Source organism: Gossypium hirsutum, chromosome A06, assembly GCF_007990345.1.
Source record: "Gossypium hirsutum isolate 1008001.06 chromosome A06, Gossypium_hirsutum_v2.1, whole genome shotgun sequence".
In the NCBI taxonomy this organism is placed as follows: domain Eukaryota; kingdom Viridiplantae; phylum Streptophyta; class Magnoliopsida; order Malvales; family Malvaceae; genus Gossypium; species Gossypium hirsutum.
In genome coordinates this window covers 10,576,615-10,648,703 of record NC_053429.1, presented here as the reverse complement: position 1 = coordinate 10,648,703, position 72,089 = coordinate 10,576,615, and the positions used below count along the sequence as shown (strand labels likewise).

The window sequence follows — 72,089 nt, the reverse complement described above, 5'->3', positions numbered from 1 at the left end:
GATGCATGCATATTTTAGTTGCTAGCTTGAGTTCTAATTAGCCCATGGTTCAAATCCTTGCTATGTCATGGGGATGATATTCGGCCTAGGTGGATTTTGTGTTAATGCCATTGCATGCTAAATATGAAGCTTGTTAATGATGCATGTGATGGTGGATTGATGATTCTTGAATCTCCTTTTTAGCATTTTTGAGTGAGCACATATGTGCATTGGTTGCTAGATGGGGAAGAATCGGCTAGCAAGTTGTGTGCTAAGGCCGAATATAACTCTTGTATATTAATGAGTAATGCATGTGTTAAATTGATGGAAAGGGAGAGGATGCTTTACTAGTGTATATATGTGTGTATTAGCCAAGTTTTGAACTTGAAACAAAAAGGGTGTTTAGTCAATACAAGTGACCATACTTGTAGAATGTATTAAGTGTTGAAATCGGCCCCAAAATAGACATGCATATTCGGCCAAGGGGGAAAATTAGCTAAAATGTTGAGTTTGATTCATTATTCCGTACATATGTGACTTTAATGTCTAATGCATAAATATGGGCTAAGTGTCTTGTGTTCCTCTTTTCGATGCTCAAATGATTAAATCAATTTATTTGTTTAATTAAGCTTAAGAGCAAAGGGGAACTAAATCTGATAAAGGAAAGGAAAAAGTGGTCGAATAGCCATCGTAATCGTTCGACAACATCCGAGGTAAGTTCTTGAGTAAGAGAGCTTAAATTAAGATTTGATTAGATCATGTTTTAAGCAAATCAAAATCATACTCTTTGTGTGTGGCTATTGAGCCGAAATCACAAGAATGATAAGTGTCTTGTGTTTGAGTTTTGCTAACGAAAATGAAATACGAATGTGTCATGATTTATTGTTAAATGTGCATGGTTATTTGAATGATGTCCGGGCTAAGTCCCGAAGGCTTTGTGCTAAGTGACCATATCCGGATTAAGATCCGAAGGCATTTGTGCGAGATACTAATTCCGGGCTAAGCCCGAAGGCATTTGTGCGAGTTACAAAATCCGGGTTAAGTCCCGAAGGCATTTGTGCGAGTTACTATAATCGGGCTATGTCCCGAAGGCATTTGAACGAGGAGCTATATCCGGTTAAATTCCGAAGGTACGTGATTTGGGAATGAATGATCTTGTTGTAAAAATTTCAGTTAATGCTCTAGAAACATCCCAACATTGAGGTATGTTTCGTATGTGCTTGAATTTAGTTGAGCCCTTACAAATAAGTTTTCGCTCAGTTGATAAACGAGCTACCGGCCTTTGGCTAAGTTGATCTTTTGTGTATGTACATAAGGGTTGGTAATGTGAAGCAAGTATGATATCGAAAATTTGTGCATATGAAATTATCCGTTTAGCTATATGAATGCTATACTTTTGTTGTGTTGGAATTCCTTGCTCAAAACTTACTAAGCATAAATTGCTTACTCTGTTTCATTGCTCCTCTGTTTTATAGATTTGGTTCTCCAGCTATCGGACTCGGGATCTTGAAGTCAAAGTCGCCCACACTATCAAAGCCCCCCCTTTTGGTACAATTTTGGTTGAACTTCGAAATGGCATGTATAGGACTACCCGTTTGTTGTGGGTCGTGGACCCTTTGGACTTGTATAATTTTGGATAGCCATGCGAAAATGGCTTATATGTGTTTGAGTATAATGTTATAATCATTTGGTGTGGATATGCTTGACAAGGATTGGCCATGGGAATGGTTAATCACTTTCATAAATTGTGCTATTTATGCAAAAAGGGCTAGTTGAATCATGGAAACCATGAAATAGGTAAAGTCTACCTTAAAGGCAGATGCTGACAGCAGCAGTGAGGAAGATTTGGAAAATCACTAAAAATAGCAGGAATGGAATTAAATAGTGAATAAATTATGTAAATGAACCTTGATGAATCTATTTTCATAGGGAAGTAACGAAACAATCATACGGACAGTATGTTAAGATATATTCAGGTTCTCGTGAGACAGCGCCAGAACGGTTTCTTGATTTCTTGTTCCGACTTTGGAAATTCATTTCAAATTAACCAGAGACAATTAGGAGTCAAGCCATATATGTATAGATTCCTCTCTGAGTCTAGTTTCTCTAGAAACAAACGGCATCAGTATTGGAGCCCTGTACAAGGAGATATCCAAGTCGTAATGCACAAAGGTCAGGGAAGTCGATCCCTGTAACATGGGAGACTTTGACTAATAAACTGTACTAATTGGCCCGACCAAAAATCTAGAAAAAAATATGTAGATGTGCATATGAGTTTAGTTTCAGGGAAAATTTACGGAACTGGATTCCGAGTTTCTGAACTCAAGATATGATTTTTAAAGCGACTAGTACGCAGATTGGCAGTGTCTGGGAAAATTTTTTTAAGTGGTTTAAAGTCTGTTAACACCTCGTGTTCGACTCCGGTGACGGTCTCGGGTTCGGGGTGTTACATTTGATTGGTATCAGAGCTACGGTTTAGTCGATTCTAGGACTACCGTAATGCGTTGGGTCTAGCTATACATGCCATTTTATGTGATTATTTGATTGTGTGGTGATTTCTGACATTTGCAAATGTGTTTATTTATAGTAATGGATCCCGATCCCGACCGAGAGGTAGCTGATGATCTTGAGAGTGTAGCGCCTGCTCCCGCACAAGGGACAGCACCGGCGGACTCTCAACCTAATGCTAGTAACCCGAATGATGAAGCTAGACAAGCTTTCTATAGCGTGATGAATGATTGGTTCAACCAATACATTCGAACTAATACGGCTGTTCCACAACCTCCCTTCCCGACTAATACAACCCCCGCACCTACAATACCTCCGGTAACTGACCAAATAAGGTCAAATAAGCCCCCAGTTGATAGAATCCGAAAACATGGGGCTACTGAATTTAAGGCTACGGATAGCGACGATGCCGAGCAAGCTGAATTTTGGTTGGACAACACTATCCGGGTACTCGATGAGCTATCTTGTACACCCGATGAATGCCTAAAGTGTACTATCTCCTTGCTACGCGATTCTGCCTACTATTGGTGGAGTACTCTGACTTCTGTTGTGCCCCGAGAGCAAGTAACTTGGGAGTTTTTCCAAACTGAGTTTCAGAAAAAGTATATCAGTCAGAGATTTGTTGATCAAAAACGGAAGGAATTTCTTGAGCTTAAGCAAGGTTCTATGTCAGTTACTGATTACGAGCGAAAATTTGTTAGACTTAGTAGATACGCTCGGGAATGTGTTTCGTCCGAGGCTATTATGTGTAAACGCTTCGAGGATGGGCTGAATGAAGATATAAAAATGTTCGTTGGCGTTCTTGAAATACGAGAGTTCGTAGTACTTGTCGAGCGAGCTTGTAAAGCCGAAGAGCTTAGAAAAGAAAAACAAAAAGTTGATGAGAGAACTGGAGAGTTTCATAAAAGATCCTCGGGAAAGTCTCTTCAACAGGCATCGAAGAAATTTCGAGATGATGCGGGTCAGTTTAGAGGCACTTCGGGCCTTTTTAGACGAGATCGTGATCGACCCCCTGTGGGTACACGAGGCACTTCGGTCGCCAGTGTTGGGAATGAACGTCGAGACAGAACGAAATGTCGATATTGCGGTAAATGGCATTCGGGGAGTTGTAGATTCCCTGACCGCTCCTGTTACAAGTGCGGATCAGTTGACCACTTCATTAAAGATTGCCCGAGGTTGTCTGAACAGAATGTAAATCAGAGTGGGAAACCGGGTGCTACCACTGCTCGAGGTAGACCATCTGGAAATACGGGCAATGCTGGTGGTGGTCAGAGAGGATCTAGAGATGCTACGACCAGATCCGAGGCTCGTGCGCCTGCTAGAGCTTATGCTATACGTGCCCGCGAGGATGCTTCTTCGCCTGATGTTATTACTGATACTTTTACTCTCTTTGATACTAATGTAATTGCTTTGATTGACCCCAGTTCTACTCATTCTTACATATGTGAAACCTTAGCATCCAGTAAGACTTTACCTATTGAGTCTACTGAGTTCGTAATTCGGGTGTCAAATCCCTTGGGTCGTTACGTGCTTGTCGACAAAGTGTGTAAGAAATGTCCCCTAGTAATTCGAGGTTCCTGTTTTCCGGCGGACTTGATGCTTTTGCCGTTTAATGAATTTGATGTTATTCTTGGTTTGGATTGGTTGACCGCGCATGATGCGGTTGTGAATTGCAAAAGCAAGACTATTGATTTGAGGTGTGCAAATAACAAAGTAATCCGAGTTGAGTCTACGGACTTGGAGGGGATGCCAGCTGTAATATCAGCAATGTTGGCCCAGAAATATGTAAGAAAAGGGTGCGAAGCATACCTTGCGTATGTACTTGATGACAAAGAATTAGAAAAGAAACCCAAATCTGTGCCGGTGGTTTGTGAATACCCGGATGTTTTTCCTGAAGAATTACCGGGTTTACCACCTTTCGGGAGGTAGAGTTTGGTATTGAGCTTGTACCTGGGACTACGCCGATTTCGATGGCTCCGTATCGTATGGCACCAACCGAGTTAAAAGAGTTGAAAGCTCAGTTGCAAGAATTGACGGATAGAGGTTTTGCTCGACCAAGTTTCTCACCTTGGGGTGCACCAGTATTGTTCGTGAAAAAGAAGGACGGAACCATGAGGTTGTGCATTGACTATCGTCAACTGAATAAAGTGACGATAAAGAACAAATATCCGTTACCGCGTATCGATGATTTGTTCGACCAACTGAAGGGAGCCTCAGTGTTCTCAAAAATAGATTTGAGATCGGGCTATTATCAGTTGCGAATTCGAGATTCGGACATACCCAAAACTGCCTTCAGAACGAGATATGGTCACTACGAGTTCTTAGTGATGCCGTTTGGGCTCACTAATGCCCCTGCGGTATTTATGGATTTGATGAATCGGATCTTCAGACCATATTTGGATCGGTTCGTAGTTGTGTTCATTGATGACATCTTGGTCTATTCAAGAGATGAGACCGAACATGTTGAGCACCTGAGACTAGTGTTGCAAATTTTGCGGGAGAAGCAGTTATATGCTAAGTTCAGTAAGTGTGAGTTCTGGTTAAGAGAGGTTAGCTTCTTGGGTCATGTGGTATCCGCATCGGGTATTCGAGTTGACCCGAACAAAAATTTTAGCCATACTTAACTGGAAACCTCCGAGAAATATTACTGAGGTTCGGAGCTTTTTGGGGCTCGCCGGTTATTACCGACGATTTGTCAAAGGTTTCTCGATGATAGCCACACCAATGACGAAGCTACTTCAAAAGGATGTTAAGTTCGAATGGACAGAGAAATGTCAGAAAAGTTTCGATCAACTGAAAACTCATTTGACCGAAGCTCCAATTTTAGTGCAACCTGAATCAGGCAAAGAGTTTGTCATTTATAGTGACGTATCCCTACTTGGGTTGGGTTGCGTATTGATGCAAGAAGGTCGAGTTGTGGCCTATGCGTCGAGACAATTGAAGCCACACGAGAGAAATTATCCAACCCATGATCTCGAACTAGCTGCCATCGTATTTGCTTTGAAAATATGGCGACATTATTTGTTTGGTGAGAAGTGCCATGTATTTTCGGATCACAAAAGTCTCAAATATTTGATGACTCAGCGAGACTTGAATCTGCGACAAAGAAGTTGGCTTGAGTTGTTGAAAGATTACGAGCTTGTCATTGATTACCACCCGGGAAAGGCTAATGTGGTTGCGGACGCCTTAAGCCGGAAATCATTGTTTGCTTTACGAGCGATGAATGTACACTTGTCTGTTCTACCCGACAATGTGTTAGTAGCTGAATTAAAAGCCAAACCATTATTGATTCATCAAATTCGTGAAGCTTAGAAAGTTGATGATGAATTGGTTGCAAAACGGGCTGAGTGTGTTCCGAACAAGGAATCGGAGTTCCAAATTGATGATGATGATTGTTTGAGGTTCAGAAGTCATTTGTGTGTTCGAAGGAATTCGGAACTCATTTCGATGATTCTGAACGAAGCCCATTGTAGCCGAATGTCAATTCACCGGGGAGTACGAAAATGTACAACGATTTGAAACGTTGGTTTTGGTGGCATGGTATGAAACGAGACATCTCCGACTTTGTTTCGAGATGTTTAATATGTCAACAAGTGAAAGCGGAACATCAAGTGCCTTCAGGATTACTTCAGCCGATCATGATACCCGAGTGGAAATGGGATCGAGTCACAATGGACTTTGTGTCCGGACTGCCATTGTCAGCAAGTAAGAAGGATGCGATTTGGGTTGTTGTTGATAGACTGACTAAGTCGGCTCACTTTATCCCCGTGCGTACGGATTTTTCATTGGATAAACTAGCCGAATTGTATGTTTCTCAGATTGTGAGATTACACGGGGTACCTATTTCTATCGTGTCGGATAGAGATCCGAGATTCACCTCGCGATTTTGGAGGAAATTACAAGAAGCTTTGGGTACCAAGCTGCATTTTAGCACTGCTTTTCACCCCCAAACCGATGGTCAATCTGAGCGGATAATTCAGATACTTGAGGATATGTTGAGATGTTGCATTCTCGAGTTCAGTAGTTCATGGGAACGGTATTTACCTTTGATTGAATTCGCTTACAACAATAGTTTTCAATCAAGTATTAAGATGGCACCTTACGAGGCTTTGTACGGTCGTAAATGCCGTACACCATTGTTTTGGACCGAGCTCGGTGAAAGTAAAATTTTTGGAGTTGATTTGATTAAAGATGCCGAACAGAAAGTAAAGGTAATCCGTGAAAGTCTGAAGGTAGCCACAGATCGTCAAAAATCGTATGCGGATTTGAAACGAAAGGACATTGAATATCAGGTGGGAGATAAAGTGTTCCTTAAAGTTTCGCCTTGGAAAAAGGTACTCAGGTTTGGCCGTAAGGGCAAGTTGAGCCCGAGATTCATTGGGCCGTACGAAATCTCCGAACGAGTTGGTCCGGTTGCGTATAGATTGATTTTGCCCCCTGAGCTTGAAAAGATTCACGACGTCTTTCATGTTTCGATGCTTCGACGCTATCGATCTGATCCATCGCACATAATTAGCCCATCAGAGGTTGAAATTCAAGCCGATATGAGTTATGAAGAAGAACCGATGCGTATCCTAGCTCGTGAAGTAAAGGAGTTGCGAAACAAAAGGGTTCCGTTAGTGAAGGTGTTATGGCTCAAACACGGGATCGAGGAAGCTACTTGGGAAACCGAGAGCTCGATGAAAGAACGATACCCAAACCTATTTACCGGTAAGATTTTCGGGGACGAAAATTTCTTAAGTGGGGGAGAGTTGTGACAGCCCAAAATTGACCCTAGTCGGGAAGTGGTTTCGGGACCGCTAAACCGAGTCATCGAAATGTTTGAATGTGATATTTATTGTCTAGAATATGTAATTATGAATGTGTGAAAATTTCAAGCTTCGATTTAGTCGATTGCATGTGAATTTAGTCAATAGGACTTATGTGAGAAAATTTTAAAATGTGATAGGTCAATGCGTAAGGACCTATTAGTGCATGTGGAAAAAGGGGGACTTGCATGTCAAATTTCCCCCCTAATGAGTAGTGGCTGGCCATGACAAGCATGGTAGACCAAGTGTGATGGGCAAGACATGTCATAGACATGTTGTGTTAGTGCATCATGAGTGGAAACATGTCACAAACATGTTATGTTAGTGAGGTATGTTAGGAGAAATAAAATAAGGAGCATGGGCATAAAATAATGAAAAGGAGTATGATGAATACAAAAAAAAATGTGTGTAGTTGTTTCCCCCCCCATTGCCGTGAGTTAAAGAAAAGAAAAGAGAAAATTTTGTTCATCCTTTTTCATCTTCATTTGGCTGAAAATTTTAAGGAGGAAGGAAGAAGAAAGGTTGAAGAGGTTCGGCCATGCATGTGACTAGGCTAAGGTATGTTTGGTGATGTTCCATGAGATGCATGCATATTTTAGTTGCTAGCTTGAGTTCTAATTAGCCTATGGTTCAAATCCTTGCTATGTCATGGGGATGATATTCGGCCTAGGTGGATTTTGTGTTAATGCCATTGCATGCTAAATATGAAGCTTGTTAATGATGCATGTGATGGTGGATTGATGATTCTTAAATCTCCTTTTTAGCATTTTTGAGTGAGCACATATGTGCATTGGTTGCTAGATGGGGAAGAATCGGCTAGCAAGTTGTGTGCTAAGGCCGAATATAACTCTTGTATATTAATGAGTAATGCATGTGTTAAATTGATGGAAAGGGAGAGGATGCTTTACTAGTGTATATATGTGTGTATTAGCCAAGTTTTGAACTTGAAACAAAAAGAGTGTTTAGTCAATACAAGTGACCATACTTGTAGAATGTATTAAGTGTTGAAATCGGCCCCAAAATAGACATGCATATTCGGCCAAGGGGGAAAATTAGCTAAAATGTTGAGTTTGATTCATTATTCCGTACATATGTGACTTTAATGTCTAATGCATAAATATGGGCTAAGTGCCTTGTGTTCCTCTTTTCGATGCTCAAATGATTAAATCAATTTATTTGTTTAATTAAGCTTAAGAGCAAAGGGGAACTAAATCCGATAAAGGAAAGGAAAAAGTGGTCGAATAGCCATCGTAATCGTTCGACAACATCCGAGGTAAGTTCTTGAGTAAGAGAGCTTAAATTAAGATTTGATTAGATCATGTTTTAAGCAAATCAAAATCATGCTCTTTGTGTGTGGCTATTGAGCCGAAATCACAAGAATGATAAGTGTCTTGTGTTTGAGTTTTGCTAACGAAAATGAAATACGAATGTGTCATGATTTATTGTTAAATGTGCATGGTTATTTGAATGATGTCCGGGCTAAGTCCCGAAGCCTTTGTGCTAAGTGACCATATCCGGATTAAGATCCGAAGGCATTTGTGCGAGATACTAATTCCGGGCTAAGCCCGAAGGCATTTGTGCGAGTTACAAAATCCGGGTTAAGTCCCGAAGGCATTTGTGCGAGTTACTATAACCGGGCTATGTCCCGAAGGCATTTGAATGAGGAGCTATATCCGGTTAAATTCCGAAGGTACGTGATTTGGGAATGAATGCTCTTGCTGTAAAAATTTCAGTTAATGCTCTAGAAACATCCCAACATTGAGGTATGTTTCGTACGTGCTTGAATTTAGTTGAGCCCTTACAAATAAGTTTTCGCTCAGTTGATAAACGAGCTACCGGCCTTTGGCTAAGTTGATCTTTTGTGTATGTACATAAGGGTTGGTAATGTGAAGCAAGTATGATATCGAAAATTTGTGCATATGAAATTATCCGTTTAGCTATATGAATGCTATACTTTTGTTGTGCTGGAATTCCTTGCTCAAAACTTACTAAGCATAAATTGCTTACTCCGTTTCATTGCTCCTCTGTTTTATAGATTTGGTTCTCCAGCTATCAGACTCGGGATCTTGAAGTCAAAGTCGCCCACACTATCAAAGCCCCCCTTTTGGTACAATTTTGGTTGAACTTCGAAATGGCATGTATAGGACTACCCGTTTGTTGTGGGTCGTGGACCCTTTGGACTTGTATAATTTTGGATAGCCATGCGAAAATGGCTTATATGTGTTTGAGTATAATGTTATAATCATTTGGTGTGGATATGCTTGACAAGGATTGGCCATGGGAATGGTTAATCACTTTCATAAATTGTGCTATTTATGCAAAAAGGGCTAGTTGAATCATGGAAACCATGAAATAGGTAAAGTCTACCTTAAAGGCAGATGCTGACAGCAGCAGTGAGGAAGATTTGGAAATCACTAAAAATATCAGGAATGGAATTAAATAGTGAATAAATTATGTAAACGAAGCTTGATGAATCTATTTTTATAGGGAAGTAACGAAACAATCATACGGACAGTATGTTAAGATATATTCAGGTTCTCGTGAGACAGGGCCAGAACGGTTTCTGGATTTCCTGTTCCGACTTTGGAAATTCATTTCAAATTAACCAGAGAGAATTAGGAGTCAATCCATATATGTATAGATTCCTCTCTGAGTTTAGTTTCTCTAGAAACAAACGACATCAGTATTGGAGCCCTGTACAAGGAGATATCCAAGTCGTAATGCAAAAAGGTCAGGGTAGTTGATCCCTGTAACATGGGAGACTTTGACTAATAAACTGTACTAATTGGCCCGACCAAAAATTCTTGAAAAAAATATGTAGATGGGCATATGAGTCTAGTTTCAGGGAAAATTTACGGAACTGGATTCCGAGTTCTGAACTCAAGATATGATTTTTAAAGCGACTAGTACGCAGATTGGCAGTGTCTGGGAAAATTTTTTTAAGTGGTTTAAAGTCTGTTAACACCTCGTGTTCGACTCCGGTGACGGTCTCGGGTTCGGGGTGTTACAAGCTTGTATTGTAAACAGATTAGGCCAGAGTTAAAATTCTTTACCTTGAGAATATTTCTTCTTCTTTTCTATAGTTCTATCTTGCTGTTCTTCTAGTATTCTATCACCAAGTAACGTTTTAAAAACCAAACTAGAATAAGAAATGACGAGTTACGTACAAAATTTCCGTAAAAAATTCACTTGATTCATCGGTGAGATTAATTGTAACTAAGCTCCCAGTAGTAATATGATGCTTTCCGGTTAGATTGTTGTTGTGATCATCAGTAATCTGTTCTGTCCTTGTGGATTCTGGCAAAGGATAAAGTAATATCTGTTGACGAATTTTGCTTTTCTCTTGGTTAGAAGAGCGTTTTCTTGTGAGAATTAAGCCTCCAGATGATGGAGAATAGGCATTGTTTGGAGTTGAAAGAGGAAAGTTCTTGGCTTCTTCTCGTATATGGTCCAATATTGATTACTCAGTGATGATTTTACAATCATCATTTTCAATTCCAGAAGCAAGCTCTCCTACAAAAAATTTTTTAGGCGGAAATTCTACGTGAAGTAGGACAAAAGATACTATGATATCTAATGAAAATTACTGCATAATCCCATACCTTCTAGTTCTTCATCCAAGAGGTTCAAACTGGGCTCGCAATAAAAAAAGATTTAGATGACAAGTTAAAAGGGTGTAAATGAAATGAGCTACTTGAAATCCAGAAGAATTCTCTGGTTCTCACATTGAAGAACTTTCCCTTTTAGATCAAATCGAATCGGGAGGTCTTTGGGCAAAAGATTTATGTAATCGGGAGGTCTTTAGGCAAAAGATTTATGTTTGGCTTTATTGTCATCTTCTATAACATAAACTTCCTCAAGAGCAAAAAACTGAGCCGGTCTCCTTGCATGTTTAAGATTGGCATTTGAATTGCTCTCCTTAACTAGCTGAAGATTTTCGTGGAGATAAACTCCAACTGCATGGATAAAACTGCAACAATGAGTCTTTAAAACTGGAATTTATGCGCAGAGTATTTATGACTTTTAGGAACTTAGCTGTATTCTTCAAAAACAAGATCAGCCTTTATGGTCATCTTTCTGAGGGGGCGTGCTATAGGGGCTGCAAGTATAACCAAACATTCTACACTAAGTAATTAAAGACCTAGCAAATTGAACTAAATTCATTCATGAACTCAATCAAGTATAACTGGCAATCGGTTCTGTAATTGTAAAAACTCCACTGCATTTAAGGAAAAATTATTCTGAAAAAGCATTAGTTTTAAGGGCATTGTTGGAACATTGGCAGCAACTTAACATTCAAGACAAGAACAAAAGCAAAAGAACCGAAAAAATGAAAGAATAAAGTTTGAAAACTTAAATAATGTAACCGGATAACAATTTTCATTGAATGAAATCAAAATATATGTGAAGGTTACATGAAATTGGACAGTTACCTAACAATGTAACTGTTCCCACTAATACACAACTAATACAAGTTATATTTCAAACTCAAGCTCATACATCAGCCATTACATCAAGTACAAATCAAAAACTAATCCTACTGACTTTGAATACTAATTTCAAGCTAACTAAACAAGTTACATTTGAACAAAATAAAACAAAATGGACTAAAGAAGCTGCTGCACTCGGTTCTGCTTCATTTCTGATCTACTTGGTGAGCTGCTGGTCACATGTTGCATTGCAGGCCAATGCTCAACACTCCTCATTGGACTGTATGCAACATACACCAATCCTGCTTCTTAAGTCCTCAAACTTTGTTGCACCAAGTGGCTTGGTCAAAATGTCAGCCAATTGATCTTGTGAGCTGCAATGAATAAGAATGGTTTCTTCTGATTGCTCAGCCTCTCGAACAAAGTGAAACTTGATCTTAAAATGCTAGGTTCTTTCATGAAAAATTGGATTCTTAGAAATAGCCACTGCTGATTGGTTGTCAACTTTGATTTCAGTAGGTTCAAGTTGTTCTTCATTTAGATCACATAGCAACTTTCTAAGCCAAATGGCTTGATTCACTGTTGCTGTAGCTGCAATGTATTCTGCTTCAGCTGTGGATTGAGCAACAGTTTGTTGCTTCTTAGAAATCCAACAAAAAACTCCTGAACCAAGAGTAAAGAAGTAGCTAGAGGTGCTCTTCATGTCATCAACAGAACCAGCCCAGTCACTATCAGAATATCCTGTTAGCTTGAGCTCATTTTCCTTCTTAAACATGACTCCTTGGTTTAGAGTCCCTTTGATGTATCTGAGGATTCTTTTAGCTGCCTTGAGGTGAATCACATTGCAGTAGTGCATAAATCTTGATAGGGCACTAACACTAAACATAATATCAGGCCTAGTTGCTGTTAAGTAAAGCAGGCAACCTACTAGGCTTCGATATTCCTTTTCATCAACTCTTACTTCATTCCCATCACTGGACAACTTCTCCCCTTGTGCTACTAGTGTGCTCACTGATTTGCAGTTTGACATGCAAAATCTGTCAAGGATCTTCAATGCAAAAGCATGTTGGCTAATAAAAATGCCTTAATCAGACTAGTTCACTTCCATACCAAGGAAGTATGTCATGATTCTTAGATCTGTCATCTCAAATACTTCCAGCATTTGCTCTTTAAATTCATTTATCAATTCATCTTTGCTTCCAGTCACAAGTAGATCATCTATATAGAGTGACACAATCAATAAGGTTTCACCTTCTAATCTCTTCACTAGAGTGTGGCTTCACTGACACTCTTTTCAAATCCAAGTCTAGACAGGTGAGTGTTTATCCTGTCATACCAAGCCCTTGGTGCCTGTTTCAGGCCATACAAGGCTTTCTTTAGTCTATAAACCTTGTTTTCTTGTCCTTAGACTTTAAAGCCTTCTAGTTGCTCTATGTAAATTTCTTCCTTGAGAAAACCATTCAAGAAAGCTGATTTGACATCAAGTTGATGAATCTTCCATTGTTTCTGTACAGCCAAAGTAAACTAAAGCTTGATTGTGTCAAGCCTTGCTACTGGAGCAAATGTCTCCATAAAGTCAGTGCCATATTGCTGACTATAGCCCTTCACCACCAACCTTGCCTTATGTTTGTTTAAAGAGCCATCAGAGTTGAATTTGGCTCTAAAGACCCACTTGACACCTATGACTTTCTTCTGGTTTGGCCTATCAACCAAGTCCCATGTCTCATTCTTCTTGATCATCTCAAGCTCAGCTTCCATAGCCTTTTTCCAGCAATTGTCCCTTGCAGCTTCTTCATAGCTCGAAGGCTCAACTATAGTAACATTGCATCTGTGGTAAATGTCAGCAATGGTTCTGGCTCTACTCACAGGAGGATTATCAATGTTTGCATTTTCTGGTTCATTCTCAGTTGGCTTTAGGCTGATGTCAAATTATTCTTCATCAAACTGGCTTGCATCTGAACCTTTCAAACTCCAAAACTTCCCCTCATCAAATTTGATGTCCCTGCTCACCAAAATCTTTTTTATTGAAGGGTCATACACTCTGTAGCCTTTTTTGGTACTGTTGTAGCCAACAAATATACTAGGAGCAGACTTTTTCTCAAGTTTTGTTCTTCTTTCAGCTGGAATAAGCACATAGCACATACATCTAAACACTTTTAGATGGAAAACTGATGGTTTGAATCCATACCAGGCTTCAAAATGTGTTTTGTCCTTCACTGCTCGAGTTGGAAGCTTGTTCAGTAGGTAAACTGAGGTGTTGACAGCCTCAGTTCAAAATTTACTTGGAAGTTTGTTTTGAAACAGCAAAAATCTGGCCATATTCATCACTGTTCTTTTTTTCCTTTCACAAACTCCATTTTACTGTGGAGTGTAAACAGTGGTTAGCTGATGATGGATCCCTGCATGCTCACAAAGCTTTTGAAACCTCTTAGACAAGTATTCAGTCCCATTGCCAATTCTTAAGGCCTTGATCTTGCAGCCTGACTGGTTCTCTACTATCGCCTTGAATCTGTTAAAGGCATCAAACACTTCCGACTTTTGTTTCATGAAGTAGACCCAGCAAAATCTGGTCAAATCATCAATGAACAGCACAAAAATATTTGCTGTCATTCAATGAAGGGGAATTCATTGGTCCACAAACATCAGAATGCACCAGTTCAAGTCTTTCTGAGCTCTCCATGTCTGGTTCACTGGAATGGCAATCTGGCTTGTTTACCAAGCTGATAAAATTCACAAACAGTGTCCATTGCCTCAACCTTGGACATATTCTTTACTAAATTTAGCTTGTATAATAGATCAAGTGATCTGAAATTGGTATGGCCTAGTCTTCTATGCCATAGGCCAGCATTATCAGCTAAGCTTGTATAAGCTTTCTTCTCGAGCTGATTCACATCAAGCATGAAACATTTGTTTACCATGCCTACAGTAATCATTTCCTGGCCATGAAAGTCCTCAATAACACATGAACCATTCTTGAAAACTAGGGAATACCCTTTTTCAACTAACTGACCAACACTAACAGATTCTGATCAATGTCAGGTATAAAAAGCCCATCTGAAATGACTTTGTTACCTGAACCAGTGTTGATCACTACATTCCCCTTGTTTTTGGCTTCAATCAGACTCCCACTGCCTATTCTGATTTTTTAGGCATAGCTTCTGTTAAAGTCTTTGAACAGACTTTCATCAGCTGCCATGTGATGTGTGCAGCCACTATCCACCAGCCAATTGCATTTGACTTTGCTTGTGGTAGCAAAGCTTGTGGATGTGAAAACATGCTCCTCTTGAGCCTGAAGGTCCTTAGTAGCTTGAGCTTGGATCTGCTGCTGTGTTGGTGCCTTTGCTTTATTCTTGCACACTTTCTCAACATGGCCAAACTGCTTGCAGCTCCTACATTGAATGTCTGGCCTAAACCAACAAAGTTTTTCAGAATATGTGGTCTTCCTGCAGTGGACCCATGATGGAAACCTTCTCTTGCCTGAATCTTTCTTTGGTCTCCCTCTTATCAAGCCAAGGCTTCTTTCCTTTCTGGCTCGAACCTAGACCATCTTTGGCCTTAGCTTGGAAGGCTCCTTCAGGATGTTCTTCCTGCCTGTTGTCCTTCTTTACTCCAATGCATAAAGGGAGTTCACCAACTCAGATAAAAATAGTTGTCAAGTCTCTTGAGTCCTCAAGTGATGAGATTTTGGACTCAAATCTCTCAAGAGTGTGGTGATAACCTTTTCAACAACCCTGCTATCACTGAAATCTTTACCTAGCAACCTTATGCTGTTGACAGTGGCCATGATCCTGTCTGAATATTGCTTGATGCTCTCTGATTCTTTCATTTTCAGGTTCTCAAAATCTCTTCTAAAGTTAATAACTTGTTGCTGCCTTGTTTTATCTGACCCCATGAACTCCTCATTCAGCCTTTCCCATGCTTCCTTAGGTGTGCTACAGGCCCTGATTCGAGTAAAGATTATATTAGTCACTCAATTTTGCAAGCAAGCCAAGGCTTTGTGCTTCTCTGTACTCTCCTCAACATGCTGCCTTATTTGAGCAATCATGGGATTGACCCTCAATGGAGGTGGTTCGATGTTATTCTCAACTACACTCCACAAGTCTTGAGCTTGAAGATATGTCTTCATCTTGACTACCCAAATGTGGTGGTTTTCACCAGCAAACATTAGAGGTGGAGGTGGAGGTGGAGTGAAACTCATCTTGCTGAAACAAACTCAACAGCTTCGATTTCTTCCTTCTCAAGCTTATATTTTCTCAACAAAGCAACCAACAAATAGAGGCCCTCAAAGACGTAGGCTCTGATTACCATTTGTTGGAACATTGGTAGCAACTTAACATTCAAAACAAGAACAAAAGCAAAAGAACCGAAAAAATGAAAGAAGAAAGTTTGAAAACTTGAATAATGTAACCGGATAACAATTTTCATTGAATGAAATCAAAATATATGTGAAGGTTACATGAAATTAGACAGTTACCTAACAATGTAACTGCTCCCACTAATACACAACTAATACAAGTTATATTTCAAACTTAAGCAAGCTCATACATCAGCCATTACATCAAGTACAAATCAAAAACTAATCCTACTAACTTTGAATACAAATTTCAAGCTAACTAAACAAGTTACATTTGAACAAAATAAAACAAAATGGACTGAAGAAGCTACTGCACTCGGTTCTACTTCATTTTTGGTCTGCTTGGTGAGCTGCAGGTCACATGTTGCATTGCAGGCCAATGCTCAACAAGCATTCATTACCGTCTGAACTCTAAACTTATACGTCCAATTTATAGCTAACAAGTAAAACATGATAGAACATGAAAAAGTAACACGAACAAGACTCAAAACATTTTAAATTGTTAAATTTATATGCTTGTCGTCATGTAAGTGACAAGAGTTCAAGAAGAAGATTGCATACCTTAAAAACTCATCCACTCTGCTACAACCAAGTCAGATAAGTAATATAGAGGAAAGAAGCAGAGATAGCATCTAGAATTATGCTTTCCACCATTTGGCATAACAAAATCCATACAGGAAAACAAAAAGTCTTTCTGACTTTTATTTGACTAAAATATTGGATTAAATAAGAAATATGTTTGACAAAAAACACCATCATTGCTCAAAACTATAGTATCCAAATTAATGTAAATAGCACCATATCTTCTCATAGAAAAGAATTAGGTTTTCTTCTTCTGAAGCAACGATCTGTAAGAGAATATGTTTAGTAAATTATATTTCATTAATGACTAATTAAGTAGTATGAAGAAGCATTCTAGATAACGTACCATTTCAGCATAGTGTCGCTTAGTTGATTGGACCCCTTGAGATCTTACTGCTAACTTAGACTTCACTTACCTCGATCTTAATCTCAACTTTTGGATGCAATGATGTGAGAAACTCCTTGATATGATTTCCAAAAGGAAATTTTCTACCAGTAACTATCTTTATCTTTCTTGGATCAGCTTCAGCTAATGTCTCAAATGATTTAATTCCCGTTAAATACAGCGCCTGAATAAAAAGCATAACTATAATGAGAGGATATTGAATCTAAAAAATATTTAGAAATCCTTGTTTTCTATCACTGCTTTTTTCATTTTCCCAAGTATCTTTGTCCAATGCATATCCAGACATTGGTACGAGGATATGACACTCCATGAATTCTTTAAGTAAACCCAACACCTACATCTGGGTCCAAGTAACATAGGTAGATAGAATAAATGTAGCATTATCAAACAAACTAATACTCGTCAAAGAAAACCTTTGCTGTCACCATGCCAATGCCAGGTAATTGTTTTAACAGGTAAAAACTATAATCCTAGAGTTTTTGATATAACGACTGCCTAAAAGGGACGAGTTCAGGGCTTCTTTATAGTTCTTTTTGTATATATAATATTCTTTGGGAATTCTACCCCCATTTGAGCATATTGAATTTGCATCCTAAGGCAAACAAGCCAATTCATAATTTCATCAGTTCAACTTTGAAGTAATTCTTCTAAAAAAGGTTATATTCATAATTGAAGTAAAAGGATAATCGAATTGAGGTCAATAAACCTGTGTCATGGATAAATCATGAACTAAAGGATCCCTGGTTAAGCAGTCATTTCCCAAAACAAATATCTTTTCTTCTCTAGTTTGAATGCGTTTTTTCCGTTTTCCTTATCACCACTGACATGAAAACAGAGGTGGCCATCTTTGTCTCCATTTATGTCATTCATAAGTTTCTTCTCATTGCGTCTAAGCTGTATCCCTTCATTTTCAGAACATTAGTATATCACTCTCATATTTTCTTGAGAACATGTACAAAATTTACTGTTTTTTAAGTAACATTGTTGGGTTTTTGAACAATTTATCCGGATGAAGTATAAAGCTTAGTGTAAAACTTGAGCAACAACGTAATAAATCTAGATAAAGAATGAAGGAAGATTGAGCTTCAAAAGGCTCGATATTTGCAGGATAAAAACAAACAAAATTTTACTTGGTAAAAGAAAGCAAAAATTGAGAGAGTATTTATCTTGAATGATTTCTATTGAAATTCATTGATTAAAAAAGATGGCATACTACCAATACATATACCGGTCATAAGCTAGTTAGCTATGACAGGTTTCACTTACTATTTTTAGACTTACTTGCACCGCTTGCACATTGCAACTTGCAAATCACAACTTGCATAATTAGGTTAGCTGGTCTATCAATCTTATCAGCACCGAATGCATTAAATATATTACATACTTAGTTCTAATTAAAATAAGTTACAAAATATTACTTAAAGTAACAAAATGAAACTGAAATTGAACAGTAGCATCAACTTCAGTAGCTGCCTGTACTTTATCCGGAAATACTACAGCAACTTGCTCTTCATACTTCATCCACAATACTAGGACTGTATGTACTTTGTGTGCTATAAATGCGGCTTGATCTGCTTCTTCATACTTTATCCGCATAACTTATGTTGCATGGCCTGCTCATTGGTTGCTTTATCTGCTGCATGCATGCCAACTTCAACAAACATGTTGGTGTTTTGGGACACTTTATCCGGATAAAGTATGGATTTCAGCCTGGAGCTTAAATAACAATGTAATGAATCTGGATGAAGAATGAAGAAAACTTGAAAATTCAGGTGAGGTGATTTGAGCTTAAACAACATAACAAAATTGAAAGCAAGAAATATTTTGGAGCATATGGAAAGAAAATCTGATGAATTTCATTCAAAAAAAAATTTGGCATAAAACCATTACATATAAGAGACATAGGCTGATCATTACAAGTAATTTTTACCTCAAAATCTACCTAACTCCACTAAAAATATATTGAAACTTGTTAAACTAACATGTTCATACAAACAAAGCTGATTTTCACTCAATCACTACCTAAACACATCAAATACATCAGCAACAAGTTGAAATCAAACCAAATTACATAACAACTACTTAGAGTAACAAAATGAACAAAATGAAACCGTTTCTTCAGCTGCATCTGCTAGGCTAGAGCTGGATGGTCTGCTGCTTGGTGGTCTTGGTGCTACATGCTGGCCAACTTCAACACTCCTCCTTGGCTAGCATGTTGCATACTCCCATTTTAGCTCTCAAATAAAGGAATCGTGTCACACTAAGAGCTTTTGTGAAAATATCAGCAAGTTGCTCCTCTGAACTGCAATGAATCAGTTTCACCTCATGTGCTTGCTCTATTTCTCTCACAATATGAAGCTTAATGCTGAAATGTTTTGTCATACCATGAAAAACTGGATTCTTTGCAATTGCAACAGCGGATTGATTGTCACACATAATCCCTGTTACTTTATCTTCATGCAAATTCAGATCTGCTAGTATCTTCCTTAGCCATGTGGCTTGATTCACAGCCCCAGTAGCTGCTACATATTCAGCTTCAGCAGTTGACTGAGCAACCACATTTTGCTTCTTCGAACTCCAATAAAAAATAGCTGAGCCTAGGGTGAAGGCATACCCTGAAATGCTCTTCATGTCATCCTTTGAGCCTGCCCAATCACTGTCAGTATAGCTATCTAGCCTTAGTCTATCAATCTTGCTATACAACAAGCCATAACTCAGGGTACATTTGATGTACCTGAGTACTCTTTTTACTGATCGAAAATGCTCCTCATTGCAACAATTCATAAACTTTGAGAGCAAACTGATAGAATACATAATGTCTGGCCTTGTGGCAGTCAAATATAACAGACAACCTATTAAGCCTCTGTAGATGGTTTCACTAACCCTTTTATTATCTCATTGGCTCGACAACTTTGTTCCAAGAGCCACAGGTGTACTTGTTGCCTTGCAATTCCCTTGCAATTCTCCATAAAAACCTTACTTAAGATCTTTGCAGCAAAAGTTTTCTGTCCTAAGAAGATTCCATTTTCTGTTTGAAACACTTCTATTCCTAGGAAATATGTCATTTGGCCTAAGTCAGACATCTCAAACATGTTCTTCATTTTGGCTTTGAAATTAGCCAACATCTTTTGATCTCCTCCTGTGACCAAAATATCATCAACATACAGAGTTACAATAAGCTGTGTTACAGCTCCTTTCTTCTTAACATACAATGTTGGCTCACTAGAGCTTCTTTGAAATCCCAGGCTGAGCAGGTACCTATCGATTCTGCTATACCAGGCCCTTGGTGCCTGTTTTAAGCCATACAATGCTTTCTTAAACCTGTAGACCATGTCTTCCTTATCTGTCGCTTTAAAGCCTTAAGGTTGCTCAACATAAATCTCTTCTTCAAGAAAACTATTAAGAAAAGCAGACTTCACATCAAGCTGGTGGATTTTCTACTCTATCTGAGCTGTTAAGGCAACCAATAGCCTGATGGTGTCTAACTTGTCTATTGGTGCAAAGGTTTCCAGGTAGTCCAAGCCATACTTTTGGTTAAAAACCTTCACAACTAGCCTAGCCTTCAGTTTATTCAAACTCCCATCAACATTCTGCTTGGCTCGATAGACCATTTCACTCTAATGACTTTGCTGTTGGCTGGTCTTTCAACCAATTCCCATGTCTGATTCATTTCAATCATGGCCATCTCATCAACCATTGCTTGTTTCCAGCCTTCATGAGCTTCAACATCTTCAAAGCAGGTTGGTTCTTCTTGTGCAACATGGGCCCTCTCATAAATTTTAGCCAAAGTCCTTGTACGCCTGACTGGCTCATTATCTATGTCTATTTCAGGACCAGTTTGTTCAGTTTCAGTCTGATCAGCCATAAGATCCTCAGAAACTGCCTCTGGCTCATTCTTGTCCCAATTCCAGCTTGCTTTCTCATTGAATACCACATATCTGCTTACAAGAACCTTATTTATTAAAGGATCCAAGATCCTATAGCCCTTTTTGACTGAGATATAGCCTACCAGAATGCCTGCTTGAGCTTTTTTTATCAAGCTTGCCTCTTTTTACAGCTGGTACTTGTGCATAACACAAGTAACCAAAGATTTTCAGGTGAGCCAGTGATGGCTTGAACCCGAACTAGGCTTCAAATGGTGTTTTATGAGGCAAAACCTTGGTTGGAAGCCTGTTTTGAATATACACTGCTGTGTTGACTACCTCAGCCCATAGGTTTTTGGGCAAATTCTTCTCAAACATGATACATCTGGCCATGTCCATCAAACTCCTATTTTTTCTTTCACTTACTCCATTTTGTTATGGAGTATAAGTGTTAGTGAGCTGATGCTTTATACCTGCTTCATCACAGAAGGCTTTAAATTGAGCTGAGGTGTACTCATTTTCATTATCAGACCTTATGGTCTTAAGCTTGCAGCCTGTCTCGGTCTCAGCAACAGTCTTGAACTTTCAAAACACTGAGGCCACCTCTGATTTATGCTTCAAGAAGAAAATCTAGCAAAATCTTGAGTGATCGTCAATAAACAGAACAAAGTACCTGCTTCCATTTAGTGATTCAGTCTTCATAGGGCCACACACATCAGTGTGCACGAACTGAAGCCTTTCTAAGGCTCTCTAAGCTTTGTTTGAAGGAAATGGCAATCTGGCCTACTTTCCTAGCTAACACACTTCACAAACTTCATCATTTTCAATTGAACCAGTGAAATTTTCAGCTAAATCGTCTCTGACCATTTGAGCCATTGATCTGAAGTTTGCATGGCCAAGTCTTTGATGCCAAAGCTTGGATTCATTAATAGAAGTTGTACAAGCTGAGTTTGAGGCTTTGTTTCAATCAACAAAAAAACTTTTATCTGTTATGGCTACTGTCATGAGCATGGATCCACTTGGACCAATAATTTTGCACTCACTGCCTTTGAAAACAACTGAATAGCCCTTCTCTAGTAGTTGAGCTATACTTAGCAAATTTCTGTCAATTTCAGGAACTAACAACACATTTGTGATGAGCTTGTTACCTGTAGGAGTCCAAATCAGGACATCTCATTTACTTCAGCCTTAATAAAGTGACCATTTCAAACTTTAACTTTTGTTTTGCAACTTCTGTCCAATTACTTAAAAATGGCAGCATCTAGTGTCATGTGATTGGTGCAGCCACTGTCTATGAGCCACCCATTTGAGACCTTCTCTTGAGCAGTTGAGCTAGAGACTGAAAGACTTACACCTCATGGTCATTGCCTTCTTCAGCTACCCGAGCTTCAGCCCTTGGTTGTTGTTGGTTCTGCCTTGGTCTACCCTTCTCTTTGCAAACCTTTTCAACATGGCCAATCTTTTTGCAATATTGGCACTGCACATCTGGCCTAAACCAGCATTTGGCCTCTGGATGACCAGGCTTCTTACAATGCCTGCATGGTCTATCCCACCTTCTTAGAGAATCTGACTTTGGTTTGTCTTTCCAAGTCTTCTTACCCTTGTTGATAGAAAAACTTGAAGCAGACTTTGTTTTGGCTTGGAAGGCACCTTCCTGGTTCTTCTCTAGTCTACTGGCTCTTTTTTGCTCTTGTGCATAGAGAGCATTAACCAGCTCTATCAAAGAGATGCTGGTTAGGTCCCTTGAATCTTCTAGGGATGATATTTTTGCCTTATACCTCTCTAGTAAGGTAGAGATCACTTTCTCCACTATCCTTGCTTCACTGAACTGTTCTCCAAAGAGCCTTATGCTGTTTACCACAGCCATAATTCTATCTGAGTTCTACTTGACAGCTTCCTCCTTCATTTTCATGTTCTCGAAGTCCATTTTCAAGTTCAGAAACTGCTGTTGCCTTGTTCTCTCAGGCCCTTAAAACTCCTCCTTCAGCCTATCCCAGGCCTATTTTGGTGTCTCAAAGTCCTTGATCCTTGTGAAGATCACATCTGAGATACAGTTATGAATGTAGGACATGGCTTTATGCCTTTTGGTCCTTTCATCAGTATGTTGCCTGATCTGAGCCACTGTTGGGTTGGCTTTGAGTGGTGCTAGTTCAACATCTGAGTTGACCACCTCCCATAGGTCGAATGCCTGCAGGTAGGTCCTCATCTTGACCACCCAAATGTGAAACCCTTCACTATTGAAGACTAGTGGTGCTGCAGGAGAAAAGCCTGATGAAGCCATAGTTTTTATAGATGTTCAATAACAGGTCCATTAAGACAATGGCTCTGGATACCAATTGTTGGTGTTTTGGGACACTTTATCCGGATGAAGTATAGATTTCATGCTGGAGCTTAAATAACAATGTAATGAATCCGGATGAAGAATGAAGAAAACTTGAAAATTCAAGTGAGGTGATTTGAGCTTAAACAGCAGAACAAAATTGAAAGCAAGAAATATTTGGGAGCATATGGAAAGAAAATCTGATGAATTTCATTCAAAAAAAAAACTTTGGCATAAAGCCATTACATATAAGAGACATAGGCTGATCATTACAAGTAAATTTTACCTAAACATCTATCTAACTCCACTAAAAATACATTAAAACTTGTTAAACTAACTTGTTCATATAAACAAAGCTGATTTTCAACTCAATCACTACCTAAACACATCAAATACATTAGTAACAAGTTGAAATCAAACCAAATTACATAACAACTACTTAGAGTAACAAAATGAACAAAATGAAACAGTTTCTTCAGCTGCATCTGCTAGGCTCGAGTTGGATGGTCTGCTGCTTGCTGGTCTTGGTGTCATATGCTGGCCAACTTCAACAAAACATGTCTATCTAGACATAGATACTATGATTTTCCAAGAACTCCTTTGAATACATAGAAATTTTATGCATACTCATAACGAATATATATATATATCCAATATTCACACCTGAATCCAAATATCATCGAGAAAACAACAATTTTTAACCAAAAAGAAACAACTATTACTAGATAGAGATACATATAAGCAATCTCCTTAGCATGGCATATAATCTGTAGTACTTTTTCCAAACTACAGCTAGATGGTGCTTGCATAATGTGTTTCATGGTGTTAAATTTCAAATAGTACATTGTCATAATTCTTCCTGGCTCTGGAAAAAAGAAAGTGAAAGTAAGGTAGGAATTAATGATATGTTTATACTTCAGGAAAGCTAAGAGAATGCTTAAAATTTTTAAGATACCTTGTGGCTTCAAGGCAAAACCATCTTGATCAGTCTGGATCATTTGATGGCATGATTGCTCATTAACATTTTGAACTCAAATTTCTGGTTTAAACAACATTGATGAGTAATATGATGTCAAAACAAACTCAACAAATCAAAATGGAAAGAATTTCTTTTTTAACTGCATAATTCCCAGGATTCTGATTGTGCATTCAAGGTGTCAAATTATATATCATTCAAAAGATGGCTATATACATGCCTTTTTCATTCTCACATATAAATATGAGCACTTCATCCACTCAATTGCCTTCATGATGTCAGAGATGGTCAATTGAACTATTTCTGAAGTTCAGTGCACCGCCAAGCACGAGGGCAACCTACATTGGTAAGACAAATGCGAAACACACAATTAGAAGATATGGCCCAATTTTCAGAGAAGGCACGCACTATTGCAGAAGTCAAGAATAACAAATCTTATATCACTCAAACTTGAGTGCTGAGTGTCAAATACAAATATATGTCTAGCATGAATATGGTGATAGAGATAAGTAGCAGGAACGAGAGTAGAGAAAAATATAATAACATAACACATAACAAGTTTCATTAATATAACTAAGCATGTCTTCAAATGTAATTATGCAAAACCATTGTTGCAATAACAATTAAAACTTGCATCTTGAATCAATAACTCAGAATATCTCTTAATATTGGCCATTTTTTTAAATGTCAACTGACATAAAACCATAAATTTATATGTCATAATAAGGATCATTTAAAGATTACCATTATAACAAATACAAGCAAACATATGTCTTAAGATATCATGGTATATATACATCTACTCATTTGTTTACAGATATATTATGTACCTATGCATGGGATTGAATAAGTTAAAGCTTAAAGATGCATGCAAGCATAGATACATTACATTACTACAAGCAAATTAATAGTTTTATCAATCTATTACATTACTACAAGCAAATTAATAGTTTTATCAATCTATCACACAGTAGCATAATAAAAAACAATCAAACATGTCGGGTTCTCCTTGCATGGAGTGTGCATGTTAGAGTCAAAGTACAAAGACAAAAATATACAAGTTTCTTCTAAATCGATTTAAACTGTAACAAATTTTCTCATTATTTAGGCAAACATAAATTGATATATGACCTAAATTATATTTATATTAAATAATATAACATAAATTAAAATTATATTTTTATAAATGATAATTAAAAACATTAAAATCATAAATAATAAAATTTAAATATTTTAAATTATATTCATAATAAATAATAAAATATATTTAAATTATTTTATAAATAATAATCAAACTTATATATTTATTAGATTCTTATATAAAAATTATATAATAATATCTAATAATACTTTTATTTTCTATAAAACTCAAAAAAAAAAAGAGAACAGAGAGGTTATAATGGGAAATTAGCTTTCCACTGCATGCATTTTTTTTCCACTAGTAGTCAGGGGTGTTCAAACTTTGGTTAAAACCGAATTAATCGGCAGAACCGATCTAATTCAATTAATCGGTCGGTGGCCGAATTTAGTTTGGTCAGAGGTCGACTAATGATTTTTTGAAATTTTGATTATCGGATAATTAACCGAAATAAATAATATATATTATATATAATTGTTAACATTTTTGTTTGGCTAATTTTTAATATTTATATAGTGTTTTAATACCTTGTTTATTGTTTTGACCTCCATTTAAATGTTTTTGAACTATTAAAAAAATGAACATTAGCAATGTATTTTTTATATGTTTTATATTTATTTTAATCAAAAGATAAAAAAAATTAAATTTTGGTTAACTGATTGAATTTACCGAAATATTTCAGTTCAGTAAATGGTTAAAAAATTTACATTTTGAATAATTTGGTTAATAATAATTCGATTTGGGTATTAATCGAACCAGCTGTTTGAACATCCCTGTTGGTAACTTTAGCTCCAATCCAAAATGAAACCAGCAGTGAGATAAGAATTTTTAACCGCACCTCACTATTAGATATCTAAATATCAAAACAATACAATGAAAAAGAATATTCTCTCAACATTCCATCTCACCATAGCTTATTTTGCATCCGAAGGGAGCCTAAATCTCTACTTCAATGATACAACATTTTAGATATCTTATTTTTAATTAAACTTTTAACAGTAAAAGAATCAAGAGAGGAAATGTGTTGGGGTTTTGACAGAAAATAAAGGAGAATTGAAGCAAAGAACAATGTTAAAATGAATTTGAACAAGAAGATGACTGAAAAGTGATCTCTATCTAATTTTCATTAAGTTGAGAAAATATATAAGTTACATTGAAATATGGCAGTTACCTAATGTATAACTGCTCCCACTAATACATGACTAAAAATTAGCGTAAATTACACACAAAAGAAGCTGACATATCAGCCATTACATCAAATTCAAATCAACAACAAATCCTACCAACTTTAAAGTCAAGTTACAAAACAACTAAGGCAAATTACAAATGAACAAAATAAACAAAATGCTGCTACTCCACTGGTTTAGCCTCGATGCTGGTTTGCATGCTGGTTTCCTGTTGCATTGCAAGCCAAAGTTCAACACTCCTCATTGGACTGTATGCAACAAACACCAATCTTTCTTCTTAAGGCATCAAATCTTGTAGCATCTAGAGACTTGGTTAGAATATCAACAAACTGATTTTGTGAGCTACAATGAATCAGATTCACTTCCCTTAATTGTTCAGCCTCTCGAAAAAATGAAATTTAATCTTAAAATGCTTGTCTTGCCATGAAAAACAGGATTTTTTGCTATAGAAATTGCTGATTGATTATCAACTTTGATTTAAGTAGCTTCAATCTATTCTTCATTCAAATTGCATAGTAACTTCTTAAGCCAAATGGCTTGATTAACAGCTGTAGCAGTTGTAATGTACTCTGCTTCAGTTGTTGATTGAGCAACAGTTTGTTGCTTCTTTGAGCTCCAAAAAAAGACACCTGAGCCAAGAGTGAGGAAGTAGCCAGAAGTGCTCGTCATATCATCAACGGATCCTGCCCAATCACTGTCAAAATAACCAATCAACTTGAGCTCATTTACCTTTTCAAACTTCACTCCAAAATTCAAAGTCCTTTTCACATATCTAAGAACTCTTTTAGCTGCTTTAAAGTGAACAACATTGTAGCAATACATGAATCTTTACAGGAGACTAGCAGCAAACATGATATCAGGCCTTGTAGCTGTTAAGTAAAGAAAACAACCTACCAAGCTTCGATACTCCTTCTCATCAACTCTTTTATGACTGTTGTTGCTAGTTAATTTTTCACCTTGAGCCACTGGTGTGCTGTCAGTTTTGCAATTGAACATACAAAACTTGTTTAAGATCTTCAGTGCAAAAGCTTGTTAATTTATGAAGATGGCTTGGTTAGTTTGAATTACTTCCATGCCAAGAAAATATGTCATTTCCCCCAAGTCAATCATCTCAAAAACGTTTTGCATTTGTATTTTAAACTCATCAATCATCTTCTTTTTGCTTCTAGTTACCAGCAAGTCATCAACATAGAGTGATACAATCAGTAGAGTTTCATTCTCTGATTTCTTTACATTAAGTGTAGGTTCACTCACACTTTTCTCGAACCCAAGCCTAGAAAGGTAAGTATCAACCCTATCATACCAGGCCCTTGGTACTTACTTCAGACCATATAGGGCCTTTTTCAACTTGTAAACCTTGTCTTCTTCATCAGGAACCTTTAACCTTTCTAGGTGTTCAATGAAAATTTCTTCCTTGAGGAAGCCATTTAGAAAGGTTGACTTGACATCCAGCTGGTGTATTCTCTATTGCTTCTGAGCAACCAAGGCAAATAGAAGCCTTATTGTGTCTAGCCTTGAAACTGGAGCAAATGTTTCCATGAAATCAATGCCATACTGCTGGCTGTATCCCTTCACCACAAGTCTTGCATTGTGTTTGTTTAGAGAGCCATCAGCATTGTACTTGACTCTAAACACCATTTTACACCAATAATCCTCTCTGGTCTGGTCTGTCAACCGATTCCCAAGTGTCATTTTTGTGAATCATCTGCATTTCAGCTTCCATAGCCCTTCTCCAACGTCCTTCTTTGGAAGCCTCATCAAAATTACTAGGCTCAAGTAATGCAACATCACATCTATGATAGATGTCAACAATGGTTCTTGTGCCTTTTACAAGTTCATCATCAAAATTATCACCAATTGGCTCTTCTTCAGCTGGTTGCAGTTTGACGTCTTGCTGATCTTCTTCACTTAGACTTGCATCTTTATCACTCCAGTTTCATACTCTTCATTCATCAAATTTTACATCCCTACTCACCATGATCTTCTTTGTTGAAGGATCAAACACTCTATAGCCTTTCTTTGTGCTGTTGTAACCAATAAAGATATCTGGCACAGTTCTTCTTTCAAGTTTGGTTCTCTTCTCAGCTGGTATGAGAGTATAGCAGATACAACCAAACACTTTTAGGTGTGACACTGTTGGTTTGAGTTTATACCAAGCTTCAAAAGAAATTTTATCTTTGACAACAGTAGTAAGTAGCCTGTTAAGTAGATACACTAAAGTGTTCACTGCTTCAGCCCAAAATTTGCTTGGCAAATTGCTTTCAAACAGTAAGCATCTAGCCATGTCGAGTATTGTTCTATTCTTTTTTTCACACACACTTTTCTACTGAGGGGTGAAAATAGTTGTTAACTGATGGTGAATTCTAGCTTGCTCACACAATGTCTGAAACTTCTCTGATAAGTACTCAGTCCCATTATCTGATCTCAAGGTCTTAATCTTGTAACCTGACTGATTCTCAGCTAAGGTTTTGAATTTGCTAAATGCCTCAAATACTTCAGACTTTTTCTTTAAAAAATAGATCCAATAGAATCTAGAAAAATCATCTATGAACAGCACAAAATATATGTTGTCATTTAAAGAAGAAGTCTTCATTGGTCCACATATGTTAGTATGGACCAATTCAAGCTTGTCTCGAGCTTTCCATGCCTTTTTAACTAGAAAAGACAATCTCACTTGCTTACCAAGCTAACAAATTTCACACACTTTGTCATTGACTTCAAACTTGTACATGTCTTCAACCAAGTTCAATTTGTGCAACAAACCAAGTGATCTATAACTGACATGGCCTAGCCTTTTTTGCCATAACCTATATGTATCATCAACACTAGTATAAGCCATAATTTCCAACTGATTCATGTCCAACACAAAGCATCTCTCAGTCATGGCTACTCTGACTAGTTCTTGACCAAGTGGATCTTCAATAATGCATGAGTTATTCTTAAAAACAAGTGAATACCCCTTTTCTATAAATTGAACAATACTAAGTAGATTTTGGTCTATATCAACTACAAAAAGAACATTTGAAATTACTTTGTTACCTAAATGTGTACTGATTACAACATTGCCCCTGCCTTTGGCTTTAATGAGATTTCCATTCCAAATCCTGACTCTAGAAGCAAAGTTTTTATCAAGATCCTTGAAAAACCCTTCATCATATGCCATATAGTGAGTGCAGCCATTTTCTACTAACCAGTCTCTTCTAACTTTGCTTGAAACTACAAAGTAGGATGCAGTGAAGACATGCTCCTACTGAGCTTGAATATCCTCAGCAGCTTGAGCTTGATTTTGTTGCTAAGCTTGTGCCATTCCTTTGTTTTTGCAAACTTTCTCAATATGACCAAACTGTTTGCAGCTCCTACACTGAATGTCAGGCCTGTACCAGCAGTACTTATCCAAGTGTGTGGTCTTTTCGCAGTGAATGCATGGTGGGAACTTTTTCTTTCCTGCATCTCTCTTTGGTTTCTCCCTTTTGTCAAGCCATGGTTTCTTCCCTTTGTAGCTTAAACTTGAACTTTCTTTGGCTTTTGCTTGGAAAGCTCCTTCTGGATGCTCCTCCAGTATGTTGGCCCTTCTTTACTTGAGTGCATATATAGAGAGTTTACCGACTCAGACAATGAGATGGTTGATAAGTCCCTCGAGTCCTCCAATAAGGAGATCTTTAGCTCAAATTTTTTAGGGAGAGTTGTGATGACCTTTTAAAAACTCTGCTCTCACTAAAATGATCACCAAGGAGCCTAATGTTGTTGACTGTGTCCATTATCCTATCAGGGCACTGCTTGATGGTCTTATACTCTCTCATCTTCAAGTTCTCAAAATCCCTCTTGAGGTTGATCAGTTGCTGCTGCATTATCTTGTCTAACCCTATAAACTCTTCCTTCAGCTTCTCTCATGCTTGATTTGGTGTGTCACAAGCCATTATCCTAGTGAAAATCACATCAGATACACCATTTTGCAAGCATGTCATTGCTTTGTGCTTCTTGGCACACTTTTCACCATGTTGTCTAATTTTTGCAATGGTGGGATTGGCCCTTAATGGAGCTGGTTCAGTGTCATTCTCGACCACATTCCATAGGTCATGTGCTTACAGGTATGTTTTCATCTTCACTACCCAAATATGGTAATTCTCACCAACAAACACAAGTGGTGGTGGTGGTGTGAAACTCATTTTGTAGCAATAAAAACGACAGCTTTAGTTTCTTTCTTTTCAAGTTTTCTTCTCAAAGAAAGCTACCAACAATAGGCCCTCAAAGATGATAGGCTCTGATTACCATTTGCTGGGTTTTGACTAAAAATAAAGGAGAATTGAAGCAAAGAACAATGCAAAAATGAATTTGAACAAGAAGATAACTGAAAAATGATCTTTATCTAATTTTCATTAAGTTGAGAAAACATATAAGTTACATTGAAATATGGCAGTTACCTAATGTATAATTGCTCCAACTAATACATGACTAAAACTTAGCTTAAATTATATACAAAGGAAGCTGACATATCAGACATTACATCAAATTCAAATCAGCAACAAATCCTACTAACTTTAAAGTCAAGTTACAAAGCAACTAAGGCAAGTTACAAATGGACAAAATAAACAAAATGCTGCTGCTCCACTAGTTCAGCTTTAATGCTAGTCCCCATGCTGGTTTCCTGTTGTATTGCAGGCCAAAGTTCAACAAAATGTATTTAGAGGCAATTGCATTTCAATTTTTCTATTACAAAAATAGATAAGTTAACCTTTATACGTTTCGAAACATGTAAATTAACCGTCCTTTAAATATTTAATTATCAATTTGATCCCTATACTATACATGTTTCTTTGCTTCCTTGTACTTTCCTTTCACCATTTTCAGCTTCATCTTCAAATTTTCTACCAACCCTTTTGTTTTCTTCAGTTCAAATGGTGTTGCGGACAGCTTGTTCTTGGCTTCGTTTGCTTCTGTTATCACTTCTTTCAATGCCAAGGCTAAATCATCCATGGCTTTATTATTGTTTTCTTCTGCATCAACAATGAAGAAGCTCGCTCACCTTCTTGCGCACGAATCAATTTCTCTTTGGTAAATTGAAACTCCAATTCAAGTCTTTTTAAATGGTCATCCCCATGGAAGTTTGAGAGGAAACACTTGATGGGTTTTCTCATTTCTGCAAGTTTTCCGGGAGAGAATTGATTTGGTGCTTGGAATCTTCAAGTGAAACATTTGCTTGCTCAAACTCTTTTGATTGAGCAACATATGAATCATATATCTTCTTCTCCCATTCTTTTTTTAAATTATGTTAAAATAATTATAAAAATTATTAAAAAATATTTATCTTAATTATTTAACAAAATTTTAAATAATTTATATTTATTTTAAAGATTTTTTTATTATTGTTAAGAATTTAAAAAAAATAAAATGATATTTTAGCTATAGTTTAGGGATCAAATTAGTAAATAATCATTTAACAAGTAAAATTTTACGGGGCTAATTTATACATTTCGAAATATATAAGAGTTAATTTATCTATTTCTTCATTAAAGGAGTTTAAATGCAATCTGCCCCAAATATAGACTTTTACCAACTTTTATCATAATTTTAAAAAAAAAGCATTAACCACCTTTTATAATCTTAATAAACTTTGAATATTATTGAAATTAGAATGAAGAGAATTTTCTCTCTTTTTCTTAGACGAATTTCAACCATTTTAAATGCAAACTTTTAAATTTCAACTGACATAATATAGTCCGCTCTCTCTATAATAGTCATACTCTATGCTATCATTTTATTATAACAACAAAGTTTATTATAGAATCAACTTTTTTATTTTTTTATTTTTCATTTTTATCATCTATAAACAACTTTTTTATATATAATAGAAACAACCATAAAGTATAAAGTACATTCATTGCTAAATTTATTCTCTATAATAATCTCTTCCTTCAAATTTTAGTAAAATTATTTCTATTTTTAAATAAAATAAAAATAATAGATATTAATTAAGATATTATTTTGAAAAAAAATAAATTTTACATAAAAATATATTAATCATATAAAAATAATTAATATTAAAGTTATATTAATGATAAAAATATGAAAGTTTTATAAATTAAAGTTATGTTGATGCTTAAAAAAGTTTTTACATGTATTTTCAAAAATCTAAAAAAATAAAAACCATTAAAAATAGCAATTAAATGAAAGGGGGTTCGCCAAATAAAAATAAAAAAAAATGATAAAGAAGGAAATTAGGTTGCGAATGTAGGTTTTTTTTTTATTCAACCTGGGTTTAGATAAAAAAAATTACAATTTTGAAGATTTTCAGTGTTAACATTTTGAAATGTATCATTTCAAAATATTAGTATTTATGTGTATTTCGTTTGGATAAATAATATTTTAAAAAATAAGTTAATGAAATTTAGTAAGTTACAAAATCATTATAAAAGAAAAGAATATTAAAAATAAATAATATAAAAATATGTAATATGGATATTATTAGATTTATAAAAAAATATAAACAATTTTAATAATATAAAATAAAAAGAATTTTAAAAATCAACAAGTTTTTTATATTTCTCAAGGTATCTACCGAAGAGAGTCTAGTAACTAATCATCTATATTTTGTGAGCCCATTAAGGGGTAGATGCTGGCCACAAATTTTACTCAAAGCTCTTCTTGAAATTTTTTAAAAATTTTAAAACTTTCCATTATTTTACTCAAACAAATAAATTTATTTTTAAATTTTTAAAAACCTTGCTAAAAATGAAATCCTCCTCTAAATAGACTTAAAGGTACACTAAAAAAAGTAGTGTGTAATGCTCCAAAAATTATAGGGTTAGAATTAATAAAATTATTATAAAAGAAGCCTTAGTCTAGGTGGTAGAGAACTTAAGATATTGCATAGAGAGCCAAAATTCAAATCTCACTCTTTTCATTTTTACCTAATTTATTTTTCAACAACTAGGAACAAATTCAAGTTAGTATATATATTAAATGTGATAGAAAATGATCAAGAATGAGCTTATTGATTCAGTGGTAAAGTCTTAGCATATTAAATAAATTGTTGAACATTTTTATCCATTTATAATGTCAGTTGATTTGTTACTGTAATATTGAAAGAAGTTTTAAAATTTTATGTAATGTTTCTAAATTATTCTTAATGAAATCAACTCAAATAACTCATATTTAATAATTGTCCAAGAAACTTAAATTTCTTTTGATTATATATGTGCACACAAATTTTGAGTCAAAAGTTGACTTGAAAATTTGAAGTCAAATTTATTGATAATTTGATAGAAAAGTTATAATCTCTAGAAATTTCTTGAATACATAAAATACCATTTAATTCTTCTCTCCCGTTTGACTTCGATCCAAAGGTTGTCTGACTTGGTCTTGGATGGATATAGATTGCTTTAAGTGTTGTGTTGAATTGTTCTTGAAACGGGTTTGGACCTCATTTTTTCAATCGATACCGATTAAAAGGCGGCTTTCTTCAAAAACGACTTTTGAATTCTTCTTCACAGTTGAATTGGATCGGAAAGCGACTTTTTTTCAGAACTGATAAGACGTTCTTTAGAATTTATTCAAGTTCTTCAGCTTCTTTAAAAAATTATGTAGAGATTTTTTGGGCTTCTTGAACTTGTGAACCTGTAAAATGGCTTGGGTGATCCTTTTTTATAATGACAAGTATTTGTTTATAATTTAATTGTTCCATTTGATTGCTCCAGTTGATTGTTTTCCTTTATTTATTATTTATCTCTTATTAATTTGATTAATTAAATATAAAATAAATCATTTAATTATTTTACCTTTAATTAGTGATAATATAAAATTTTAATATTTATCTCTTAATTAATTAAAATTAAATAGAAAAAAATATTATGACACAGATATGATGTCATCATTTGCACTTATGATAACTCTAACTTTGGTCAGAATAATTTGGGCTTGATACATGGCACTTTGTATTTGGTCGAAAAATTTCTATCATCTATAATATAATATTGAATCTTATATACTAAGTTAAAAGCAAAGAGAAATCAATGCAACTAGTTAAATTAAATGTTTGTTCTTTGTTTGGATAAAGAAGGGGGGTTTTTAATTCATTTGGTATGGAATATAAAATTAGTTAATTAATTAATTCAATTATAATTGTAAGAATTTTTTTTTAGCTTAGAATGAAAGACACAAGACCATATAATTAAAGGAAATTTGAGTTTATAAACAATTATTAAAGTTGAGTTATTTGAGTTTATTTTAATTTAGAAATATAAAATAAAATTTTAAAATTAGAAGAATATTAAATTAATTAATTTCAATATTATGGTAACAAATTGTGTAATGGCTCGATTTTTAATGGTACCAAAAAATGCAGTTTTGGAACCCTGTTTCCATAAACTGAGTTCATAAATATTAAAAATAAATATTTACAAAGATAATATAAAAACATATTAAAGATTGAGCCAATAATTTTTCCGAATTGATAGTTAATTAAAGCTCAGGGACTAAATCGTAAAAGTTCAATCGCTATAGATTTTTAATTGACAAAACACTGGGGGATTAAAATAGAAATTAACCAAGGGTCCAAAATGGTTATTAAACCATTTATAATTGAAAGTTGGTGGATGATGATATGAGAAATCTTTAACATTAGTTAATATTAGATTAGTGAAAATTAAACTTAGTTAAGTTAATTAAACCAAATTAATTAAAATTTAATCAGGGTGTAAAAGCATAAAATAATGGAAAAAGATGTCATCTTCTCCATTTTTTTTCTTCTTTCTATCCATGGGAGGGGAAACCTAAGAAAACTCTAAAACATTGGGCCATTAATTCTAAGGTAAATTCAAGTTCTTTTCTTGTAATTTTTATAGATTTGAGGTCATTGGAGCTTTGATTTAGCTTGCCCATGTACCAATTTGTAAAAATGTTAAAGTTTTTAAAAGTTTTCATTGTTGACTTCTTGAAGAATTAGGCTCAAAATTGATAGCTTTTAAGCTTAGATTATGAAAAATACTAGATTGTAAAGTTAGTATAACTTAATTGTTAACTTTGTATATTAGGGGCCAAATTAAGTAGACGTAAAATCTATCATGAAATAATATCATAAATAGAAAGTATAATGTCTCTAATGAAAGTATGTAAAATCGGATTTTAATTCGAGCTGGGGGTTTAAAGTTATGCTTATCCCGAGTTTAAGGACTAAATTGAATAAAATATAAAATATGAGGAAAAATCGAATAATGGAATTATATGGAATCATGCATATCATGAAATAGTATAAAAATGTTTGGTATATAAAATTATTGTATAGATCAAGAATTGGGTTAAAGTGGAGCAAATAAGGGAAAAGCTAAAATTAAAAATTTGTCCCTGAAGGATCCACTCATTTTGTATTTTGAACAGGTAAGTTCATATGGAAATTACTATCTTACTTAGTATTTTATGTGTGTTTTTATTTAATTTAGTATTTGAATGTTTTTATATAATTGAAATGTTGTGGAATTTGGTATAATTGGCTAATAATAGATTGAATTGAAATATTAAAGTAAAGAGCCACTGTATCCCCATTGCAAGTGATCTACCGTAATTTGATACGTCAAATTAGGCTCCCCGTTAAACTTAAAGAGCTTATTCTTAAGTAATTTAAAGGTCTTTTTCATAGTTTTTACTTAATTTTAATTCTTTCATGTTAATAAGTGTTTAATGCATTTTGTGCTCATTTTGAGACCCAAATTGGCCAAATGTCTCATTTGGACCCTAACAATCAATTGATGTTGTAGGAACTCGATGATGGCTCAAACTTGAGGAAAACATCACCAAGGAAAGGGGTATCGCAATACCCTTGACAATCCTAAAATAAAGAAAATAGAGACCATCTACAAAGATATCGCGATACCAGCCTTGGGTGTCGCGATATCCAACTCCCAAAAGAACACCCCATTTTCAAGACTGTCAACGATATCACAATATTCATACCTTAAGTATCGTGATATCACTGTCGTGGGGAGACAAAAATTGACATCTGGAGTAGTCTTTATCCAACCGTAACACCAATAAAAAACACACAATAAGGGGTATTTTGGTCAAGAAATTTTGGTTTGCTAGTTGTTAAAAAAAGGCCAAAAATTGGCTGGAGAGAAAAATGAGGCATTAGACACAGGTTTAGGATAGTTTTCTTAGTTTTCGCATCATTTTCTTGGGTTTTAGTTTCTCCTCTCCTAGTTGTTGATTTAATTTTTTGCTTGTTTCTTTGTTTTCCTTTATATTCTTAGTGTTAGTTAAGTTAGTTAGCACTATAGCTTAGGCTTATTTACATGTTTAGTACCTTAACTTTGTTTGTAATGCCATTTTCATCTCTAGTTTAATGTTATTTCAGTTGATTTTCTCTTCATCCGTTAAAAATCTCAACTTTATTGTTCTTATTCATTTATCTTGTTGCTAGTTGCTTTTCTTTTGACTCTTTCAGAGTAAAAACTAAAGCTTTCATCTTTTTGTTCAAGTTTTATATTAATGGCTTCCATGTGCATTTCTTTTATGTTCATTAGCTTAGATATGTTAATGGGTAACTAAACCCTAGAAGGTTTGTTGATGGAGATGTGGGTAAACTAATTTTTGGGTAAGGGACTAAAATGGACTAGATTGAATGAACTTCAGAATTTAAGATTGATGCCTCTAAGGCTAAATCAAGATAAGTGAGACTGAGAGGTAATCTTATTGGGTACCAATTCATTATTCTCAGGTTAGTTGGGTGAGATTGAGAGATAAACCAAACTAATTTGTCTAAATTAGTAAAATTGAGACTGAGAGGTAAAATGGAGCCACTTTAGGAGTTTAAGTATTTTAGATACCTCATTCGATGATTAATGAACCACATTGAATTCAACCAACCATCGTTTTTATTGATTAGATAGTTTTACAACTTTGCATGCTTTACGATTTAGTCTTTTTTAGTTATTAGTTTGTTAATTAGCACAATTACCCTCAATTAAAGGCTTGTTGTACTGTTAAACTCTTTAATTGCATGTTATTAGCTATAATTCACTTAATCACTGACTTCTATGGGTTCGATACTTAGAGTACTCTTGTACCCCATTGTACAAATTATATTACAACTTACCTGTCACTCTTGTAGACTTCGTATGTAATTATTTTGATTTGATTATCGTATTAGTGTTGATTTATCTCTCCTTTACTTGCTTGCAAAGAAGAGGCAGGGAGAGGCAGTCAACAAGTCAATCCAAAACTTTGACCCCTAGTAATTTTCACCTAATCTCTTCAAATCCAACCTTTGTATTATTCACAGTTAAACCGAATCATAACTCTTAAACTGTTTGACTTGACCTTCCAAAGTTTCATTGCTAAGTTGACATGGAGATATCAGTTACCATAGCATAGAAAGTAGTGAGTAATCTTCACCTTCAAGTTCTTTGCTTTTGACTTAAAAGAGAGAGGAAGTTCCATTTAACTCCATTAATGCTCATAAATAGAAAATTTGTAAAGAAGCTGTGTTGAAGAAAAAAAGATGCATTTATAGTAAAGGAAAAAAATAACACCAAATCATTTTTTAGACTAATATTATAAATTTCCATTTAAGTTTTTTTTTGTCTCAGACTTTGTTGTTCTTCTATTAATATTTCACTGTTCTTTGCAGGGTTCTTGAATTTAGAAATAAATGCACACACGCAGTCCTACAGTAATGATCATTATAACAAAGCTTACGTTTTCTTTTAAGCGTTTTCAAGTACTTAGGCACAAAATAACTTTGAAACAGAGGTTGAATTTGAAGAGTTTAGGTGAAACTTGTGGTGGGGTACGGTGGCCTGAAATTTGTTGGTGTCAGATTTTGGGTTTAGTTTAACTTTTCAATCTAATTTGTAGAGAGTAGTAGAGTGTAAAGGAGAAAGAGGAACAGATGATTTTTATCGGTGTAAAACACACCATTTCATTTAACAAGGAAATTATGTGAAAATTATAAAATCCACATAATTAAATTTATAGTGCATTGTGGAACGCCTGGATGGAGAGGAGTCCTCGATTAGATTCATTTATTTTTAATTTTATGCACTCGGTCCACTACTAACGTTGGTACATGGAGAATGGGCTGTCGTATTTATTTCGTGGCCAGTTGATAGTAGTCTTGAAATAGAGTGATCTTTTTCTCGAGCTATCTCGAGACATGGGCACATCGAAGCTATATTCATTTTGTCATATTCTAAGTTTCGAGACAAGAACCCATTGTTTCAAAACATCCAAACATCGAAACTGAAATACGAAAATAAGATAAACTTGTCTCGAGTCTCGAAACATAAAGGATCACAATTTTTCTCAACTACATATCACTTTTAAACTTATTATGTTTTTTTTCCGATTACATTAAAAATTTATGTTTAATTTTAAGTTTTCAAATATATTCTACTAATAAAATTTTAGTTGAAAAGGATTTCCTAAATAACATTATAATTTATCTTTCATTTTTTCTTATTTTATAACATAATTACATAATTAAAATATTAAATTAAGAATAAAATTGATTAACATTAAAGAATATAATACATTCATTCAATATTATAAATATTTTATAAAAAAAATTATAAATGCAATCTATCCATGCATCGCAGGTGATGAAAATATTATCTTAAATATATTTAAAAATAACTTCAAAATCTTTTTCCAACTTGTAACTTTCATTGCCATTTTTTTGTTTACTTATATCTTTCACATTCCAAATTTGCTTTTATTAAGTAATAATTTTCTTTACTTTTATGTTTTACCTAATTTTTTAATACTTTAATATATATTTATATGTTTTTTAATGTATACTCTAATATTTTTATTATTTTTAATGTTATTTGTTCTTATTAAGTAAAGTAAGAAATAAATTAAAGGGAAATCTAAAATATGCCTTTTAGAGGGAAAAAAATATGCCTTTGCAATGTAAAGTAATTTTTAAATATTTTATCCTTATGTTTTTAAAACATTTATATATAAATCCTAATAATTTAATTACCTAACTTTATATCATCATATATTCTTTTTTAATATAAAACTTGAAAGATATAATTTCTTTTTACTCAGACAAACATCTTGCTTTCTTTGTTAAATAATTTATACAAATTTATAAAATAATTTTAATATATATTTGTTAACAATTTCCTTTTAAAATTCCCGACCCACCCTCTTTTCGCACATCCCCGCTGCCAAACAAACCCCTCTCCACTATCACTGTTAACTCTCTTCTTGCTCTCAAGTTTCCAATAGCCCAGGAAATTGAATAAGGTAATCTTTAAAAACCTAACCTTACCTTCAACTTGATGATGACTTCTACTTGAGTTGTGGGCTTTTGAGTTATTGCTGCCGCTATCGTAAAATAGCGGTGGCGGACTGCCCCTTTCACGATTTTAATCTCTACATCCTCTTAGGGTTTTTTTTTCTTGAGACTGAAATTAAATATCTTGTAAAGAGTTACAGTTCGAATTGTTAATATCCGTTTCATTGATCTGTTCTTACTTATAGTTAATACTTTTGTGATTATTGTATTGTTGTATATGATTTTGGGAGTTCGATGATATTCTAATTGGGGGTTTTCCATGGTTACAAGCTATAACCTTAATTTATTATGTTATGGTTGAGTATGATTCATGGAACTTGATGATATCTTAATTTGGATTATGCAGCATTAAATATGAAGGTGCGAGCATCAGTGAAAAAGATGTGTGAGTTCTGTAGAACCGTTAAGCGCCGCGGACGGGTATATGTACTATGCACTTCCAACCCTAAGCATAAGCAACGACAAGGCATTTCCACATTTGCTTCTGAAGGCACACTGCCCCCTGCGTATGCCTCTCTCATTGCAGTTACTTAATCTTTTCGTTTTTTTTTTTCAGCCTAGATTTCAGTCCTGTTAACTGCCATTGTTCTGCAGATACTTCAAGCAGTTTAAATTTTAAACAAATATGATATTTGTTATCTGAATTTGAATGCTGGTATTTTTCAGTTGTTGTTATGTTTACTTGTTAGGTTCATTTTGATGAAATTACACATATTTTTGTTTTCAGAAAATATAGGCTGATGTATTACTTTCAGTTTGTTATGATTTATTTTTTCTTCAAATATGATTTCAGTTTGTTATGATTTATTTTTTCTTCAAATATGATTTCATAATCCTTAATTAAGTAGGATACATGCTTCTCCAAGAGAACGTTTTTACCTTACAAGTTTTTTTGAAGCTTCTGTGCTCTGAGCAGCAAGCAGTTCCTTGGCCGTCCTGTCCAAAATATTGCCTACCATGTGCCAAGTACATGTTATTTCATTGTTTTAAACAACACCTGATGGGTGAATTTTTTTTTTTTTTTGTGGGAAGAAGGAAGGATTGACTATCTTTACTCTGGTAAAATTTGACCAGTTGATTTAAAGCCCATTAGCTTCTTATCTAGTTGAATGGGGCCTTGATATTCAAAGAAGATAACATAGGAAAGTTTTGTCTTTCTTAATTTCTTTAAAATTTAAAAGGGTTTCAAGTGACATCTTCAATTGCAATGAATCTTTGTTTGAATCAGAAGATCTCAGTACTTGGAGAATTGATAGCATTATGATTTGGGCTAATAAGGACCTGTTTATCTAACTGATGATATTGCCTGTTGCTCTGACACTTTTAAGGCACAAAACTTTTGCATTAATCTTTACTGCATGTGAATTTAGCTCCCTTAAAGTAGCAGTTGACTTGCAGTGGTATGTCTGTTGTGGTTACTGATTTTATACTTTTATACAAGATTTACTTCAATAAAATGCATCAAACTTTTTTGAAAGCTTCAGGGTTAATCTTAATTTTTAGACAGATATCATCTTCAATTATAGACTTCATAACCTTCTATCATGTCATAAAATTAGAAGTTGTTAATGCCTTTGATTTAAATTTTATAATATTTTCTTTTCTTTTCTTTAAATCTTATTTAAAGATTTAGGAACTTTTCATACTCATATACCGTGTTTCCGTTCCTTTTTATCATGCCTGTTCCATGCATTATTAATTTAGAATGCTTGCAGTTCTTTCTCAAGTTGGGATATTGATCTGATTTTGTTTGTGTTTTACCAGCTAATTGGCTTACCGTAGTAAGCCAATCGCTACTAAATGCCTATCCTAGCCTCTGCACAAGTTTGTTTAGTGAATCTTTATTGGAAGATTGATACTTGCAATCAAGCAATGCTTTGTTGATATGATAATGTACTTGTTGAATCTTTTCCAGGACGGCAGAGACAAATGTCAAGCATCCAATCATTCCCAGTTACCGCATGCGGCCAGGACTAGCATCCCTTATTCCTAAAATGCAAGAGCCGTCTTCATCGATTATTGGGTGGAGGGCTAACCTGGCATCTCTCATATTCAAACGCGGCAATTAGGGAAACCACAAAAAGAGATACATTACAGTCGCCTACTTAATATTCAACTGATTCTGCGGGAACTAGGATTCTATGATTTTGTTTTTAATTGCAATTATATTGAGTAGTGATGATACATTTGGAGCCATGTTTGGTGTTTTGTTTGATCATGATGCTATACATGATGTTGCATTCCTAAATCATCTGTTGGAACACAGGTAAAGGTGAAAAGGCAGTGCCGTTTTACTCTTTTGATGCATTTATACACCCCAATGACAACCAAGTGTTGCCTCGGATTATTGAGAAATTGGTAGTGTGTTCTGAAACCGATTGTTTCATTGACTTCTTTTATCCTAAAGAAGCATTTAAGAGAGCAAGAATAGTGTTAATTGCATCAGATATTCCCAAATTATGACTCGTTTTAAATTGGTTCCCAAATTTTAAAACGTTCTAGTTACGTTCCAAATTTCAAGTTTGAATTTTTAAAATTTATATATTGTATATGCAAATAATTATATTTATTCAATGTAAATATAATTTGATATATTTATTTCTTTAAATATATATAATTTAATTAAAATCTAAGTTTCATATATACGATTGAATTATAATTAAGTTCCATGTGTATAACGATTGAGTTTGTGGTTCAAAAGTTACAAATTTATATACAAGCAAATGTTAGGTTTGTTATCCTAGCATGATATTGTCTGTCGCCATTGGCATGAATTTTTAGGTTTTCTTGTTCTTTGTCTAATATCTGTTTCTATTTTGTTTATTAGTTTTTTTGCAATCGGCGTATGTAGTTCTTTTCCTTCTACGATTTAGAAAGATTTGGTCTTATCTTCTGGCCTTTAAACCTGCAATTATGGAAGTTGAATTAGCCCAATTGACAATTAATGAAGAAGAGGAAGAAATTTTGCAGATTGAAGCAGATCTGAATACAAATAGAGAAGTGAGGGAGTTTCAACTAGTAGGCTGTTTCCTAATAGCTAATTCACTTCCCAGCCATGAAAAGTAAACCTGTGGCATCCTGTTCGTGGGGTTCAAATTCGAGATCTGGGAGATAAAAGGTACCTTTTTCAATTTTTTCACATTATGGATATGAAAAGGGTTTTGAAGGGTTTACCATGGACTTTTAATAATCACTTACTGGTGCTTTACAAATTAAAAACGGGGGAGGACCCATTAAGAGTACCATTAATTTTCACTCCTTTTTGGGTACAAATTCATGATGTTCCAATTGGGATGTTTTCTAAAAAGGTAGCAATACAATTGGGGAATTTTGTAGGGTTTTTTTAGAATATGATGGATCAAATTTGGGGAAAGAAAATCGAAATTACATGAGAGAAAGAGTGCATATTGACATTAGGTGCCCTTTGAAAAGGAAGAAGAAGGTCATGTGCTATGGAAGAGGTTCATATGTCAAATTTAAGTATGAACGATTATCACTTTTCTGTTTCTATTGTGGACGTTTGGGGCATAGCGACTCTTTTTATGAGGCAAAAATGACATTAGGGGTGGAAATCGCTGAAACAGGCTGGGACTTATCATTAAGGGCACAATCACGAAGAGCTGCATCAATGAATAGCATATGGCTATGAGAAGAAGGTGAAGGAAAAAGGGAGGGTAGCTGGCAGGATAACCGAATTCTGGGAAACATATCATGGGATAGGGCAAACAAAGAAAGAAGTGGGACATTTATTGATCTGATTTTGGGTTTTAACATTAAAGGAGGAGTGTCATCTCTTGATCAAAGGAGGGAGAAACCTTGGCTGGATCAAATGCAAACTGCCATGGATCATGACTTGGAATATAGTATTTTAATAGGGGAAGAGGGGAAAAAGCGTAATGAAGGGAGATGAAAGGTCTTACAGGAAAGGAAGGAAGTGACAATGACACAGCAAGGAACAAAAGAATGGTTGAGTTTAACCTTGTATCATCGGCGGCTTCTACAAGGCAAGTCGACTGAGCGCAATGAAAATCATAAGCTGGAATGTTCGTGGGTTGGGGAGCCCACGAACGATTCGGAGACTTCGACATTTTTTGAAGTCTCATAATCCCCAAATTGCCTTCTTTATGGAGACAAAGCTTTGTAAAAGATAGATGGAACGAGTACGTAGAAGTTGTGGTTTTGTTAATGGTATTGAAGACGATTTAGATGGTACGAGGGGTGGGTTGTGTTTAGCTTAAAAGATTGATGCTAATATTACACTCTAAATTTTTTCTAGAAGGCATATTGATATGTTAATTAGAGACAACAAATCAGGAACCAATTGGAGATTTACAGGATTTTACGGATCCCCATACGCACAAGACAGGAATGATTCATGGGCAGTTCTGAAAAGTTTGACTTCTAATATGGATATCCCTTGGTTGGTTTGCGGAGACTTTAATGAAATTATGTACGGTTTCGAGGAAAAAGGAGGGCTGCCTAGAGATGAAAGAAGGATGGAACAATTTCGAAGAACTTTAGAGGAATGTCAACTGAATGACGTGGGATTTTCAGGACATTGGTTCAGTTGGGAGAGAGGTAATTTACCGGAGACAAATATTCAAGAACGACTGGATAGATGTGTTGCTAATGTAAAATGGATCACTTTGTTTCTGGAGGTGAAAGTTCAACACATGGTACACTCTTTTTCAGACCATTGCGCTCTTCTAATTGATACAAGAAAGAATAAAGATCAATTGAGGAATTGTACGTTTAAATTTGAAGTTTGGTGGGTTGTAGAGGATTCTTTCATTCGTGAAGTTCAGGGTCTATGGGAGAAGCCTGTACGTGGTCTTTTGCAGAAGCTGGAGTTTTTAAAAATAGGGCTGAAACAGTGGGCTGAGCAAATTCAAGTAGGTAGGAAAAAGAAAAAACAGGTTCTCATGGAAAAATTAGCCGAGCTGACTGAATCTGATAGGGATGATAACAATTTAGCTGATTTGATTGATAAGAAAATCTATTTAAATTTGGAGATCGAGAAAGATAAGCGCTATTGGGAGCAGAGGCTCGATTGAATTGGCTGGAATTTGGGGATAAAAATACATCATTTTTTCACAGTCAAGCCACACAGCGTCGAAAGATAAATTTTATCCATAAGCTGTGAAACGAAAATGGGAGAGAATTGGAGGCCTTGTAGGAAATTGAAGGGGCTGCACGATCTTATTTTCTAAATTTGTTTTCAGTAGGGGATAGGGGGAACTATGACCATTTAATGACTGGGATTGATCGGTGTATTAATGAGTAGGACAATCGGAAGCTTACAACAACATACACAAAAGAGGAGATTCAAGAAGCAGTGTTTGCCATGGGACCCATAAAGGCACCAGGAGAAGATGGATTCCCAAGTCTTTTTTATCAGAAATGCTGGCATATTGTTGGAGAGGATGTCACCTCCTTTTGCTTACAACTCCTTAAAGGGGATAGACGTGAGCTCTTTTAATTCTACTAATATAATGCTTATTCCAAAAGTTTCCAATAATATGACGCAGTTTAGGCCGATTAGTCTATGTAATGTACTTTACAAAATTCTAGCGAAGGTAATTGCAAATCAGCTTAGAGGGGTTATTGAAAAATGTATTGATGGTGCGCAGAGTGCTTTTGTGCCAAGACGCTTAATTTCAGATAATGTCTTATTGGCCTACGAAATATTGCATATGCTAAAACACAAGAGATTGGGGAAGAAGGGCTTTATGGCAGTTAAACTCAACATGAGTAAAGCATATGATAGGGTTGAATGGAATTTCATAAAGGAGATAATGCTACGAATGGGATTTGACCAAAAATGGGTGGATGATCTTATGAAATGTGTAACTACGGTTTCTTATTCAGTGGTCATTAATGGGAATATTGGAGAAAAGTTTCTGCCCACTAGAGGCCTTCGACAGGGTGATCCTCTAAGTCCATTCCTTTTTTCTTCTATGTGGAGAGGGTCTCTCGAGCTTACTAATACTTGCTACATATGAGGGGTTTTTCAAAGGTGTTATGGTTAGTAGAAGCGTTCCACCGGTTTCTTACCTTCTATTTGCTGATGATTGTATTTTATTCGGGGAGGCTACAACTAGGGGAGCAAAATTGTCTAAGGACATTTTACGCGAATATAGATCGTGTTCGGGTCAATACGTGAATTTTAAAAAATCAACGGTATTTTTTAGTACAAATACTATGGAGGAAGATAGAAGATTAGTTGTCAACTTAATGGGGATCCGAAGCTCGAACGAACCAGAACGATATTTAGGATTACCGAATATGGTGGGTCGGAGGAAAAAGGAATCTTTTCAAAATCTAAAGTATCGCCTCAAAAAATGTATTGATAATTAGAGTAATAGGTTTTTATCTCAAGGCGGAAAAGAAATTTTTATAAAATCCATTCTCCAGGCCATACCTACTTATACGATGACTTGTTTTTTATTACCTAAAAAGCTATGTGATGAACTTGAAAGCATCATTGTGAAGTTCTAGTGGCAAAAGGGACATGGAAAAAAGGGCATTCATTGGTGCGTTTGGAAAAATCTTTTTTTTTTAAAGAAAATAGTGGATTAGGTTTTCGAAATTTTGGTCTATTCAATATTGCATTATTAGCCAAACAAGGTTGGCGTCTTATTATTTATCCGAATTCATTATTGGCTAGAGTTTTAAAAGCAAAATATTATCCGCGATCAAATTTTCTAAATGCAGAGTTGTGAAATTTACCTGCACTTACCTGGAAGAGTATTTGGGCTGCCAAGGGACTTCTCCAAAGAGGGCTGTGCTGGAGAGTGGGCAGAGGGGATAACATTTCAATTTAGGACGATAGGTGGATTCAGGGGATCGACAAAGTGGAAGGACATAACAGAACAGAAAATAAGGAGTTACAGTCAGATTCAGATCTCATCGACATTCAAAATAAAAAGTTAAAGACGAAGCTGATCTATGATACCTTTTCAACGGAAACTGCGAAGAAAATTTTACAGATCCCACTTGCAGAGGCGGATCATGAAGATATTCAAGTCTGGAAAGAAGAACCGTCCGGGGAATTCTCAGTTTGAAGTGCCTACAAACTTTTACAAGGGGCTAATCTGGATCCTAGTAATTACTTATTACAAATCGAAACTAAAAATTTTTACAAAAAATTATGGGGTTTACAACTTTCTTCAAAAATTACTATAACTATCTGGTGAATCTCCTGGGATTTCATCCCCCATCTAGCAAATCTCAGATATAGAAGGATTACTGCAAGTGACAGATGCACCCGTTGCCGTGCTGGGGTTGAAGACAATCCTCATATTTTTAGAAAATGTCCTGTAACAATAGAAGTGTGGTAGTGTTGACATCTATCTTGGGTCATGAACAATATGAATCAAACTTTATGGGAGTGGCTCACCTGGGTTTTCAAGAGAGGAACTGAGGACCAATGTCGCCATTTCTGTATTGCTTTATGGCTAATCTGGTTCTCCAGATATCAGCTCATGCACAAGAGGAAAGAGATGACAGGGAGAGAACTTGTCCAACGAATACAGGGGTATATAGCAGAAAATGAAAGAGTGAGAGAAACTCAAACCCTTTTAAACACAAGTAAAAATTACAGAGTTTAAGAGGACATACCGAGAATAGCGATCCAGTTTGATGCGGTGTTCGATAACCGAAACTTAAAATCAACGACAAGTTTGGTGGTTTAGGGACTGATGGGCGAACTCCTGGTTTTAAAATCGACCCTTCACAACAACATCCCTTCCCCATTCCCAGCAAAAGCATTCGCATGCTTGGAAGGTATAAAGCTAGGGATAACAATGGGTATACAATCGGTAATAATAATGGGGGATTCCAGAACCGTAATTAAAAAATGTCAGATGTCTTCAATAGATAATCAGAGATTGGAGCGATTATAAAAGACATTCAGAACAAGAATTTATGCTTTCAAGAAATTATCTTTAAGCACATCCATAGATCAGGGAACTGGCAAGCACACAGATTCTCAAAGCACACTCTACAAAGCGGAGAGATCTCTTACTTTGTGGGAGAGGAGCTGAATCGACACCCTTTAGTCTCGGAGGGAAAATGGTCACGAAGGCCAGACTGAAGGAGAGGATGGAGAATCTGATTTCAAAAAAAAAAGGATAGTAAATAAAAGCTTTATCCTTGGTATTGTTATCGTCAAAACAGATAGGGGCTTGGAAATGACAACTCAATTAATGGTAGTGGAGGCCAGCCGTTTGAGATGACTGAGTAGACAACTAGTTTCCTATTTTTATTCAGACGCATTTATTGTTTATTGTTTCTTCTAAGTTACGTTTATTTTTACAGCTTTTTAGGAGGGCTTTATTAATCCATAAAATAATGAGGCCGGATTTGAATTAGGTTTGATGTAATAGGCCTGGGCTTAAGGGTCTTTGTTAGGTTTTTATGTCTTTTTTCTAGTCTTTTCTAATAATATACACAGTCAATTGATTTCAAAAAAAAAAGTTTCATGTGTATAACTGTATCAAATTAAAATTGATATATTAGAATACAAATTTAATCAAAGTTTATGTGTAATTTTGAATTTTATCCCAATATGGGACGTGTTTAGGTTTTAGTATTCAAAATCCTAATTCAAGCTAGCTTGAACACATTTTATGTATTAATTTTTTTGATTATTATGTATTAACTAATTTATGTCATATTAAATTTAAAAAAAACATTATACTATAATGTAAAATTTTAAGATATTGTTTATATTTAAAAATTTAATGAAAACGGTGATAGTAAAAGAAATTTATATATAATTAGTAATTACTCATATTAATTTTATTTAATAATAATAATAATTTAGTATGTTTAAATATGTTTATTTTAGTTATTTATAAATATGAATAGATTTGGGCAATATTTAAAAGTTATATTTTGCACCAAGTTAGGTTTGAGTAATTATCTATGATATTGATTTTATACAGGATTTGGACTTGGCCCAACTTATGAATCAATATAGTCAGTATCCTACTAGTGGATAGACTTTTTTTAAAGGAATGTACATATTCATTAGAAAAACAAAACCGAACATAATAGAAGCTTATAGGGGGAAACAAGTTAAACCCAAGTCAATAGGCTTACCTCATACATCCAGTCTTATTCGTCCCATCCTCTCTGACGAGAAGAAACGTCTATACTAATAATAGGTAACAAAACATCCAAAAGAACTTCAAACTTAAAAAGAGATGTATAAGACAAGGCCACTCGAGCTAAGCAATGAGTCGACTTATTTGTATCCCCTTTCTCCCAAAGAAAGGATAGATCAATAACAATAAACTATGAATGAAGAAAAATACATTCTTGAACAAGCAATCCGAACTCAAACATACCAACACCCTTCTTATTTAAAACATTAATCACAATCAAACAATCTGATTCCATAATTAAACAATCCACGCCCTTTCCACATAGCCATAATAAAGCCTCTATTATAGCATAAATTTTAGCCAATCTAAAATTCCCTGTAACACCCCTAACTCGTCTCCGTCGTCGGGTTGGGGTTACGGAGCGTTACAATACAGATCAGGACAATTATCATCAAACAGAAACAAAATATAAAATCAATGAAAATAATCAATAGCTTATAAAAATCAGGTTAAAATACACTTACGAGTCTTAAACCAAGCTTACGAGGCCCTAAAAATAGTTTGGGAATAATCTGGGACTAATTTGAATCAAAACAGAAAAATATGCAAAAATTTGAAAATTTTGGAAACAGAGGTCACACGGCCGTGTAACTAACTATGATCGTGTGGAAAATCCTACACCTAAAAATTAATAAGACACATGGCCATGTAACCAGGTTGTGTAGCATAGCCCAGGCCATGTGCACCTTAAAAAGGATCCAAAACAAGACAAAACTTTCATCCAACACTTAGGTTCCAAGCCAAATTAAAATCAACCATTTCCATACTTCAAAAACACATTTAAACAAGCTTAAAACATGCCAAAACAATCAACCTAAATGCCTAACCAATGTGTCCTCATTGACACCATAATTTAATTATCAACCTCAATTCACTTGACACATCAACTAATTTGCATTCAAATTCATAAGTTCATATATAAAACTCATTCCAAACTCATCATTTATTCTTAATCATTCATATTCATTCATGCCATGATTCAAACACTTAAATAAGGTTTATATCACATGACGAAAACAACTTTATATGAACATATTCACACCAAGATTAAAGGCACATACACAAGTAAGTTTATACCAAGCTTAAAACATAACATTTGTAATAAGTATCTAAACATATACAAAAACACCTATTACATGCCATATAACCCAAAATAAGCATATCAAAATTTACCAAAATGAATATGGATAGTGTGATCTTTAAGTTGATCCGATCGTCTGACTCCATAAAAGAACACGAGTAAGCTTCACTAGAGCTTAGTAAGTTCAACGGTTAACACAATAAAGCTTATCGAATTAAACATAACAATTTTAATAACAAGATTAAAAGTCAGAGTTTCCTGTCAACCACAATTCACAACAGGTGAGTTTATACATAAATAAGTACGGGATCATTCATTATCAGGCCACAATGCTATTAGAAGATTCATGAATAATCTTTCAACAATTCAATAGCAAGATATTTAACACAAGAAACATTGCCCGATGAACGATATATGGATACTAGTACACAATTATTCATCCAAAACACGCCATATGCTCAAACGAGCCAATCCAACCGACAACATGCCTCGACATCAAATGCCTAGCCCGTACGCTAACATCCCTCCTAAAACACGCTTGGGCACTAAGTGCCAAGCCCGAAGGCTTTACATTCGCCCCTGGTAACATGCCAGAATCCCTGTAATATATCACAATAGTTCGCAACAAATGCTAGACTTCGGTATATTAAGTGTAAAATCACAGGATAGGAATCATCATCCCGTCTCCAATCAATACCTGTACCATGCGCACTATAACCTATGGGCATGCCAATCTTACTCTATCCTACATCATCCGACACAGGAGTTATCATTGTTAATCAATATTATAAGCGATTCACTACTTCAATTCTCATTAATATAACATCTAATATCTAGTAAATTGAACATTCAACAATCAAGTTTTTCACTCAATATGCAATTTAAAATATGGTAAATTAAACCGAACAAACTTTCCAGGGCTAAACTGTAGAGTTTGCAACAGTTCAGGGACTATTTAGCAACTTTTCCTTTTTCTCGACTTTCTATTTGATATTGATCTATAATATAATTTATTTCAATTATTAGCCTCAATTTCATACCATTCAATTTAATACATATAACTTCCTATTTACAATTTTTTACACATTTGTCCAAAACTTTTACACTTAATCAATTTGGTCCTTAAGACCAAAACAAGCTTATTTCTCATAATTAAACTTTAAACCCATTGAACCTAATTTTTAACCATTCTAAAATAGCCCTAAAATTTTGAAATTATTGAGAAAAACCATTTCTATTTTAGTTTATTTTCAATTTAATCACTAAACACAAAAAAATACTAAAATCACTTTACAAATTTAATCTCATCTAACAATCAAGCTTTCAATAAAATCACATAATATAAAAAACACTCAAAATCATCAATGATAAATTTTTAAACGTTTAATAGTTTCACAAATTAGTCTCTAAACTAGTTAGATATCAATATAACGATCACTTCATGAGAATCGGATAAGAAATGGGCTTACATGCAATACACCAAATGACCAAGCACTTAGGCTACTTCCATGGCTATTTCTTTCTTCCCATTTTTGGCCAAAACAAAGGAAAGAGACGATAGCCTTTGTTTATTTTATTTGTTTATAGTTTAATTAAATATTTATCACTTTGCCCTTAACTAAACCATGTAAAATAAAAAATTGCAAACCCAAAACCGTTTATATTCAAATGTTAGGGTCTAATTTCAATATTAATTCCCTTCTTTAATTATTTATACTATTATGTTAAAATAAATCAATAATAATTAATTTTTTCATCTTTTACAATTTAATCCTTTTTCTTTAATTAACTAACTAAATGATAAAATTACCTAACCAAATTTTAATACACCTATATAGTCACTATGTAAATATTTAAAAAATATTTACGGGTTCGGTTTATAGAAATGAGGCTCTGATACCTCATTTTCTAAAACCACTTGACTTTAGAGATAATCCCACTTAAACTTAACTAATCATTCAATTAACTACAGTTATCAATTCAAAATTTACTATTACACTATATTTGACTCATAAATATTAAATAATAATATTTACAGACTCTCTCATCGAATTTGTGGTCCCTAAATCACTGTTTCCAACACCACTGGAAATTGTGCTATTACATTCCCCACGTGATTTATATAGCTTGTTAAGCCTTTCACAAACCTACCATTATCATAGCATAATACAACAACAAAAACCATGCATTTCTTTGTAGAAACAAAGCAACGTCAATTGTAACACCCTTTGCCCGAGTTGATCGCCAGATCTAAGCTACAAGATGCCACATCCATTGTTAGAATAACTAATGTCAAATGCATTGTAAATAAATCATTCAAACATACAATCATGTCATAAACACATTCATATTATGATACTCAAATAAATCTGAGCCTTAATCGAGCTTATGAAAGCTGTTTTGTTACCGAAGCATGAAATAAGACTAAATTGTAAATTTTTAAAATTTTGGGGCTGACATCATGACATCACTTCCTCCACGTTGTGACGTTGCCAAACATTTTGTCACGCTGTGACCACAGGCCATTTGATGTCGCGATGTGATTCACTATCAGTCGACGTTGTGACGAGGAAGATTGCTTGTCAGAACTTAGACTTTATTTTAGGTAAAATTTGAGCTATTTAGTACCTATTTCATGTCTACCTTTCCAAAATTTAAATTTGGTGCATATTTGCACAACTTTACCTGCACAAAAATCATTCCAAACACATCGAAACATGTATAAACATCCGCAATCATTTTTACATCAACTATACTACCGATTCAACCACTAAACATGACATTCTAATACCATGGCATTCAAACTAATCCATTTGGCAATTACCAAACGTTTACTTAACTCCAAGCTTTTCAAAACATGCCAATTTACATTCAAAATGGCCATTTCAAATACCAACCCATTTACCAAATCATACCATTTTCAACTAAACATTTACATTGTTAAAATCAAGCATCAGAAAGGTTTGAAATTATCATTCAAGACTCAACAAGTGCTTAACACCTATATACATGACACAAAATCGAGGTTTAAAATGATTGCAAGACTAATGAATCAATAACAAGATAGTGTGAGCTTTTAGTCGATCTATTTGACACGATCCACAGGTTGACAATCTACAAGGAAAAATGAGGCAACATAGTAAGCATATTGAATGCTTAGTAAGTCCATAAGAAATTACTTAACTTACCTTAACATTACAACAATTTAATTAAACACATTGGTATATAACATGGCATCCTTTGGCATCCTTATACTTTCATACGTATTTCAACAAATACAACCAATAGGTTGGTTCATTTACATGTCAAGAACTTATAACGCAAATCATATATATATACAAAAATTTCCATCTAGTAACATATATCATTCAATTCATATGCAATTTGAAAGTATATGTAATCCAATTCATGTTTATATCATTTCAACAAGTTTGTTTCCATTAGGTTACAGTTTTCTCACCCAAGAAAACCTTAGTAAACTGAAGTCGGATACATAGGACTATACTGTTCACACAAACTGACAATGATTAGGGTTGTTCACACAAGTTGACATTTATGAATTGAGAATATGCAACAAATGTTGGATCTCGTATAATCATGTAATCCCTGATCAATTTCATATTAGACCTAATGACATGCCATATGTATCCTAATCCTTTACTAAATTCACATGGGAATTATTATTGCAATCGTAGCATTTCAATCCTTGTAAACAACAAATACATGTCATACCATTAATATAAACATTTCATTTTCATTTTGGTACCTTGTACCTATTCGTAAATATCAAAGATTTCATACTTTGCAATTTGGTCCAATTGATGACAAAATCAACCAATTCATATTTAAATAAACTAATAAGCAAAATAAACAATTCAAACCTAACATGAAACAAAATAGTAAGTTCCATATGAATTACTCGGAAAAATAACAATTGAACAATTCTTTAAGGACTAATCAACAATTTTTCCTTTTTGCCGATTATCTTTGGTTTGGTTCAATTCCTGATCTATACAATAATTCAGTTCAATTTATCAATTCTAAACATCTTATAAAATTCTATTTTATGCATGAATCAGTTCCATTTCATTTTCGAATGCCCCTACAATTTTACATTTGATTCAATTTAGTGTCTAAAATCTAAATTACAATATCTTTCAAATTTGGGCTTTGAGTTTGAAATTGATCTCAATTACATCCTTTTAGGATCCTCTATTATCTAAAATTACAAAAATTTCACACCAAAAATTCAATTTATGCATTTTAGTCCTTTTTGACAAAACTAACAATTACACTTTACAATATAGTCCTTTTCACATCTAAGCTTAAAATCTATCAATTTAACACATATCTCTGCAAGAATTCATCAATGGAAACTTTCAAAAACTTTAACAGTTTTACAAATTGATACAAGGGCTAGCTAAATCAAGCTCTCACGACCTCAAAAACATAAAAATTATAAGAAAATGACTAAATTGAACATCCCATTCAAGGGCTGAAAGTTTGAAAGCACTTAATGTAACAACCCTTTTTTAGTGGTATAAAAAACAATGATTTTGAAACCCCGTATTCCGATAATCGAGTCAGCAAATATTATTTATTAATATTTACAAGTCTATTATAATGTTATATTGCGTATTGATCTGATAAATTTTGCTAATCAGTCAATTAGTCAAAGTACAAATGGTTTCACCCTAAAGTTAATAGTTTTGGAAAATGAGGTATTAGGACTTCGTTTCCATAAATCGAGCTTGTAAATATTCTTATTAAACATTTACAGAGGAGTTACTATAAAAATGAATTGAATTTTGGTCCAAGAATCTTAATGATCATATGGTTATTTAGAGTATAAGGACTAAATCATAAAAATTGTAAAACTTTAATTGCTATTGACTTTTATTAGTTAAAAAACTTAAATAGCAAATGTTAAGGGATTTATGTGGCAATTAGTCACTTTTTCAGTATAATGGACAGTTGTATGTAGTGTTTAGTTGCAAAATAAATTTATTATATTATTAAATTAATAATAAAATATGTTAAATTAGTAAAACATGAATTAAATTAGTAAAACATGAATGTCATCATCTTCATTTGTTCTTTTCAGCGGAAATAGAAAACAAAAACTCCATTTTTAGAACTTAAAGGTTCGGCCAAGCTTGTGTATTTGCATGTTAAGCACTCCAAAGTTCATTTTCCGTAAATTTTATGTTTTTAGATCGTCGTAGTTTGATATAACTAATTTGTATCTTCGTTTTTAAAAGTTACCATTAATAAATCTTAAATGTTCTTGATAGAAAATGGTAGATTGAAGATGTTCAATGACTATTTTGTTAAGTAATTTTTATTAGTTTTGCATTTAGAGACTAATTTGTGAATGTGTCAAGACTGAAATAAAATTTCTATAAATTTAGAATTGAAAAGGCTGTATAAGGATATAATTGAAACTGAAATGAAAAATGCAGTTGAATTGTGAAAATTATAATAGTATCAATTTTAAGGAATAACTTGAATGTAGAAAACTTGATTCACATTCCCAATTCCAAGCAAGAATTTATGTTGTGCATTTGAATTTTGTATATAAGCATGAATAGAGAATGGACAAAATATAAGCTTTTGAACAAGGACAAAAACTGGAGCAACATTGTTACAAGAATATCAAAAGCAAATTGGACATTAATCTTGCTCTCAAAAATATTAAAGTAGCGATGAAAGACTTTGATATAAATGGTTAAATCGATGAATATGTGCAATCATGAGTTGAGTAAAGCGAACAAATGGACACAAAAAGCGGCTGACATAGATATACCATTCAAGTGGCCATAGTCTTTCTTTCTTTCTTTTTTTGAAACAACTATCCATTTGAAAAAAACAAAAAAAAAAAGTTGGGAAAAAAGTTCTAGTTTAAATACTTAAATGTGAATTCTTTCACAATAATTTGATTCGCTGAGACTTGTGAGTTTATTATTTTTAAATTTTTTCATAAGAAATTAAATAAATTTGTTTGATTATTATTAATTAAATATTGTTTAACCCTTTCAAAAACTAGACCAGTTTATTAGTGCATGTCTAGTGGAAAAATGGCATGGGTTGTCTCGACAGTTTGAATGATGTTGATAATGTTGTTGCTCATGGATTGACAGAGGTAGGATTGTAATTGGGGCACTAATAATCTAATACTCACTTATGAGGAGATGTACTTAGATTCGATTGTTAGATGATGATATTTATTAATAACTAAAGGATTATGTTGGTTTTTAGTTGTTTGAAGATAGACATTTATTGATAACTAAAATGATTGTGTTGGTTTTCAGAAGTACCAACCTAATCCATAAATAGGAATATTCATTATCAACTTATTTGTTTCTTTTTCTTTTATTTTGAGTACTACATTTCATCTCATTTCTATAACTCACAAGCTTGAATAAAAACAAGTCTGGTGCATTAATTGTCAAAGGTTAAAGAAGGAACCCAATGGAGGACTACAAGAATGCCTCTAAACACATAGTGGTATTGCCTTTCCCCTTTGGCACCCATGCTGCCCCTCTTCTCAACATCATCCATCAACTATCGGATGCTTGCCCCAACACCATATTTTCCTTCCTTAGCACCCAACAATCAAACAACTCAAACTTTCCCAACAAATTTCACAAAATCAAGCCTTTTAATATATGGGATGGATTGCCTGAAGGGTATATATATAGGGGGGATCCTAATGAGCCCGTCGAGTATTTCCTTAAGGCAACACCTGGCAATTTTATAGAGGCTATAGGTGCGGTTGTGGCTGAAACTGGTAAGCCAATTGATTGTTTGATAACAGATGCGTTTTATGCATTTGGGGGTGACATCGCAGATGAGCTGAACATCCCTTGGGTGGTGCTTTGGACGGCTGCGCCCAGGACACTTTTCGTTCATGCTGAGACCGATTTTATTCGTCAGCTTGTAGGAATTAATGGTACGGATGAATGAATGCATGCATGCATACATATTATATGTATTTCTTTATAGTTCTTTGCTAGCTGTATGCTTAACTTAAAAGAGTATGATTCATTTATTTATTATAATTTTGTCATTTATATCTCATGATGTGCACGATGTTGCTTGAGTTGATGAGAAGAGCAATTCTAAGAATATTCTTAATATTGTAGGTTCTCAAGACAAATCACTTGATTTTTTTCCTGATTTTTCTGGTATACGTGTTTCTGACTTACCTGGTGGAATAACTTGTGGGGACCTAGATGCCCCCATGGCTGCAATGTTGTATAAAATGGGATTAGAACTGTCACGCGCTACTGCAATTGCTGCAAATTCATTCGAAGATGTAGATAATAAAGTTGTCAACATGCTTAAATTAAAGTTCAATATGTTTCTCAACGTTGGTCCCTTCAATCTAGTATCATCAGTTTCCAGTTTCACAATTGATGACTCGCATTGCTGCTTGGATTGGTTGAGCAAGCACAAACCATCATCAGTGGTATACATCAGCTTCGGAAGCGTGGCAACACCACCGCTCCACGAGCTAGAAGCATTATCGGAGGCCCTAGAGGAAAGTGAGTTTCCATTTCTTTGGTCTTTCAAGGGAAATCCTGAAAAGCAATTGCCACCAGGGTTCCTAGAAAGAACGAGGTCGAGAGGGAAGATAGTTCCATGGGCTCCTCAACAGAAAATACTACAACATTCGTCTGTGGGGGTGTTTGTAAGTCATGGTGGATGGAATTCAATCTTAGACAGTATTGTCGGAGGGGTTCCTATGATCTTTAGGCCATTTTATGGAGACCAAATATTGAACACTCGAACTGTGGAGGTTGTATGGGGATTTGGGTTGGGGTTAGAGGGGGGAACATTGACAAAAGAAGGAACAAAGAAAGCCTTGAAGTTGATACTCTGCAGCGAACAAGGAAAGAAAATGAGAGAGAAAATCGGAATTCAAAGAGAGCGGGCTTACACGGCAGTACAGCCCAAAGGTAGCTCAGTTGAAAATTTCAAAACACTAGTAAAACTTGTCAGTGACACCTAGTTAAGTGATCAAGTGCTTTAACTTTATGTCTAGTGTTCAAGATGAACATCATGTTAGGTTCCCTCCCAAACTGCCTTCACCATTCTATTTGTGATTGATGCTTTTCTTGGTTTAGTTTCGGAATCCTGTGCCAAAATTTTGTTTTATTAAATTAGTCTTTGAGGTTAGGGATTGCAGTTGAAGCCTTTCCTCTGCCTACTTTTCTTTTAAGGCAAATCATTTTTTTTGTATAATGTGTCATACAAAATTAATCATGAGTGAAGTCATATCATAAATATTAATTAAATTAATATGAGATAATTAATAAATAAAAGAGTTTAATCTTTGTGTGATCTCCTTTACTGAAGTGATTGATACTATAAAATGAGTTACCTCTAAGTTATTCTATACATTCGCAAGTTCAAATATCTAAAAGTTCTCTAAAAAGTAGATTTTACAAACTCAAATTTTTTTTAAAAAATATCAATAACTTAAAAAATTTATGATAAACACCATATCAATTACGATATATCATAACTATTTTTTAACCGAATGTCAATTTCTATACCCAAACTCTCCCATTATATTTAAACAAAATAACTCAATCCAGTCTAACTGATTTTACAAAAATAAAAAATCCAATCCATTTCCAAATAAAATATTCAATTAATTGAATATCTAAATTAACAAAAACCAAACCCATAATAAAAACTATTGATGCAACATCCCAGTTAGCCAGTCATTGTTGATGATATCAACACGTAGCCCAAGGTCGAAACTCCAGTCAATGCAATTACTGGTAGTCGCTTTGGTTCTTAATTAGTTAGGGTATTAGTTGTTGGTTATCATTTGGTTTCCACCGACTTTAGTCTATTGCTGACTATAAATAGGTTAAAGTAATTGTTATTAGTAAGTTTTGAGTTTGATTTATTCATAATGAGATCAGTTTCTTTCTTATTACTTTGTTCTTGATTTTCATTGATTCTTATTGTTTTTGTGATAGTTCATCATGGAATCAAAACTTGTTGTTTGTGTGCTGTAATCCTTCGAAAGGTGCTTATTCTTCCTAATTCTAGCTTCATGGCCATTGAATTCGTTGTTACGTCAAAGGTGAACTGGCATTCACCAACATGTTGGTTACAGATCAATTTTAGCAATCAAAATTGATTTCTTGTTTTTTTATTATTATTCCAAATCATATGTTTACAAGCATACACTTAAATAGGAAAATTTTACCAACTATTACTTGACAAATTGGCATGTCTAGATGCATGGGATCACTTATTGGTTGATTTCTGTTTAATCAGCATCGATTACATTAAACTATCAAATTAAAGATAAATAAAATAATCTGACAACTTTTTAAACAAGTTGACAACTTGTTGGCTTGTATCAAAAGTTTTGGGACAGTTCGCAGTTAGACTGTCCGCCACTTTGGCTTTCACTTAGATTGTCCGCCACCTTGGCTTGTACTTTGGATTGCCTGCCACTTTGACTTGCACTTTTGCATCTCGTCAAGTGAGAGAGTTGTTGCATGGATTGCCAATTTCTAACACTCCTCCTTGGCCTCCATGTTGCAGACATCGATTTGGTTTCTCGTACAACTTTTTAAAAATGTGCAGGCTCCAATACTGCTAAGTCACATTTATGATAAGCTTCAACAATAGGCCTAGTGCCTTTAACAAGAAGATCATCAAAGCCTTAATCTTCAGCTTCATCTTCAACTTTGACCATCTTCTCAACCAATTCTGACTTGCACACTTAACTAAGGGACTTAAAGTGCACATGTCCTTGTCTTTTGTGCTAAATATTTGATTTATCCACTGAACTGGTATAGTCTTGAGGTTACCAAGTTCCAGTTCAACACAAAACTTCTATCATTCATTTGAGACTGTAACAACTTCTTGTCTCAATAAGTCTAATATAGTGCAACAACTATCTTTAAACACAACATTATAATTTCTCTGAAGTAGTTGACCAATACTAGGGAGATTATGATCTATTTCAAGCACTAAAATAATATATGAAATTAATTTAGTACTTGATGGCGTATTGATCAACATATCACCTTTTCTTTTAACCTCAATAAATTTGTTATTTCCAATTCTGACTTCTGAAATGCAACTTCTGTCAATCTTTTTGAAGATGCCTTCATTTGAGGTCATGGTTGGTGCATCCAAAATCTATCAACCAACCTTTTGCGACTCTGTTTCTTGATGCAGAGCAAAAGGAAGTAAAAGATGCTTTTTCTGATCTTGTCTTTCATCAGCAGTCTGAGCTTAAATATGGTTTTGCTGCTGTTGTTGCCCCTTATCCTTGCATACCCTCTCTATATAGCCAAATTGTTTACAACTTCTGTATTGAATATCTGGTCTGAACCAACAATACCTCACCAAATGAGTGGTCTTTTTACAGTGAGAGCATGGTGGAATTTCCTCTTTGCCATCATCTCTCCAACTTTTCTCTGTCTTGTCTATGCAAACTTTCTTTCCTCTATTATTTAAGGAGCTTAAGCCTTCCATATTTCTTGCTTGAAAGGCTCCCTCAACATGCTCCTCTTGCCTTACAGTTCTCATTTTTTCTTGAGCGTACAAGGTATTTATAAACTCCGATAAAGAGATTGCAGATAGGTCTCTCGAATGTAACACCCCTAACCTGTATCCGTCGTTAAAATAGGGTTTCAGAGTATTACCGAAACTTTCAGAACATTTTTTTCAAACAAATTATGTAAATTACTAATCATTAGTCGAGAACATTCAAAATGTCCCTTGATTAGACCCTCGAGGCCCAATACGAGCATTAGAATCGAGTCGGGACTTAGTCGGGAACTCTAAGAATTTTTTTGTAACTTTTCAAAATTTTTCCAAGGCGCAGGGCTCACACGCCCGTGTGGTCCAAAGGACACGCCCGTGTACCTTTGGACACACCCGTGCTGCAGGCAGTGTTCGACCCCATGTAACTCTCTGACTTGTGCACACAGCCATGCCACACGCCCGTGTGCTAGGCCGTGTGGTTAATTAATTCAATTCGAAAATAGGTGCAGGTTTCACACTGCCAAGACACACGCCCGTGTCTCTGCCCGTGTGCTTAATTCTGAGCATTCTGTTTCTCAGAATTAAGGTGTAGGGAACACACGACCTAACCACATGCCCATGTTACCAGGCCGTGTGTCACACATGGTCTAGACACACTCCCATGTGTCTGCCCGTGTGGACATAATGAAGCCATTTCTAGCTTCATTTCTCACCCAAAATTTCACCCAATAGCTGTACTTGAAACACACATCCAATACAAACCAATCCTAGCATTCAAATTAAACAATTCCATTATTCATCATGGCATACCATTACATGCATATATGTTTATAAACTTACCTTGGATTAACTTAGGCATTAACATCATTTGATCACATATACTTAACATATCGCATATGAATATATCATAATAACCTACTTAATCATACCAAAATAAGCCATTACTAGCCATTCCAATGGCTAGGTTACAAAACATCAATATCAAGCCACTAATGATCAAGTTGTCCTATACATGCCATTATACCAAAATGATTTTGCTAAGTATACCCAAAATAACTAGTTGATAGTGTGATGATGCTCCAATAATCTTCCAACCTTCACGAGCTTTCGAGCACTATAAAACAGGGAAAATAAAATGGAGTAAGCATTACATGTTTAGTAAGTTCGTATAACGGAATCTAAACTTACCAATCCCGTTATTTAAATCTAAGCATACAATATCATGTTTTCCATCCATTAGCAATATTGCCTAAACACATGCATTCAATCAAACATGTTAGTCACCAAAAAAATCCTCATAACAATCAAGTAAACATAGATGAGCTCATCATGCAATATTCTTTCAAGTCATTATCATTTCATCTCAAAATTCTCATACCATGTCAAGAGTTTTATGTTCGTTGAATCATTGAAATTTCGATGGATGCTCAAATAGTACACTCGAGGTATATGATTCAATAATCCGTCAATTTCTTATTCAAGAGTACCCATTAGGGTACTTAATCAAGGAACACAATCTCGAGTCACATATCGTATGATAGGATTACCAATCCAGGCTAAATCCTTTATATAAGTATGCTCAAAAGAGTTCGATTAGGATTACCAGTCCAGGCTAAACCCTAATCATAACGTATACTCGAGAGGTATTATATCCGGATTACCCGTCCAGGTTAAATTATTTCTATAACAAGGTCAATAGGATTATTCACCCGAGCTAAATCCCGTCTGTAACAAATGCAGGACCTTATTTGTTTCAGGAAAGCACATATATTCATCGGAATTCAATATTCAATCGGGACTTAACCCTTTTTCACCATATCAAGCATGTATTAAATTTCTCATTATAGCATTCAAGTAATGTACATCAATATAAGTCACATTCCAATGAACACAACATTCAATTAAACATACCGAGTAAGTTACACGAACTTACCTCGACACTTGTTTGCGTATAAAATCTACTAATCCAAAACCATTTCTTTTCCTCAGTCTAACTTCGAATTTGTATTGTTCGGTTCTATATAAATAGATTTAGTCATCAGTTTTACATATTTCATATTTATTTGGACTCAATTTATGTCTTAGGCAAAATTACCATTTTGCCCCTAACTTTTTCATAAATTCCAATTTCGTCCCTAGGTTTGAAAAATGAAATTTGTATAATTTACTCCCTATTCCAAGCCTAACCAAAATCCCATTACAAATTTTACAGCACAAGTATTCATAAAATTTCAGAATTTTTCTTCAATTTCACAAGTTTACATTTTAGTACCTGAATCATGTTTTCATCAAAAATCACTTTGTAAAAGTTGTTTATCTATCAACAACCTTTCATTTCTACCATAAATTTCTAATTTTCAGCATATACATCCATGACCCATTTTCCATACTTTGATAAATTTTCAAATTAATCCCCCAAATAGATAGTTTAAGCTATCTCGGTTTCAAAAATATCAAAATTACTAAAAACGGGACAATAGAACTTACCCAATTAGGCCATGAAAGTTTCTTCTCTCTCTCCTAGGGTTTCCATGAATTTTAGGTTGAAGAAGATGAGAAAATAAGATGATATTTTCTTTTCATCTTTTAATTAATTACTTATTTTTCAAATTCCAAATTAGTCATTCCCTTTTTCTAAATTTCCATGGATGAGTCACCAAAAATCTACATACTTTTCTTTAATGGTCTAATTACCATATAAGGACCTCTAGTTTTGAATTCCATAGCTATTTAATCCTTATAGCTACTAGAATTCAACTTTCGCATTTTATGCGATTTAGTCCTTCTCGTAATTAAACACTTAATCATAAAATTTTCGTATCAAAATTTTCACACGACATGTCTATTATAATACGGACCATCTAATAAAATAAAAATAAATTTTATATTTTGGGGTCGAATTTGTGGTCCCGAAACTACTATTCTGATTTCACTGAAAAATAGGTTGTTACAGAGGATATTTTTATTTGTACCTCACAGGAAGTGTAGTGATCACCTTCTCGACTAACCTGCTATTAGGAAACTGATTTCCAAGCAAATGTTGTTTACAATGGCTATGATTCTGTTAGAGTACTGTTTAATAGTTTTGGACTTCTTCATCTTCAAGTTATCAAAATCTCTCCTCAAGTTGATAATTTGGTTCTATCTTGTCTTGTTTGTACCTTGAAACTCTTCAATTTAGCTTATCCCAAGCTTGTTTTGGAGTCTCACAGACCGTAATACTGGTGAAAATTACATCAGAAACACCATTCTAAACACATGAAATTGCCTTGAATTTTTTAGCATGATCATCACTATGCTGCTGTAACACCCCACGCTCGTATCCAACGCCGGGACAGGGTTCGAGGTGCTACCAAAATTACACACTAATAAACAAACAAAACCGAGTCATTAATCTATATTTCAATTTAAAATTTCTCAAATTTCATCTTTAAGTCCTTAACATGGACCTACGAGGCCCTAAATATGCTTAGGAAGTGATTTGGGACTAAACCGGGAACTTTGGAAACTTTTCCTTGAAAATAGGGGCACACGCCCATATGGCTTGGGACATGCCCGTATGGCCTGCCCGTGGGGCTCCTATGGCTGTGGGGCCAGCCCGTGGGTAGATCTGTCTTGCTTACACGACTGTGGGACTAGCCTGTGGGCGATTTTGACATTGCCACACGGCCTGGGCACACGCCCATGTGACTTGGCCTTGTGAAAACCTGATTTTTCACCATTTTTAAGCTATTTTCACATATCAAACACACCTAGTTCATGCCCAAAACATTGACTTATAAATCTTGATCAAATAATATTCATTTATCCAATTCTTGTACCTAAACACAATTATACATTAATAGAATCCAACCAATCAATTATTTCAAGTCAAAACATGTATATTTCATTTTCAAACACAAAACATCACATTCAACATACTTTGCATACTTAATCATTCATACAATCACATTGTCAAATCACCTCTTATACATGCCATATAAATCAAAAAGTTGTTTAACAAAATCTACCGGAGTAAATCTGGATAGTGTGATCCTTGTTGTAGATCTGATCCTCCGTATATATATATAAGTCAATCTACAAAACAAATATCATACACAAGTAAACTTATAAAAGCTTAGTAAGCTCATAGGCATAAAAACACAAATCTTACCGAACATTGTATGTAACACCCCCTACCCGTATTCCGAGCCTAGAATAGGGTACGAGGCATTACCAAACTTAATATGATCAATGTGTAAAAAAAAATCAGCCATAAATTTTTTTTCTAAATTAAAAACTTTCATACATATGTTTAACATCCCTTATATGGGCCTATGGGGCCCAAAACATACATTCGGGGTGGTTCGGGACCAAACCGTGAACATATGAAACTTTTGCAACACTTAGAAAATTTTCACACTTTGGAGAGTCACACGCTCATGTTTCCAACCCGTGTAACTCTCTTTTTATAACTTCATCACCCTTGTCAGTCGTACACTTCATATAAATAACAAGAAACGTGTATGGGCTTAATTCTCATTAAATTTCTCATATATATACACGATTTCACGTTATGTAATCATACAACATATATCAGCCATATCTCTGTAATCTAAATATATTTTCATAACAACTTATCTTGATTTCAGACTATTTCCTATTTAAGCTTAAATAACCAAAGTATTTGAGATATCATCTTTATGCAAATAGTACACATGAGGTATATAATTCTATAATTATGAATAAACACATTTATCAAAAATTTTCCATATTCATATATCAATGTCTCATGTTTCCATATATCAATAACCGTCATTTTCATGAATTCCGAGTTCAATTTCATAATTATTTGTCTTGTGTTCAATTTATTCCATATCGGAATTTTATTCATTAAAACATTTGAATTATCAATACATATGGACAGTACATTCAAGATGAACAATTATATAATCACAAATGAATTCATTTATCAACCAAATTCTATACTCGTATCTTATCAACTCATACTTCCTTGTATCACATAATTCCATGTAACACTTACCAAACTTTGTCAAATTAGTGAACGTCTTACGAAATTGAGTACTTCGTTTTCTCGATGCCATAGTTCAACTATGGTCTTACACATCTTCACATAATGATGCCATAGCCCAGCTATGGTCTTACACGAATCACACATCTCACTGATGCCATATCCCAAATATGGTCTTATACAGTAGCATATATCACACCGATGCCATATCCCAGATATGGTCTTATACGGAAATCACTTGTCACTTGTCACTTGTAGCCGGAGCTAACACTATTCACTGATCAGGTAGCCGGAGCTACCATTTTTCACGGATCAGGTAGCCGGAGCTACCACTTTTCACTGATCAGGTAGCCGGAACTACCACTTTTCACTGATCAGGTAGCAGAAGCTACCACTTTTCACTGATCAGGTAGCTGAAGCTACCACTTTTCACTTGTCATTTGTCATTGATCAGATAAGTGTAGCCGAAGCTATCACTTATCACTTTCACTTTTCCTTGATCAGATAAGTGTAGCCGAAGCTATCACTTATCACTTGTTGCCATGGTCCAACCATGGTCTTTTCCTTCAATTCATCTTGTCACTGAACTGAAATGCTCAATTTGATCATTTATTCAATTTTCATGCTTTTACATTATTCACGATTTTATCATCAACACATATAAATAACACATCATGAAATTCATAAAATTAACAAATAATCACTAAAATTTAGCCATATAAACTCACAAATTCAATTTTTGTATTATAACGATAATCATAATTTCATAATAAATATACCAAATAAAACATTATACCATTTCTAATCCAACACTCATCGATTATAATCGGGCATGTGATCAATTTATACACGAATCATTCATATATTTTTTTATATTTTCCTCCTCCTCTCCATCCACATCTTTAGTATAAACAACACACTTGTAGGTAACATTATCCATAATTTTCACTATCTACTTATGTGAACATTCAAGCTGTCCATTTGTGTCATATTCACTAAATTATTTTTATCTTGAGCCAAAGAACTCCAAATTAAGATCCATAAATTTTCCCAGAAACTAGACTCATATTTATTCTTACCATAAAAATTTCATAATTTTTGGTTGGGCCATTTAATGCAATTTATTCATTGAAGTCTCCCTTGTTCTACTGTCTGACAGTTCCGACCCTTCTTCACTAAAAATTAATTATCTTCTCGTATAAGATTCAAATGAAGTCCTTGTTTTTTCTCTTGAAAATAGACTCATTAAGGATTCTAAACATATAAATTTAAGCCTCTAATTATTTTTATCCAATTTTTGATGATTTTCTAAATTCAGAGCAGGGGAACCTGAAATCATTCTGACCTTGTCTCACAAAAGTTATTTTATCTCATGATTTATAATTCCATTGCTTACATAATTTCTTTTATAAGAAACTAGACTAAATAAACTTTAATTTCATCTTTTATTCATCCTCTAATTCGATTTCTACAATTTTTTTGTGATTTTTCAAAGTTAAACTACTGCTGCTGCCCAAAACAGTTTTAGTGCAAAATGTTGATTTCCATTTTACCCCAAATTTCACAATTCATACAATTCAGTCCTTACTCAATTAACCCCTCAATTAAGATAATTTTCTCAATTAATACTTTTTCTAGACATTATAAGTTATTTCATAACTATTGAGATTCAGAATTTCTACATAAAACTCTAAATTCAAACTCTTTTACAATTAGGTCCCAAACATTCACTTTCTATTCAATTCTTTCAATAAAATCAGAATATAAACAATTTAAAGCTCTAATTCCATGACAAATAATCATATACTTCCAGCACTCATCCATAACAACTTCAAAAATTAGACATGGAATCACAAACTAATGAAATAGTAAGTTGGACCCAATTGTAAAAGTCCAAAAACATAAAAATGTCAAGGAGAAAGCAAGAATTAAACTTACATGAAGCTAGATTATGAAAACCAGCTTGAACCCTCCTCCATGGTTGTTTTTCAGCTGATTAATATGAAGAGAAATGAAGAGAATTCTAGATATTCCAATTTAATCCCATTTTTATTTAGCCAATTTTGTCAATTTTCCAATTTTACCCTTATTTCATCCATTTCCTGATTTTTCTCAGCTATTGCCGCCCAAAATATCTCCTTTGGGATTATTTTCACTTTAGGTCCTTCATCATTTGACAATTGAGCTATTTAATCCTTTTAGCAACTTTTACACCCTTTTCAATTTAGTCCTTTTTATTTAATTAACCACCCAAACGTCAAAATTTTCTGACTAAATTTTATTACTACCTCACCAACACTCCATAAATATTTCTAAAAATATTAATGGCTCAATTTATGAAGTCGAGGTCTCGAGACCTCATTCTCGACCCAATTTACCTAATTAATTCTTTTAAATCACCAAGTTCACTAATTCAAAAACACTTTTATATTCACATTTGACTCATAGGTATTAATTTATTAAACTTTCAACTCACCCGTCGGATTTAGTGATCTCAAATTTCTATTCCCAATACCACTGAAAATTAGGTTGTTACATTGTACACAATCATATATCTTTTAATTTAACTACTTTATCCTATAAATCACAAATTCATTATTAAACTCCTTTGAATAATTTTCATGTTTCTATTCACGAATTTAACTTCTTTGGGCCCCTTTTTCTCATTTATTTCCATTGTCAAATTAGGGAATACTAATGGAATTGAGTGCTTCATTATCACATTGCCATAGTAAACTATGGACTTGCCCATTTTCACATATCACACACCGAAGTCATAGCCGTGCTATGGTCTTACACGGATCACATCACACACCGATGCCATATCCCAGATATGGTCTTATACGGAATCACATTATCATGTCACACCGAAGCCATAGCCCAGCTATGGTCTTATACGAAAACACATATCACATTGCACCGATGCCATAGCCCAGCTATGGTCTTAAACGGACGCACATATCTCATCTTTTCCGTCAATTCATCATAGTCACAGAATGAAAGCACGCAAATCTATTGTTCCAACTAATTTGTACTTTCAGTTAAACATTATTTAATAATTAATACAATTTGATAATATTCATCTACAATAAAATACTTTAACAATCATAATATTTTCATATCAAACATTGAACTTTGCCATATGAACTTACCTGGGCTAATTTGCAAAAGTCGTAGAAATTTAGGGACTATTCTTGAATTCTCCTTTCTGCGATTTACTTCGTTTTCTTGATTTATAATTATAAAATCATTCCTTCATTAGCATCTATTTCGATTCTATTCTATTTCACAACTTATGCCTTTAAATTTTTGAAATTACTATTACCCCAAAATTTTCAATTTTTACAATTTAGTCCCTGCTCAATTTATTCATCAATTAAACTAATTCCTTTCTAATATCATTTTATATAAACACTACAAACTACTTCACAGTCTTTGACATTCCAAGCTTCAACATAAAACCCTAATTTCAACAACTTTCATAATTAGATCCTAAAATTAATTTCTATGAAAATCTCTTCATAAAATTATCAAATAATAAAATTAAAACTTCAATTCCCTGATAAATCATCATAAAATTTCAGCACTTATTCATGGGAACTTTCAAAATTACCCATGAAATCAAAAACTAATGAATTAAACAAGTGGACCTAGTTGTAAAAATCTTAAAAACAAAAAAATTACATGAAATAATCAAGAGTTGAACTTACATGATATAGAATATAAAAGCCGGCTTTTTAAAAGCTCTCTCATGGTGTTTTTAGCTGATGAAGATGAAGAAAAATGTTGAATTCTCTAGATTTACCAACTACATCATATTTTACTATTAAATTTTTACCCTATTTCCAATTTTTCCCCTTGTTCACACTTGATTTTTATTTTTCCTGCACACACATGCCGTCCAGCCCAGTAATAGGTGCTTAATTGCCTACTTAGTCCTCCTTTAATTATTACTAGAGCTATTTAATCACATCTCACAATTTTGTACTTAATTCAATTTAGTCCTTTTTTTCCCAATTAACTACCGAAACCTTAAAATTTCTTGAAGAAACTTTAATACTAACTTATTAACACTTTATAAATATTTCTAAAAATATTTATGGCTCGGTTTATGAATTCAAGGTCTCGATACCTCATTTTTATCCCATTTTATCTACAACTTCCTTTAATTCATAATTTCACTAATTCAAAATTATTTCTAAAACCACACTTAACATTTACTTACTAATATCTAAATCACATGTCGGATTTCGTGATTTCAAATCACTGTTCCGATATCACTGAAATTTGAGCCGTTACAACTCTCCCCCTTAGGAAATTTCGTCTTCGAAATTTCGTACCTGAAAACAAATGCGGATATTGTAATCTCATAGATTCTTCCGTTTCCCAAGTTTCCTCCTCCAATCCATGTCGATGCCCTAACACTTTTACTAACGGTACTCGTTTATTCCGTAGTTATTTAACTTTCCGAGCTAATATTTTCATTGATTCCTCCAAATAAGTCATATATGATTGTAGCTCTATCTCAGTATGAGGAATCACATGTGAAGGGTCTGATCTATACCGTCTTAACATAGATACATGAAATACATTATGGATTTTCTCAAGTTCTTGAGGTAAGGCCAATCTATAAGCTACCAGACCAATCCTCTCAATGACTTCATACGGCCCGATAAATCGTGGACTAAGCTTTCCTTTCTACCAAACCGTAAAACTTTTTTCCACATGGAAACTTTCAAAAACACACGATCACCCACATTGAACTCTATATCTCTTTTTTTTCAAATTCGCATAGAACTTCTGACTATCGGAAGCAGCTTTCAAACTTTCTCGAATAATCTGAATTTTCTCTTCAGTTTCCCGAATTAAATCCACTCCCACTAATTTCGATTCACTTAATTCTGACCAATACAACGGAGTTTTACATTTTCTTCCATATAGAGCTTCAAACGGTGCCATTTTGATACTAGCTTGATAACTATTATTATAAGCAAATTCAGCTAAAGGTAAATACCTTTCCCAGTTACCACTGAACTCGAGTATACAGCACCTCAACATATCTTCCAAAATCTGAATCACTCGTTCTGATTACCTGATACGAACCGGCCCGGCGATGCGAGTCGAGTCGTCTTAAGTTGCCAGATTGTTTTCGAGAAAGTATCGTTCAGTTTGGAGAAAAGGATGTATTTGGCTATTTGGAGCGGAAGTTATCAAAAGAGCTCAAAATAAAGCTAAAATGATGAAGATAGGTTTGGTTGGAAAGAAACAAAATAGAAGTTATATGAACGGCTCGATTTAGGATAATAAGTAAAATAAAGATAGATAGTGAAATGGAGATTGAACTTAAACTTCAAGATCGATTCAACACATAGATAGTGTTGCCTCGGAACTTATGTTGTTTAAGGTGGATTAACGAAGGATAGCAAGTGGACCTTGACCCGTTACTTAGAAAAGTAAGAACCAAAGGTATAAGAAGTTGGACGAACGCCACACTCAGGAGAGTGATAAGTTCGGAGACAAAGACTGACACCACTGACTAACAGATAAGCCAATCAAGTCTTAAAATGAAATATGAGAGAAGAAATTCTCACAAATTAAACTGAGTTTTATCAAAGTGTTCACTCCCCTCCAAAGTAAAAATGATCACAAATTTATAGCATAAAAACTAGCTAGCTGAATGGACATAAACCCAGCTGAATGGTCACTTGGTTTAGCCTTTAAATGAGCTGGAAATTCCAAAATTTTTCAAGAAACTTCCAGGATGCTTCTCCACTCATTTGGAACACCATAGGACAGCTTCTAGATGAAGGAAAGTCAGCTGAATGTATTTGGAAGGGTTGGGAGCTGATTGGCCATGTCTATGTTCAACCAAGTGCTTAAATGAGCTCCTTTAATCCTGCCTTGAGAAACTGAACGTGCAGCAGCATTTTAATGGAAGTTTTGGAACACAAACAGCCCAAATAGTGTGGATACTTGAACTCCAACAGCCTCCCAATGTGAAAGAACGAAAATGATCAGCTTCCTTGTGTGAAAATATGGTGTGAATAGCATATTGGCTGTTGAAATACACGAACAGCCTTTTGTAGAAAAATAAAGGCTGCTGGATTTAATTTTAGCTTAATGCTGCAACTAGATACATTCCCCATTTAATGTCGTCCATGCATGTATGCTGCTGCAAATTTAAACCACACTTAAATGAGTTAGGACATATTAAATTCGTCCACTAGAAGCTCATTAAATTTGTCAACCAGCAGCTCATTAAATCTGTCCAGGCATGCTGTCCTTTAATGCTTCAGCTCTTTATTAATGCCGTCCCATGCTTGCACCTGTACACACAAATTAATTCAGCACATTAATTAATTTAGACACATTTAAAAATTATGCAAGGAACAAGACAAACTAAAAACATGCTGGAACTAAGACATATTAAATTCGGCTGCAATTAATTAAGT

General features: G+C 34.5%; 2 protein-coding genes, 1 long non-coding RNA gene and 1 pseudogene across 6 annotated transcripts; 2 read left to right on the top strand and 2 right to left on the bottom strand.

Moving 5' to 3' along the window:
* Window positions 1–15,919: 15,919 nt before the first annotated feature.
* On the bottom strand, window positions 15,920–24,536 carry LOC107963267 (DExH-box ATP-dependent RNA helicase DExH17-like; annotated as a pseudogene).
* Window positions 24,537–39,567: 15,031 nt separating this feature from the next.
* On the top strand, window positions 39,568–42,203 carry LOC107962613 (uncharacterized). Its single transcript, XM_041115110.1, has 3 exons — window positions 39,568–39,796; window positions 40,195–40,354; window positions 41,764–42,203. The coding sequence occupies exons 2-3, from the start codon at window positions 40,203–40,205 to the stop codon at window positions 41,915–41,917; spliced, it is 306 nt and encodes a 101-aa protein (XP_040971044.1). The 5' UTR covers window positions 39,568–39,796; window positions 40,195–40,202; the 3' UTR covers window positions 41,918–42,203.
* A 262-nt stretch (window positions 42,204–42,465) lies between these two features.
* LOC107962612 (uncharacterized) lies at window positions 42,466–48,139 on the bottom strand. Of its 4 annotated transcripts, none has more exons than XR_005928391.1 (5): window positions 47,469–48,128; window positions 47,248–47,365; window positions 46,804–47,165; window positions 46,578–46,635; window positions 42,466–42,753 (listed from the first exon to the last, which is right to left on the bottom strand). It is a non-coding gene; the product is annotated as an uncharacterized lncRNA (long non-coding RNA). The 4 variants fall into 4 exon arrangements; XR_005928390.1 differs by having other exon boundaries at window positions 46,588–46,635; window positions 47,469–48,127; XR_001701703.2 differs by having other exon boundaries at window positions 46,804–47,365; window positions 47,469–48,139.
* Window positions 48,140–56,570: 8,431 nt separating this feature from the next.
* LOC107963266 (flavonoid 3-O-glucosyltransferase) lies at window positions 56,571–60,469 on the top strand. The gene is made up of 4 exons (XM_016899826.2): window positions 56,571–57,051; window positions 57,245–58,098; window positions 59,096–59,130; window positions 60,238–60,469. The coding sequence occupies exons 1-4, from the start codon at window positions 56,571–56,573 to the stop codon at window positions 60,467–60,469; spliced, it is 1,602 nt and encodes a 533-aa protein (XP_016755315.2).
* The last annotated feature ends 11,620 nt before the right edge of the window (window positions 60,470–72,089 follow it).

Excerpts from the sequence above, each read along its gene's own strand:
- LOC107962613 (XM_041115110.1), top strand. The coding sequence starts at position 40,203 with ATGAAGGTGCGAGCATCAGTGAAAAAGATGTGTGAGTTCTGTAGAACC. Across the intron at positions 40,355-41,763 it reads GAAGGCACACTGCCCCCTGC|GACGGCAGAGACAAATGTCA; the intron begins GTATGCCTCTCT and ends AATCTTTTCCAG.
- LOC107963266 (XM_016899826.2), top strand. The coding sequence starts at position 56,571 with ATGGAGGACTACAAGAATGCCTCTAAACACATAGTGGTATTGCCTTTC. Across the intron at positions 57,052-57,244 it reads TCAGCTTGTAGGAATTAATG|GTTCTCAAGACAAATCACTT; the intron begins GTACGGATGAAT and ends TTAATATTGTAG. Across the intron at positions 58,099-59,095 it reads TCAAAACACTAGTAAAACTT|TTCATCATGGAATCAAAACT; the intron begins GTCAGTGACACC and ends TTTTTGTGATAG.